At 34.6% G+C, this 66,010-nt stretch overlaps 1 protein-coding gene, 2 long non-coding RNA genes and 1 other non-coding gene across 57 annotated transcripts; all 4 read left to right on the top strand.

Annotated features, from left to right (window-relative positions):
• Nucleotides 1–2,703: 2,703 nt before the first annotated feature.
• On the top strand, nt 2,704–13,022 carry LOC108329507 (ATPase 8, plasma membrane-type). 2 transcript variants are annotated; one of them, XM_052871498.1, is made up of 14 exons: nt 2,704–2,769; nt 2,867–3,085; nt 3,177–3,314; nt 9,237–9,551; nt 9,638–9,964; nt 10,074–10,193; nt 10,304–10,426; nt 10,542–10,646; nt 10,775–11,084; nt 11,285–11,799; nt 11,884–12,057; nt 12,206–12,388; nt 12,470–12,630; nt 12,784–13,022. In XM_052871498.1, exons 1-14 carry the CDS (start codon nt 2,719–2,721, stop codon nt 12,878–12,880), a joined length of 2,838 nt encoding a protein of 945 aa, XP_052727458.1. In that variant the 5' UTR covers nt 2,704–2,718; the 3' UTR covers nt 12,881–13,022. The 2 variants fall into 2 exon arrangements, with proteins under 2 accessions (XP_052727458.1, XP_052727457.1); XM_052871497.1 differs by having other exon boundaries at nt 11,285–12,057.
• Nucleotides 13,023–15,535: 2,513 nt separating this feature from the next.
• LOC108341034 (uncharacterized) lies at nt 15,536–16,222 on the top strand. Its single transcript, XR_008248386.1, has one exon. It is a non-coding gene; the product is annotated as an uncharacterized LOC108341034 (transcript).
• Nucleotides 16,223–17,799: 1,577 nt separating this feature from the next.
• Nucleotides 17,800–51,739, top strand: LOC108345672 (uncharacterized). 50 transcript variants are annotated; one of them, XR_008249077.1, is made up of 9 exons: nt 17,800–23,044; nt 23,142–24,608; nt 24,900–24,965; nt 25,103–25,130; nt 25,208–25,240; nt 25,685–49,595; nt 50,799–50,898; nt 51,126–51,567; nt 51,653–51,739. It is a non-coding gene; the product is annotated as an uncharacterized LOC108345672 (long non-coding RNA). The 50 variants fall into 50 exon arrangements; XR_008249059.1 differs by having other exon boundaries at nt 25,062–25,130; XR_008249073.1 differs by having other exon boundaries at nt 17,800–21,792; nt 22,335–22,400; nt 22,872–23,044; nt 24,900–49,595.
• Nucleotides 51,740–52,022: 283 nt separating this feature from the next.
• LOC108330592 (uncharacterized) lies at nt 52,023–58,235 on the top strand. Of its 4 annotated transcripts, XR_008249107.1 has the most exons (4): nt 52,023–52,091; nt 53,607–53,679; nt 54,028–54,118; nt 56,052–58,235. It is a non-coding gene; the product is annotated as an uncharacterized LOC108330592 (long non-coding RNA). The 4 variants fall into 4 exon arrangements; XR_008249106.1 differs by having other exon boundaries at nt 54,034–58,235; XR_008249104.1 differs by having other exon boundaries at nt 54,028–58,235.
• Nucleotides 58,236–66,010: the final 7,775 nt, after the last annotated feature.

Here is a 66,010-nt window from a genome sequence, read left to right as displayed (position 1 = left end):
TTATATATCCATGTTTTTTTTATTGTGAAAGCAAACTGCGTGGTTGAATCGAAATCACTAGATAGATGGTTTGGAATAATACATTAGGGATTGCCTTGTTCTATGGCTAAGTGTCAAGCGGCTTATCCTATAGAAACCATTGTGTGTGATTGTTGAAGAAATACAGTCATTCGAGGAGAGTTGGTGATGACAGGAATAAAGTGTTTTTATATTTTATGGACACTGATAGGTGGAAATTTGTTGGGATGCACTTGAAAATCAGGATACATTTTTACCAAAAGGAAAGGGATGGAAGCTAAAGTTGCTTCCATCAGGTGGACGTGGGTTTCCCAGCAGATGATGGAAACCAAGTCTGAATATCAGGAATTGTTATAATCTAGATTTTTAATATATATTTTTTGTTTCAAGTTTTAGAACAGTATAATATATGAACGTTATTGTAGAATGTTAACAATACTGTTTTGATGTTAGGAAACTATTGGAACTTGAATTCTGTCTACGAAGTGCATTCCTGTTAAAAAAGTTCTACATTAAAAACCAACTCCAATGCATCATGTTTTCCTTAGAGAGTGAACCGGTCAAGAACGAAGAATGACATTGGGAACCTTATATTTTCGTTGAGCAGATAAAGTGATCGTGTTCCAATTCCAACTAGTTAAAGCATGTGTTGTTTAAGTGACAACGTCAAGTTTTGTTCGTTACGTTTTAATGTTGGAACTAACGTTGGGTTAGGGGTGATCAAGAAATCATTAGAATGAAGGACTAATTTCTTAATGGAAGAAATTACTACGTGATTGCTCCCCTTGCTTAGCCATCGTTGCTATACATAATTTTATAGAACACTCTCAGCTTGCATGAAAAACGAGCAAAATTTAATTTTGACATTTCAGTGGCAACAGTTGTAACATTTTTCAATGGGAACTTTAACTGAATTATTTGATTTAAAGCGTAAACAAAACTATTTATAAGTTTAGAGGACCAGTTTTTTAAAAACTATTAAACTGCCTTTTTACTAGCCAAGCTATTTAGTCCAATTTCTATCTCTTTGTAGATTTGTTTTTCAATTAACAATAAAGTCCTTTTTTATTAATGCAATTACTTTTTTAATCAATTTCTCAAGCCACTCATAATTTTTCTCTCGTAATTTTCTTAATTTTTACGAGTAATTTTTAATAAAATCAAACTACATAGAGACAAAAGTAACGATTTTCAAAATCTTAATGTGTAAAACAAAAATATGTAGAATATTGATATACTAATTTATCACTCAAATTTCTTGAGCTTGTTGTCATCCTATTTAGAATTGATAGATGCATTCCATTCAACTAGTTGTATGTACAAACTAATACTTCATCATTTTGTAATTTGTTTTATTGGTGTTAAATTATGGTTGTTTTTTAATGCTATTTTGTTTTTTTTATGTTGATCGAAGTTAATTTTTATCAATATAAATTTGGTTTTTCGGTAATCTTGATTAAAATTTCTGTTAAAATATATAAAGCTAATTTTTATTGATATTAATGAGATTTTCTTTTTTATCAATTATAACAAAAAGTATTTTGATTCTACGGATTGAAATAATTGTGGTTAAATCAGAAAAAAAATAACAATATAAGAAGTCTTAATCAGCATGGATTAAAAAAAACTTCTCAAATGTTGCTAAAAATAAGTAATTTCAATTAATATTGACGATATTTTTAATTTATTAAATATGATTTAATACTACTACATTTTTTATATTTAATTGTAATTGAAATACTCCTAAATAAAAATTTAATAAAATTAAATTGCTTATTCAAATAAAATTGTGAATTGAAAGTATTTTAGTTTGAGTAAAATTAAATTATTATTATTACAAAAGATTAAAAGCGAATATCCACTCCTTGACATTTTAGTGCAGTATAAGAAGTTATATCCTATTTTCAATTTTATTTATTTTTTCATGTGGAGGGGTGAAAACACTTTATTTTTCATATACAGGGACGAAACGCCATAACAATGTAACTTCAATGTCTATAAAAAAAGTTATTTTCGATGGTTGGTTAATATTAGACGTCCAGAAATAGTGCAGGACTTACAAGATAAGATAACTTAAATTTTTCTTTAAATTTTTAGAATAATTTTTTTAAGATAAAACAGTGATAAAATTTTAAGTTTCAAAACAGATAAACTGTGATGAAGTTTTAAAATTTTTAAAGAAGTGTGATGATTGATTATAATCATATTATTTCAAGAGATTTAAAATTAAATAAGTTATAAAATGACGTTCTTAAGTGAAAATCATTAATTCAATGGCTAGTCCCAAATTAGACTCAGAATAAAACATTAATAAAACAAAAAAAAAAACTGATATTGTAACAAAGAAACTCAAGTGGTCAGTTTGCATGCAAATATATGCATTTCACATCCGACAAACATTCCGAAAGAATAGGAAGTTTGTGGTGGAAAACAGAAGTACCGCACCAAAACAAACATGCATTGTGTACTTTGTCGCAAAGTTCATCACTATAAAGCCTGGGAAAACCTTGTACAACATAACTGTCCCTTTCCAGAATAGTTTTCTTCTCATTTTTACACCCTTTTGGCATGGTATTCCTGGCCTAAAGGGAGTGGGCTCTAGGAGCTCCTAGATTAGAGCAGATAATAAACCATTAAACCTAAACAAATAATTAAAAAAACATTAATTAGGTAGGAAAGGGACACGTTCATTTTTACAACATGGCCTCCGACATTTCGTTTGAAGACCTCAAAAACGAGAATGTGGATCTTGTAAGAAACAAAAACAGTGATCATCTTGTGTTGCTTTGAATCTCAGACATTATCCTTTTCTGTGAGATGACTTTTGTGTATGTGTGTGTGCATGCAGGAACACATTCCTGTTGAAGAGGTTTTCAAGCAACTGAAATGTACCAAAGAGGGTCTCACATCTGCTGAAGGAGAAAAGAGACTTCAAATATTTGGTCCCAACAAGCTAGAGGAGAAAACAGATAGCAAATTTCTTAAGTTCTTGGGTTTTATGTGGAATCCACTTTCATGGGTCATGGAGGCTGCTGCTGTCATGGCCATTGCATTGGCCAATGGAGGGGTAATCACAAATCTTTTCTGTCTTTTTCTCTGTGTTCTTGTCTTCATTTTTGGTACTTTCTTTCTTTAACAAGAGCTTGTGAATTCCTCAGGGCAAGCCACCGGATTGGCAAGACTTCCTTGGTATTGTCGTGTTGCTGCTCATCAATTCAACCATTAGTTTCATTGAGGAGAACAACGCAGGCAATGCTGCAGCTGCTTTAATGGCTGGTCTTGCACCCAAAACAAAGGTGACACCATTTCTTCAGTAATTTTCATGCACAGAGTTTATCTATAAACTCATAATTCTATATTACCCTTACACCCAAAACAAAGGTGACAGCATTTGTTGGTTCATTTTCAATGCACAGAGTTCATCTATAAACTGAGAAATTCTGAATTATCCTTAAAAGGTTTCCCTGAAAACTGCTTCAAGTTTCTCAACTTTCATGGTCACAAGAGGGTCAATAGCTGTTGGAATAAAACAAAGATTGGGACCCATCCACCATACTTTAGGGGTCAATGTTTTTCTCCTCCACCGAAAGTGGGAGAAAATGAGTCCCATTCCTCCTTGTTTCACGGTAATGAGTGCACATCTTCAGCATGTTTCTTGTTTTCTTCTCCTTCCTTCATTTATTATAAATGAAGGCAAACCAAGCAGCAAAAGATGCAACGAACAGAAAGAAGAAAAGCCACCAAATTCAGAAGTGAAGCCACGATTGAGTGAGAGAGAAAAAAAAATAGAGAGAGTCTATTTTGTGAGTGTGTGATACAGGGAGAGTCTTGTATACCATCCGAGAGGGTGAGATTTATTGAGAGATCCTCAGAGAGTGAGAGAAACACTGTAATCCTACTTTCATAGTGGAGATAATTTTCTGGACTAGGTCCCGTGGTTTTTTCCGAGAGGATTTTCCACGTTAAAATTTCCAGTGTTAATTTTCTCTTTTCCTACGCTTTCATTTTTACGCTTCCGCATAGTGCCCATTTTGGGGTTCACAGAGGAGGGAACAAGTACCGCTGTTTCCCAACAGTGGTATCAGAGCTACCGGTTCGAAAAAGTCAGAATCCTGTGAAATTCAAGATGGAAGGAGACATGTTCAAGTTAACTGCGGATAATTACTCCTACTGGAAGCCGATGATGGAAGACCATCTATACTGCAAGGATTTGTATGAACCGATCACAAATCCGGAAATTCCAGAAGGGAAGGCCGAAAAAGATTGGGAGATTCTGAATCGTAAAACAGTGGCTATGATTCGGAAATACATCGACAAAAGCTTGTTTGAGCATGTATCGACTTATACCGATGCGTATGAGTTATGGACAAAGCTTGAATCTTTGATTCAAAAGAAGACTCCCAGAAATAAAGCTCACCTTGTCAGACGACTCGTAAAGTTGGAGTACACTGACGACCAAAATATGATCGAGCATCTCAACACCTTCAAAGGTATTGTGAATCAATTAATGAAGGCGGATATGAAGATTGATGACGAGTTACAAGCTCTTCTACTCCTTAGTTCTCTACCGGAGAGTTGGGACACATTGGTGGTCACTCTCAGTAACTCAACACCAGATGGAAAACTCAAACTGGATAACATTACAGACAGTTTGCTGAATGAAGAGTCCAGAAGGAAAGAAAGAGGAATGAGTAGTCACTCAGAAGCCAACGTTGTTGAGAATAGAGGAAGGAGTGAACACAGAAACAAAGGAAAACGTGAAAAGTCACGAGGAAGATTCAAGTCTCGTTCCAAAGGTTTAACATGCTTCTATTGTGGAAAAGATGGTCACAAGAAGCAAGAATGTAGATTCCTGAAAAGAGATCAGAAGAATGGAACTGTACACCCTGATGTGGTAGATCCCAAAAAGAAGTTGGAGGAAAAGACTACAACAGCGGTGGTATCAAATGATGAGAATGTGTTCCTTATCACTGAGGTAAACTATCTAAATATTGCTTTTGATGACTGCACTTGGATAGTAGATACCGGAGCATCTTTCCATGTTACTCCTCATGAGGGATTCTTCTCATCCTATCAAAAAGGAGACTTTGGAACAGTGAAGATGGGTAATCATGTCACAAGCAAAATTGTGGGCATAGGAGAAGTGACTTTGACGACACAAAATGGAAACAAACTTGTGCTGAAGGAGGTAAGACATGTACCAGAGATACGTCTAAACCTTATCTCAGTCGGTAAGCTAGATGATGCTGGAATGAACAATCAATTCAGCGATGGAAGATGGAAACTCTGTCAAGGAAGCATGATTGTTGCTCGAGGCAAGAAGGAAGGCTCCTTGTACTGCATGCAAGGAAAAATATACAAAGGAGAGACGAATGTTGCTCAAGAAGAAAGTAAGGAGTTGTGGCATAAAAGACTAGGCCACATGAGCGAGAAGGGATTAGAGATCCTCGCAAAAGATCATCTCCAAAGTATAAAAGGACAACCACTTGAATTATGTGAAGACTGCCTAGCAGGTAAGCAGCGTAGAGTGTCCTTCCGTAGATCTGAAAATGGAAGAAGAAAAGAGCATATTTTGGATCTTGTGTATTCAGATGTCTGTTCAACATCCGAAAGGTCCCTTGGTGGTGCTCAATATTTTGTTACCTTCATTGATGACCACTCTAGAAGATTGTGGGTCTATCCATTGAAAAGAAAAGACGAAGTTCTACGAATCTTCAAGGAGTTTCACGCCTCTGTTGAACGTGAAACTGGTAGAAAGTTGAAATGCTTGAGAAGTGATAATGGTGGAGAGTACAGAGGTCCATTCGAGCACTATTGCAAGACTCATGGGATCAGACATGAGAAAGTACCTCCCAAAACACCTCAAATGAACGGTGTGGCTGAAAGATTCAACAGAACGATTGCCGAGAAGGTCAGAAGCATGTTGTCTCACGCAAAACTTCCCAAGACATTCTGGGGGGAGGCAGTGCTAACAGCAACTCAATTGATCAACTTATCACCATCAAGACCATTGAATGGTAAGATCCCAGAAGAAGTATGGTCTGGTAAAAAGGCCTCATATCGCAACTTGAGAGTCTTCGGATGTAAGGCATCAGTTCACATTCCGAAAGATGAAAGAGCAAAGCTCGATGCTAAGGCGAAAGAGTGCATATACCTTGGTTCTCCAAGAGATGAATTTGGTTTCAGATTATGGGATCCTGCAAACAGAAAGATTGTTCGAAGCAGAGATGTGGTGTTCTTTGAAGATCAGAAGATCCAAGACATCAAGAAAGTGGAGAAACCAACATTTAAGGTGATAAGAGATCAAAGCCCTATTGTCATGAAAAACTTAGGGGGAGAGACTCGACAAGCTGAGACAGTTCAGGAGTTACAACTTGATGAAATGGCTGAAGAACCTGATCAACCTAATCTGACGGAAGAAGATCAACCAATTGAGGATGCTCCGCAAGAACCCCAATTGAGACGATCAACAAGACAGAAGCAACCGTCAAGAAGGTATTTTTCAGATGAATATGTTAATTTTACTGATGAAGGTGAACCTCAAAGCTTTGTAGAAGCAATGGAGACGAAAGACAAAGGCAAATGGTTGCAAGCCATGGAAGAAGAGATGCAATCCTTAAAGGAAAATCAGACTTATGATTTGGTAGAATTACCAAAAGAAAGGAGAGCATTGCAGAACAAATGGGTGTTCAAGCTCAAGAATGAAGAGAACAACCCAAGCCCAAGGTACAAAGCACGAATTGTCGTGAAGGGGTGCAACCAGAAGAAAGGAATAGACTTTGATGAAATATTCTCACCAGTAGTGAAGATGACATCCATTAGAGCGATTCTCGGTCTGGCAGCAACACTAGACTTGGAGATTGAACAACTGGACGTCAAAACAGCATTCTTACATGGAGACTTAGAAGAAGAAATTTACATGAAGCAACCAGAGGGTTTTGAAGAACCAGGCAAAGAACACTTGGTGTGTCGTCTGAAGAAAAGCCTCTATGGTCTGAAGCAAGCTCCAAGACAATGGTACAAGAAATTTGATTCCTTCATGATCCAACATAATTTCAAGAAGACCTCCGCAGACCATTGCGTGTTTGTGAAGCATTATGAAAATGGTGAGTCCATCATACTTCTCTTGTATGTTGATGATATGTTGATTGTAGGGAAGGACAAAATTAAAATAGCTGCTCTCAAGAAGGCATTGAGCAAGTCTTTTGCCATGAAAGACCTGGGTGCAGTAAAGAAGATACTTGGAATGAAAATCTCCAGAGATCGTTCTAGAAGAATGCTATGGATATCTCAAGAAGATTACATTGAGAAGATTCTCAAAAGGTTCAACATGCACAATGCCAAACCTGCTCGTGTTCCAATCGCTGGACATTTCAAACTCAGTAAGTCTCAATGTCCAAAGAATAAAGAAGAAAAGGAAGAAATGAACAAGGTACCCTACTCTTCTGCCGTGGGTAGCCTTATGTATGCAATGGTTTGTACAAGGCCAGATATTGGCTATGCTGTAGGAGTTGTGAGCAGATTCCTGTCGAATCCAGGAAAGGAGCATTGGGAAGCTGTTAAGTGGATACTGAGGTATCTAAGAGGATCTGCCAAAAGAAGCTTGTGTTTTGGCAATGGAGATCTAAAGCTAATCGGATATTCAGACTCAGACATGGCTGGAGATGTCGATTCAAGGAAGTCAACATCAGGTTATCTGATTACTTTTGCAGGGGGAGCTGTTTCTTGGCAGTCAAAACTACAGAAATGTGTGACATTGTCCACCGCTGAAGCAGAGTATGTAGCAGTGACTGAAGCCTCTAAAGAGATGCTATGGATGAAGAATTTCCTAAGTGAATTAGGACATGATCAAGATGATTATGTGGTGAATTGTGATAATCAAAGTACCATTCATCTAACCAAGAACCCCATGTTCCATTCACGCTCGAAGCATATCGACGTGCGGTATCACTGGATACGAGAAGCGCTGGATGAGAAGAAATTGAAGATAGAGAAAATCCATACAGACTTGAATTGGTCTGACATGATGACTAAGTCAATACCAACCAAGAAGGTTGAAGATTGTTGTCAAGGTGCTGGTGTCGTGGTACCTTCCAACTAAGTCAAGATACGAAGACGGGATGGAAGCCCCATTTGTTTGTTTTATGGGGGAGTTTTGTTGGAATAAAACAAAGATTGGGACCCATCCACCATACTTTAGGGGTCAATGTTTTTCTCCTCCACCGAAAGTGGGAGAAAATGAGTCCCATTCCTCCTTGTTTCACGGTAATGAGTGCACATCTTCAGCATGTTTCTTGTTTTCTTCTCCTTCCTTCATTTATTATAAATGAAGGCAAACCAAGCAGCAAAAGATGCAACGAACAGAAAGAAGAAAAGCCACCAAATTCAGAAGTGAAGCCACGATTGAGTGAGAGAGAAAAAAAAATAGAGAGAGTCTATTTTGTGAGTGTGTGATACAGGGAGAGTCTTGTATACCATCCGAGAGGGTGAGATTTATTGAGAGATCCTCAGAGAGTGAGAGAAACACTGTAATCCTACTTTCATAGTGGAGATAATTTTCTGGACTAGGTCCCGTGGTTTTTTCCGAGAGGATTTTCCACGTTAAAATTTCCAGTGTTAATTTTCTCTTTTCCTACGCTTTCATTTTTACGCTTCCGCATAGTGCCCATTTTGGGGTTCACAGAGGAGGGAACAAGTACCGCTGTTTCCCAACAATAGCAAATGTTATGTGTAATATGTGGCATCACAGGTCGTTAACTCAAACATTTCATCAAAATGGGTAGTAGGCAAATGAGAAACAGATGACAAAAAACTAAACTAATATTGGAATATATGTTACAAAACTGGTAAATGAACTTGACATGAATTACTTGAATCCAAAAAGCTCCAATAAAAAGAAAGAAAATGAAGAGAGAACAAGGACTACAGAGGGGAAGAGAGAGCTCACAGAGACATGGAGAGAGTAGAGATCTTGTGAACGAAAGAGAGGGCAAAGGGAGGAGACATTCAAATTTCTTTTACTTTCTTCATTAAAACAATTCATTTTATTCTAAAGAATTAAGGATTTTGGAACAATCATTGAAAATCTCACTCTTTCTCTCTTGGTGTGTCCAATTTCGTTCAATTAGCAAAATCTTTAGATTTGTCGTGGTACTATGACAACTCACATATAAATTTCACATTAACAAACTAAAAGGAAGGAGCCATTTTGTACACAGGTGTTGAGGGATGGAAAATGGAGCGAGGAGGAAGCTGCAATTTTGGTGCCAGGAGATTTGATCAGCATCAAGTTGGGAGATATTGTCCCAGCTGATGCCCGTCTTTTGGAGGGAGATCCCCTTAAGATTGATCAGTCTGCCCTCACTGGTGAGTCCTTGCCCGTCACCAAGAATCCTGGTAGTGAGGTCTTCTCTGGTTCCACCTGCAAACAAGGTGAAATAGAAGCTGTTGTCATTGCCACCGGTGTTCACACCTTCTTTGGCAAGGCTGCACATCTTGTGGACAGCACCAACAATGTTGGTCACTTCCAGAAGGTACGTCTTTTCTTTATATTTCTTAATTGATTTTTTTGTTTGACAACTTTGGAATAATGTTTGAATATTGGATTGGCTTCTACCAGGTGTTGACTGCCATTGGAAACTTCTGTATCTGCTCAATTGCTCTGGGAATGTTGATTGAGATTATTGTGATGTATCCCATCCAGCAAAGGTCTTACAGAGAGGGCATTGATAATTTGTTGGTTCTTCTCATTGGAGGTATCCCAATTGCCATGCCAACTGTCTTGTCTGTCACCATGGCCATTGGGTCTCACCGTTTGTCTCAGCAAGGAGCCATCACCAAGAGGATGACAGCCATTGAAGAGATGGCTGGCATGGATGTTCTCTGCAGTGACAAGACCGGAACCCTCACTCTTAACAAGCTCACTGTGGATAAGAACTTGATTGAGGTGAATGACCAATGTGAACACTTTTGTTTTCCTAAAATGTGATAATGAATCCTTGCATTTGCACCAAAGACTTCCAATTTGTGTTAATTAAGGTTGCTTGTGAATGTAGGTGTTCCCCACTGGCATGGACAAGGATACCCTTGTCTTGTATGCTGCCAGGGCTTCCAGGACTGAAAATCAGGATGCCATTGATGCTTCAATCGTTGGAATGCTGAGTGATCCCAAGGAGGTGCTTATTAAGTTTCAAATTGATGTTCTTTTATGAACATTAGTACTGTGTTAACATAAATCATGTAGATTGGCTTATCATTGTCAATGCTATCTTTTGTGGCATCTCAGGCAAGAGCAGGAATCGATGAGGTGCATTTTTTGCCCTTCAATCCTGTGGACAAGCGCACAGCTATCACTTACATTGATGCCCAAGGCAATTGGCACAGAAGCAGCAAGGGTGCTCCTGAGCAAGTGAGGGATTCACCATTACTTTTCTTATGCATCATTATCATGAAATAATTTTTCTTATAAAAGATAACATATATGAACCTACTGATATTTGACTAACCAAATTTATGTATGTCAGATTATTGAGCTCTGTGGACTCAAGGGAGAGATTTTGAAAAAGGCCCATAAAGTCATTGATGAGTATGCTAACCGTGGTCTGCGTTCATTGGGTGTTTCACGCCAGGTGAATAAAGTGTATAATATTTCATGTCATGAATTTACTGTTAAAAACCAAAATGAGGAAAGGAAAATGATCACTTGACACAACCACTAGGAAATTCCCTTAACAAAACTCTTGCACATGGTTTTCAGACTGTTTCGGAAAAGAGCAAGGAGAATGAAGGAGACCCCTGGGAGTTCTTGGGTCTCTTGCCCCTCTTTGACCCTCCAAGGCACGATAGTGCTGAGACTATTCGACGTGCTCTTGACCTTGGAGTCAATGTTAAGATGATCACTGGTGATCAACTTGCCATTGGAAAAGAAACTGGTCGCAGGCTTGGAATGGGCACCAACATGTACCCTTCATCCTCTCTTCTTGGTGACTGCAAGGACCCAACCATTGCATCAATCCCAATTGATGAACTCATTGAGAAGGCTGATGGATTTGCCGGAGTCTTCCCCGGTAATGACATCAACCTAGTTCATGTTAATCTAACAAAACCTACATAATAACAAAGAGTTTAAAGCATAATCCTTTTAGATTTGTCTATATGACAATCTATGTTTGTTGTTGTATGATTGCATGAGTATATTCTAATTAAATAATAAAAGTAAACAAGATAACTCAAAGCAACAACAAATTGATTTTCTTGTTTCATGCAGAGCACAAGTATGAGATTGTGAAGAGGTTGCAAGATAGAAAGCATATTTGTGGAATGACTGGAGATGGTGTGAATGATGCCCCAGCGCTGAAGAAGGCAGACATTGGTATTGCCGTTGCCGATGCCACTGATGCAGCGAGAAGTGCCTCAGACATTGTCCTGACCGAGCCCGGACTCAGTGTGATCGTGAGTGCTGTTTTGACCAGCAGAGCCATCTTCCAGAGAATGAAGAATTACACAATCTACGCTGTTTCCATCACCATCCGTATTGTGTTTGGATTCATGCTCGTTGCTCTAATATGGAAGTTCGACTTCTCCCCTTTCATGGTCCTCGTCATCGCCATCTTGAACGATGGAACCATCATGACAATCTCCAAGGATAGGGTGAAGCCTTCTCCTCTTCCCGATTCATGGAAGCTGAAAGAAATATTCGCCACTGGTATTGTTCTTGGAGCTTACATGGCCATCATCACTGTTGTCTTTTTCTTTTTGGTTCATGACACCGATTTCTTCACCGTAAGTGCTATTCACTATTCAAACAATAGACAACTTATCACATATAACTCTGACATGACATACCATGATGTTTTTTCCCTTCAGAGAACCTTTGGTGTTAAGCCAATTGCAGACAGTGAGGAGCAGCTTAACTCAGCCCTCTACCTTCAAGTGAGTATCATTAGCCAAGCACTCATCTTCGTCACCAGGTCAAGGAGTTGGTCTTATGTTGAACTCCCTGGAATTTTGCTTATCACAGCCTTCTTTGCTGCTCAATTGGTAAGTTACAACTTTCTGAAAACATGCTGTCTAATAAACAAGGAAACCAATCATCAACCAAGAAATAAGAAAAAAGTAGTTCCATCATAATGCATTTAGCTAAAAGTTATATAAATAATTATTTCTGACCTGAGAACTGGTGAATCAGGTGGCCACTGTGATTGCTGTGTATGCACACTGGGACTTTGCTAGAATCAATGGAGTTGGTTGGGGATGGGCAGGAGCAATATGGGTCTTCAGCATTGTTACCTACATTCCTCTTGACATCCTCAAGTTCCTCATCCGGTTGGGACTGTCGGGCAAGGCTTGGGACAACATGCTTGAGAACAAGGTCTAGCCAGAAACATTCTTAAATGACCAAACTTGCTTTTTACAAACTTGTCACTTCATTCCAATGCTTGTGTTGGTGCAGACTGCTTTCACTACAAAGAAAGACTACGGAAAGGGAGAAAGGGAAGCTCAATGGGCCATGAATCAGCGCACACTTCATGGTCTCCAAGTAGGAGAAACCAAGGTCAACCACGAGCAGTCTGAAATAGCAGAGCAAGCTAGAAGACGTGCTGAGGCTGCCAGGTTCAGTTCCTCCCAAACTCAATGCATGAATGTCAATGATTCTGTAGTCATGTACTAGAAAAATCACATAGCCTCTTTTTGCTGAATTTCAACATATATACATACATAGTGTAGTGTAATATGGCTATGCTTAATAAGTGTCAAAATTTGCAGGTTGAAGGAGCTCCACACACTGAAGGGACATGTTGAATCTGTGATGAAGTTGAAGGGTATTGATATTGATACCATTCAACAACACTACACTCTATAAAACAATCTTAAGAAACAAAAAATGGATGAAATTGGGATCAAAGCTTCTTAGAGCATATAACCAAATTGGGTTTATATTTTCACCATGTATATTGTGTTTGTATGCTCGCTCTCTTCTACTGTTGAGACTTGACTAATATGCACGGAAGCATATGTTGAATTTTTTTTTATTCTAATAAAATAATAAAACAAATATTATTACAAGTTTTGCGAGTATTAAAGTGTCTTTTACTCCTATTCGTTTTCGAAAATTGAAATAATAGTTATTGTATTTTTCCAATTTTATCCGTTAAAAACAGATGAAATAAAAGATTATAAGATTATAAATAAAACATTTTTTAAAGACGAAAGTGAGAAGATTATTTATTTCAAGATCTTGAATTTTAAGAATATTTACATTTGTTTAAAATGGAAAATATTTAACTAATGAATCATGGACATATTATAAATAAAGATTGTGTTATTGATTTATTTTAGATATAACTTTCACTTCAATTATGAATTATATATATGATTTTGTAGTCTAATAACTACCATTCTAGTATCATTTGTAATGTCGTAAAACTTATTTAAAAATATTAGAGGTATTCCAACCTTTAATTTTACTTTATGTCTTATAGCATTTTATATTCTCAAAGTCTTAGAGATTAGATTATAATTAATTTTAAAAAAAAATCATCCACACTAACAAAAAATAATTTTAAATGTCTTAAAAATTATATTTTTATCTAAATGGATGTGTGATTACATTTATTTGTGAGACAAATAAACAAACTAAGCCAATCTATATAATTCATTTGATTTAAACTCAAAAATAAAGTCGAAGAAAATTATATTTAAAAAAAATTATTAAATAAAAGCAAATAACAATGTATTAGTTACATGTTCGAGTAAATAATTTACTAAATTGTTAGTTAAATCATCAAGTAACAAAACTTGATTCTATTAACAATAAATAAAAAATGAAATTATTATCTTACCCTGAGATAACTATTTTTCCAATTCATAACCAATAAATATTTAAATTCATAATTAAATTTAAAACTTGTAAAGGACAATGCATATACTGTTGTATAATGTTATTTTAAATTGAACCAACGTTCAGTTAAGAAAATTAAATGAATCAGATGTTTTTTTAGTTAATTGTAGAAATACATTTAAAAAAAAAGTAATTAAGACTTTGTTATTACTATACATGGACTCCGATTTTATATTTAAATAAATATTTTAGGACAAATTTACTTTCCCCTACATATTTTAAAATACATTTTTGGTAAAATGTGTAAGAAATCTTAAGAAAAAAGTTTAGAAAAAAAAAGTTTAATCATAAAAATATCATTCTAAAATCTGAAATAGCAATAAAAAGTCATATATTCTAAAAATAAGAATCACACATGTGTCTTATTATAATAAAACTAATAACGTGAAAAATATTTAAAAAGATACTAATTAAAGAAATGAGTTTTTTTTTTTAATTTGATAATATAAATACAAAAATATTTATTTAAATAAAATTGTATATAACGTGTACAATTTAAAATGTTAGGAATTGAAAACAATCTTAGAAATTTAATTATATGGACTAGAAAAGTTAATGAATTATCTCTCAATACAAACAACATAATATTGACAAGAAGTTTTAAAATATCACAAACAACTTAAAAATAATAACAAAAATATTATTTTTGGCCGATAAAAAAATATTACTGTTATAATTCGGTTAACAGCTGTTTTTGGTTAACCCAAAAGGACGAAAATCTTAATTGCATAGAGGGAAGACACGGTATGTATGTGTGGTGTAGGAGTTCACCTAAAGAATTAGGTTTTGTTATCCTTAGGTTTTCTTAAGACGATATTTAAACATAATTTTTCATTCTGTAAAGATAATTTTGTCTTTTATTAATAATTTTGTAAAAAGATTCAGTATTGTTGTCCTAGGCTTTCTGCATTTATGGTTTGTTTGGATTTGGTATGAGTGAAAGAAAAAAATAGTGCTAAACTAAAATATATACATTTATCTAGATCAGCAAATATTTAACTAAAATAAGACAAACATCTTAGAAATATGGATTGTTTTATTAATTTTTTTTTGTAGATATAACTTCGGCTTCAATTATAAATTATATGATTTTGCAGTCTAATAATAACCATTCTATCATTAGTATACATGTAAATCTGACTTAAAAATATTATAGGTGTTCTAATCTTTAATTTTATTTTATGACTTTAGAATATTAGATATTCTCAAAAACTTGGAGATTAGATTATAATTAATTTTAATATTAAAAAATATATAAAAACATAACACACTAACAAAAAATAGTTTTAAAATGTCTTAAAAATTTAAATTTTTATCTAAATGGATGTGTGGATGATATGTAATTCATTTTATTGAAACTACAAATAAGGTTGAAGAAAATTAAATTTTGAAATAAATTATTAAATAAAAGGCTTAAATACCTACTTCGCTCCCGTGTTAATAGCTGAATTTCCATTTAATACCCGGTTTTAAAAATGAAGACATTAGGTCCCTATATTATGAAAAGTGTATGACTTTAGTCCTGTCCGTTAAGTTGGTAGTAACGGTGTTAACTCTCGTGGCTACGCTTCTTTTCTCTCTCCTCTGCTCTTCCTGACACCTTATGATCACGTGATTATGGAAGAGGAAAAGTGTTTCAGGTCTTCATCCTCTAAGGTTTCGAGATCTAGATCTGTTGGGTGTGGTAACAGGAGCTTCTCTGCTGATTTCTTCGAGAGGATCTCTTTTGGTCTCGGCGACTGCACTCTCAGGAGAGTCGAGTCTCATCGCGAAGGAAAACATAAGGTTGTAGCTTCTGCTTCTTCAGCTTCTTCTTCGTCTTCTTCTTCTTCTTCTGGTGCTGGTGGTGGTGGTGTTGTGAACCATTGCATGAAGGAAAGAGTGAGGTGTGGTGGAATCTTCGGTGGCTTCGCCGTTACTTCCTTGTCTTCTTATGCGTATTCTTCTTCTTGGGTTTCTTCCACCGTGGATGATGGCAGAGGAAGGAGTTGGGGATGGGCATTTTCGCTAGCCCCATTAGAGCTTTCACCACCAAAGGATCTTCTTCTTCTTCTAAGAGAGATGCTTCTGATAAGAACGCCACGCCAAACTTATCTGTCATTCCTTCTTTGCTCACTGTTAGAGGCTGAACTCAGATTATGCAGAAAAAAAGTGGTGTTTTGCAGGCATATTATTTTTTGTTTATGCTATATACATTAGCATTCTTGTTCATCTTCGTTAATATAATATTGTAACACTTTCAAGTTGTAATTTTCCCGCACATTCTTTCTTTTTCTTTGTTTATGACACTGGATTGTTGTTCATAATAATTATGATTAGTTGAATGATTTTTTTTCTTTTTATGATCATCGATAGACTATGAAATTCTCTTTCTGTACCCTTTATGCCACCATATTTTATGTAGTTAAAAAAAATAACATTTTCATACCTTTTTGTTGGTATTATTTGCTACCTCCATCTCGATCTTCATTAAAAAAAATCAACTTAAACTATATTATTTATGTTTTATTTTATATTATTATTAATAGATGTTCTTGCAAATTATCAAGTATCCCTAACTATAACGATATGTTTTATTTGAGTTTAATGGGACTTTTAATGTAAAAAGGAATTTAAAATTATATTTATCCTTTTAGTTTTTAGTATCATAAATATAATAACATCAAACCAATAATTAAACATTAAATCAATCATTTAAACTTGATAAAAGGAATGACAATTTGTTCCTCTTCCATAATCACGTGATCAGAAGGTGTCAGGAAGAGCAGAAGAGAGAGAAAAGAAGCGTAGCCAGCGCGGAGTTAACACCGTTACTACCAACTTAACGGACAGGACTAAAGTCATACACTTTTCATAATATAGGGACCTAATGTCTTCATTTTTAAAACCGGGTATTAAATGGAAATTCAGCTATTAACACGGGGACTAAGTAGGTATTTAAGCCTAAATAAAAATAATAAAATTATATTTACATCTTCGAGTAAACAAATTACTAAATTGTTAGTTAAATCATCAATTATAAAACTTCATTGTATTAACAATAAATAAAAAACATGATATTATTATCTCACTATGGATAGATATTTTTTAAATTCAGAAGCAATAAATATTTGAATTCATAATTAAATTTAAGATTTGTTAAGAATAATCCATCTGTGATATAATGTTATTTTTCAATTGAATCAATTCAATCGAGTGATATGCTGTTTGGTTAATATTAATAAATACATCTTAAAAAATAGATAATTAAGAATTTATTATTACTAGGACTCCGATTTTATATTTGAATAGATACGTATTAGGAAACACTTACTATATATATATATATATATATATATATATATATATATATATATATATATATATATATATATATATATATATATATATATATATTCTAAAATAAGACTATCTGTCTCATTATGATAAAACTAATAATGTGAAAAAAATATTAATTAAAAAAATATTTTTTAATAATTGATAATACAAATGCAAAATATTTATTTAAAATTGTATATAATGTGTACAATTTAAAATGTTTGAAATCGAATTGAAGATTAAAGCAATGTTGAAAATTTAATTATCTTGACTAGAAAAGTTAATGAATTTAATTAGGAGAAAATTTAATTATCTTAACTAAACACAAGATAATATTCATAAGAAGTTTTTAAATATCATAAACATTTAAGAATAATAACTAAAATGTTATTTCTCCTATTATAGGTAAACAGCTGTTTACAGTTGACCTCGAAAGATAAGGACGAAAATGTTGAAACTGCATCATAACCGTCCAGATTTCCTCCACCGCGTAATCACAGCTGTCAATTTTGACTTACCTTTCTATATATACCCCCATTGCCCTTGTGGTTCTTCTCGTGCCAAATTTGGTTCTTTTGTCTGACATTCATGGTTTTAGGGATTGAATTTTATTTTGGTATATCGGTAATGTTTCGAGGATTGTGGTGTATGGTTTGTGTTTCCTTTCTTGATCAAGATTTTTCAGTGTTTTCGGAATTATATGGGTATCGATAGATTGTGGTGTATGGCCTGTGTTTCCCTTCTTGATCAAGTTTTTTCAGGGTTTTCGAAATTATATGGGTATCGATAGATGAACGCGATTGTTATCAGTCCTTCTGTCGGATTGAAGAACACATGCTTAATTTCTTTACATTCTTTACACCTTTTCTTATGGTCGCCCGGTTCTCTGCACATGGATGATATGAAAAGCAACATGAAAAGCATAGTAGTTCAGAACGGCCAAGGGTTCAGCATAACCTAAGTCTTCTTTGTGTCTCCTTTCTATTATATATTGATTTTTGGTATTGATCACCATACATGGGGATTGAACTATGATCTCTTTTCTGCAGTGGTGTTTGGAAATAGTTTTGTAACGTCCTGATTTAAGACTCTGCCTATTTCTTCAATTTTTGGGCCACGGAAAACACGCTATGGATGTGTTGTGTAGGATATCAAGTAATAGGTTTTGTTATCGTGACGATCTGGTGACGATCTGATTTCGGAACCTATGAAATTTGGTGTTTGTGGTCATTCCTTTGCAGCACTTCTTTCGGCTGTTTGTCGATGAATGTTCTTTCTCATTTATTTTTTATCGACTCGATCATCGAACACAAGGATTGAATTGTGATTTGTTCCTCAGCTGCAAACATAAGGACTGCCAATTGTATTTAGGTTTTCTTATCCACACATTTTTTATTTATCTGTTACTAGTTATCTGATGACTTATTTATTCAATTTGAATTTAGTTATTTATTTGATGACAGAGATCTATCGTATCTAGCTTTTGATCCGATCTTGATCTGTGATTTTGTTTCCTTTTCAGCACATTGACAGTTGAGGATTAAACAATAATAATATAATCAGGGTAATATAATTTCCTGGATGAGTTTCATTTGTATTATTTAATTTATTTGATCCGGAACTTCAAGTATAAGAATTCAATCGTGATTGGTTTCTCTGTAGCAATGTTTGGAGGATTTGTTTCGGGTACATTTGTCCCTTGGAGCATATATTAGGAGTGAAGATATTTCCCTTTGATTTGAAACATTGTACATTTAGCATATTTTACGGGACTGAGATGTGAGGTAGGATGTGGAAATACCTTCCTGGGGATTTTTCAAGCTTTAGGTTTTGTTACCTTTACATTTCTTATGTCTTTATTTGTGATTAGCTAAACTTGTTTGGATTCTGAGTTCTGGTTGGATTCGTTGCTGACCTTGTAGTGTGGCTGGCAGTTCTTGTGGGCGTTTGTAACATGCACTATCAGACTATTGGAGACGGGGATGATTAAATGGAAATTTCTCTTAAATAATTTCTTTCAGCTTTTGGGTCGTTTCTTAGTGATTTGAGTTTATTACTACGAATATGAGGATAAGAGGATAAAATGTCTTGACCGTTAGAGTTTGTGTTTCTTGTCTTGTTCAGCCATGTCGTACTCGAAGCCAGTGAGGAATTGCTTTTTTCTCTATTGCCTCGTATACATCTCTTTTCCACTTTCTTTACTTTCTTTTTGACACTTGTACATTCCTAAGTAATTTGGGTTTCTCATAGCTTTTATGAGTTCTGGATTTATCACCGTTACAAGATGCAATTGAAATTATTTAAAGGAGAGAAATAAGTATTTTTTAGTTTTATAGTACTTTATATTATGTAATTGAAATCATTTAAACGAGATACTTAAGTTTTTTTTTTTGGTTTTATAATACTGAATTACTTTTTTTATTTTCTTAGGTGTAGAAAATTTGAAAAGTTGTTTTCTTAGTTCTGACTTCATTTTCCTATTTGTTGAGAGTATTAGAGAATTTTCTTATAACTCCCCTGATTGCTGTGGCTGCGGGCGGCTCATCCATTCTTCTTAAGAGAGGTTACCTTAGTAGTGACGCCATGCTTCTTGTTGGTTGAGCTTTTACGTGAAGGCAATAGTTATGTGGAGAAAGAGACCGAGATAGAGATCCGGTGAAACCTTAGTTTTTATTTTTTTATCGTTGCATTTATTATTAGTTTTTCTTTATCGTTGCATTTGTTATTTTCTTTGCCGTTATTCTCCTGGCTAAAACTTGTGGAGTTGAACATTTTGTGAATAGGTGCTATATGAGTGAGAGGCTTTGGCACTTGCGTTGCTGGACTGTTGACTCTGCTAATTTTGATTGTGTTCTTCTAGTCTTTTTGCAGCGAAAAGGATGTCTATTGGTCGTGGAGGCAATATCATTAGTTTATAGAACTTACTATAAAGCTTTATATTTTATTAAGTTTCCATTTACTGTTTTTCTTATGTGCTTCAGTTGGAATCACTGTAGTCTTTTAATGGTTGTAGGTTTTACGTGTGTCGCCATTGTCTTTCTCTAAGCAAGAGCAATACTTGATCGCTGAAAGTATCATCTTGTCGTCTAGGTTCTTCATCTTCTACCCATATTAATTATAGTTTCCTTGAATTCATGGGCTTTACACGGAACCTTAGAAATGAAGTACGTGCAAATGGTGGGTGGTGGGCAGGTTTGGGAAGGATCCAGAGAAACCTTGGATTTTATTATCTTGGCATTCATATTTTTCTTTGCCATTATTTTTTAAGCTAAACATGTGTAGTGGGAGATCCTCTAAATAGGCGATGTAGGAGTGAGAGGCTTTGACATTTGTGTTGTTGGACCATTGACTCTGTTGATGTTGAAGCAATGGATCCGGTGAAACCTTGGATTTTATTATCTTTGCATTCATATTTTTCATAGCAAGCTAAACTTGTGGAGTGGGAGATCTTCTAAATAGGCATCGTAGGAGTGAGAGGCTGACATTTGTGTTGTTGGACGTTGACTCTGTTGATTTACAGTGAAGATGTCTATTGGATAGTAGAGCCAATAACTGTATATTATTTAACTTACGAACAAGCTTTATGTTTTATTACGTTTCCATTTGCTTTATGTGCTTGAGTTGGAATTGTTGTTGTCTCTCTTATTGGTTTTAGGAAGGTACATGTGTCAGCCATTCTCTTTGTCTAAGCAAGAGCCTCTCATGGAAATTTCTCCATTGGTTTTTAATTATTGTATTTGTTTATTCATCTTATCATCTAGGTCCTTCATCTTCTAACCCTGATTGATTGTAGTTTTCTTGAATTTATGGGCTTTATAGGGAAACTAAGAAATGAGGTTGGTGCAGGGTGTGCAAATGGTGAGTGGTTGACAGGTTCAGTAACAGTGGATGGGGATGGAGTTCCGATGAAACCCTTTGTTTTATTGTATTTGCATTCATTATTTTCATTGCCGTTTTTTTTCAAACTAAACTTGTGGAATGGGAGATGTTGAAAGTAGGCACTCTATGAGTGAGAGGTATTGACATTTGGGTTGTTAGACCTTTGACTGTGGATTTTGATTATCTTCTCTTGCTCCTCTTGCTGTGAAGAGGATGTCTTTTGGTGCTGTTGATTTTGATTATCTTCTCTTATTCCTCTTGCAGTGAAGAGGACGTCTATTGGATCATGGATGGCAGTATTTGTAGATTATCTAACTTATTACATTTATGTTTTATTACGTTCTCATCTACTATTTTTCTTGTCTATTTGAGTGGCTTTAGTCTCTCTTATTGGTTGTAGGAAGGTACATGTTTTGGCCATGGTGTTTCTTTAAACAAGAGCAATACTTCATCACTGGACATTATGGTCAACGATTCTGATTTGGAAATTTTCCCATGGTTTTTGAATTCTTCAATTTGTTTATCATCTTATTATCTTCGTCCTTCATCTTCTACCCAAATTGATTATTGTTTTCTTGAATTGATGGGCTTTACAAGGAAACTAAGAAATGCAATGTGTGCAGGGTGTGCAAATGGTGGGTGGTGGGCTGGATTTGGTAACGGTGGATGGAAATCTGGTGAACCCTAGGTTTTATTATTTTTGAATTCATTATGTTCATTGCCGTTATTCTTTAAACTAAACTTGTGGAGTGGAAGATCTTAAAAGTAGATACTTTATCCGTGACATGCTTTGACAGTTGTTTGTTGGACAGTTGGCTGTTGATTTTGATTAGTCTTCTTCTACTCATGTTATAGTTAAGAGGATGTCTTTTGGATCGTGGCTGCAGTAGGTGTAGGTTATTTAACTTACTACAGAGCTTTATGTTTTCTGTCATTCTCATGTACTATTTTTCTTGTCTCTTCAAGATGGATTGGCTCTAGTCTCTCTTGTTGGTTGTAAGGAGGTACATGTTTCAGCCATGGTGTTTGTCTATGCAAGAGCAATAATTGATTGCTGGAACATTATGATGATCGATCTTGTTTGGAAATATTTCCATTGGTTTTTTAATTATTGTATTTGTTTATTTATCTTATCATCTAGGTCCTTCATCTTTTATCCAGATTAATTATAGTTAATCGATGGGCTTTACAAGAAAACTAAGAAATGAAGTGGGTGCAGGGTATGCAAATGGTGGGTGGTGGGCAATTTTGGAAACATAGGATGGTAACAATGGATGGAGCTACGGTGAAACCTTTTGCTTTATTATCTTTGCATTCATTATTTTCATTACCGTTATTTTTCAAAATAAACTTGTGGAATTCTATAAGTGAGAGGCTTTGACATTTGGGTTGTTGGATAGTTGATTCTGTTTATTTTGATTATCTTCTTCTACTCCAGTGAAGGGGATGTGTAACGGATCGTGCATGCAGTAGGTGTAGATTATTTAACTTACTGCAAAGCTTTATGTTTTATTACATTCTCATTTACTATTTTTCTAGTATGCTAAAGTGGGTTTTGTCTCTCTTATTGGTTGTGGGAAGGTACATGTTCACTGGACAATTATGGTCACAGAATCTGCTATGGAAATTTCTCCATTTGCTTTTTAATTCCTGAATTTGTTTATTCATTCATCTTATCGTCTAGGTCCTTCATCTTCTACCTTAATTATTGTTTTATTGAATACATGGGCTTTACATGAAAACGTATTGGTTGTAGGAAGGTACATGTGTCAGCCTTGGTGTTTGTTTGAGCGTGAGCAATACTTGATCGCTGAACCTTATGATGATCGAGCCTACTATGGAAGTTTCTCAATTACTATTTTGGTTCCTGAATTTTTTTAATCATCTTTTGGGCTTGGGTCTTTCATCTTCTACCCAAATTTCTTGAATGTATGGGGTCTTGGTCCTTCGTCTTCTACCCAAATTGATTATTGTTTTCCTGGATTCATGGGCTATACACAGAAACTAAGAAATTAAATGTGTGCAGGGTGTGCAAATGGTGGGTGGTGGGCAGGTTTGGTAACGTGGATGCAAATCTGGTGAACCTTAGGTTTTATTATTTTTGAATTCATTATGTTCATTGCGGTTATTCTTCAAACTAAATGTGTGGAGTGGGAGATCAAAAAGTAGATACTTTATGAGTGACAAGGTTTGACATTTGTGTTGTTGGACAGTTGGCTGTTGATTTTGATTAACTTCTACTCATGTTGCAGTTTAGAGGATATTGGATCGATGCAGTTTGTTTTACTACGTTCTCATATACTATTTTTCTTGTCTGTTCAAGTTGGATTGGCTTTAGTCTCTCTTGTTGGTTGTAGGGAGGTACATGTTTCGGCCATGGTGTTTGTCTATGCAAGGACAATAATTGATCGCAGCATCATTATGGTGATGATCTAGGTCGAATGAGCCTTACAAGAAAACTAAGAATTCAAGTGGGTGCAAGGTGTAAAAATGGTGGGTGGTGGGCAACTTTGGAAACAGTGGATGGTAACAATGGATGGAGTTCCGGTGAAACCCTTTGTTTTATTATCTCTGCGTTCACTATTTTCCTTGCCCTTATTTTTCAAACTAAACTTATGGAATGGTGTTGGGTTGTTGGACAGTTGACTATTGATTTTGATTATCTTCTTCTAATCCTCTTGCAATGAAGATGTCTATTGGATCGTGCATGCAGTAGGTGTAGATTATTTAACTTACTGCAAAACTTTTTGTTTTATTATATTCTCATCTACTACTTTTCTTGTGTTCTCAACTTGCTTTAGTCTCTCTTATAGGTTGTAGGAAGGTATATTCACTGGACAATTATGGTCAGAGAATCTGTTATGGAAATTTCTCCATTGGTTTTTTAATTCCTGAATTTGTTTATTCATGTTATCATCTAGGTCCTTCATCTTTTACCCCAATAAATTATTGTTTTATTGAATACATGGGCTTTACATGAAAGCGTACACGTGTCAGCCAAGGTGTTTGTCTAAGCTTGAGCAATACTTGATCGCTGAACCTTATGATGATCGACCCTACTATGGAATTTTCTCAATTAGTGTTTTAGTTCCTGAATTTGTTTATTCATCTTATAGTTTGGGTCTTTCATCTTCTACCCAAATTTCTTGAATGGATTGGGTCTTGGTCCTTCATCTTCTACCAAATTTGATTATTGTTTTCATGAATTGATGGACTATACACGGAAACTAAGAAATGAAATGTGTGCAGGATGTGCGATTGGTGGGTCAGGTTTCGGTAACGATGGATGCAAATATGGTGAACCTTAGGTTTTATTATTTTCGAATTCATTATTGTGGTTATCCTTCAAACTAAACTTGTGGAGGAGGAGATCTTAAAAGTAGATACTTTATGAGTGACAGGTTTTGGCATTTGTGGTATTGGACCGTTGGGTGTTGGTTTTGGTTATCTTCTTCTACTCATGTTGCAGCTAAGAGGATAGTGGATCGATGCAGTATGTTTTATTATGTTCTCATATACTATTTTTATTTTCTGTTCAAGGTTGATTGGCTTTAGTCTCTCTTGTTGGTTGTAGGGATATACATGTTTTGGCCATTGTGTTTGTCTATGCAAAGAGCAATAATTGATCACTGGATCATTATGATGGGATCATTATGATGATCGAGCTTGTTTTGGAAATTTCTCCATTGCGTTTTGTATTTTATTATTTACTTATGATCTAGGTAGATTAATTATAGTTAATCGATGGGCCTTACAAGAAAACTAAGAATTGAAGTGGGTGCAGGGTGTGCAAATGTTGGGTGGTGGGCAACTTCGGAAACAGTGGATTGTAACAATGGATGGAGTTCCGGTGAAACCCTTTGTTTTATTATCTCTGGTTACATTATTTTCCTTGCCCTTATTTTTCAAACTAAACTTGTGGAATGGGTGTTGGGTTGTTGGACAGTTGACTCTGTTGATTTTGATTATCTTCTTCTACTCATGCAGTGAAGATGTCTATTGAATCGTGCATGTGGTAGGTGTAGATTATTTAACTTACCGCAAAACTTTGTTTTATTATATTCTCATCTACTATTTTTCTTATCTGCTCAGGTGGCTTTTGTCTCTCTTATTTGTTGTAGGAAGGTACATGTTCAATGAACAATTATGGTCAGAGAATTTGTTATGGAAATTTCTCCATTGGTTTTTTAATTCCTGAATTTGTTTATTCATGTTATCATCTAGGTCCTTCATCTTTTACCCCAATAAATTATTGTTTTATTGAATACATGGGCTTTACATGAAAGCGTATTGGTTGTAGGAAGGTACATGTGTCAGCCAAGGTGTTTGTCTAAGCTTGAGCAATACTTGATCGCCTAACCTTATAATGATCGACCCTACTATGGAATTTTCTCAATTAGTGTTTTAGTTCTTGAATTTGTTTATTCATCTTATGGTTTGGGTCTTTCATCTTCTACCCAAATTTCTTGAATGGATGGGGTCTTGGTCCTTCATCTTCTACCAAATTTGATTATTGTTTTCCTGAATTGATGGGCTCTACACGGAAACTAAGAAATGAAATGTGTGCAGGATGTGCGATTGGTGGATGGTGGGCAGGTTTCGGTAACAATGGATGGAAATATGGTGAACCTTAGGTTTTATTATTATTGCGGTTATCCTTCAAACTAAACTTGTGGAGGAGGAGATCTTAAAAGTAGATACTTTATGAGTGACAGGTTTTGGCATTTGTTGTATTGGACCGTTGGGTGTTGGTTTTGGTTATCTTCTTCTACTCATGTTGCAGTTAAGAGGATAGTGGATCGATGCAGTATGTTTTATTATGTTCTCATATACTATTTTTCTTGTCTGTTCAAGGTTGATTGGCTTTAGTCTCTCTTGTTGGTTGTAGGGATATACATATTTCGGCCATTGTGTTTGTCTATGCAAAGAGCAATAATTGATCATTATGATGGGATCATTATGATGATCGAGCTTGTTTTGGAAATTTCTCGATTGCTTTTTGTATTTTATTATTTACTTATGATCTAGGTAGATTAATTATAGTTAATCGATGGGCTTACAAGAAAATTAAGAATTGAAGTGGGTGCAGGGTGTGCAAATGGTGGGTGGGGGGCAACTTCGGAAACAGTGGATTGTAACAATGGATGGAGTTCCGGTGAAACCCTTTGTTTTATTATCTCTGGTTACATTATTTTCCTTGCCCTTATTTTTCAAACTAAACTTGTGGAATGAGTGTTGGGTTGTTGGACAGTTGACTCTGTTGATTTTGATTATCTTCTTCTACTCCTCATGCAGTGAAGATGTCTATTGAATCGTGCATGTGGTAGGTGTAGATTATTTAACTTACCGCAAAACTTTGTTTTATTATATTATCATCTACTATTTTTCTTATCTGCTGAAGTGGCTTTAGTCTCTCTTATTGGTTATAGGAAGGTACATGTTCAATGAACAATTATGGTCAGAGAATCTGTTATGGAAATTTCTCCATTGGTTTTTTAATTCCTGAATTTGTTTATTCATCTTATCATCTAGGTCCTTCATCTTTTACCCCAATAAATTATTGTTTTATTGAATACATGGGCTTTACATGAAAGCGTATTGGTTGTAGGAAGGTACATGTGTCAGCCAAGGTGTTTGTCTAAGCTTGAGCAATACTTGATCGCTGAACCTTATGATGATCGACCCTACTAAGGAATTTTCTCAATTAGTGTTTTAGTTCCTGAATTTGTTTATTCATCTTATGGTTTGGGTCTTTCATCTTCTACCCAAATTTTTTGAATGGATGGGGTCTTGGTCCTTCATCTTCTACCAAATTTGACTATTGTTTTCCTGAATTGATGGGCTCTACACGGAAACTAAGAAATGAAATGTGTGCAGGATGTGCGATTGGTGGATGGTGGGCAGGTTTCGGTAACGATGGATGGAAATATGGTGAACCTTAGGTTTTATTATTTTTGAATTCAATATTGCGGTTATCCTTCAAACTAAACTTGTGGAGGAGGAGATCTTAAAAGTAGAGACTTTATGAGTGACAGGTTTTGGCATTTGTGGTATTGGACCGTTGGGTGTTGGTTTTGGTTATCTTCTTCTACTCATGTTGCAGTTAAGAGGATAGTGGATCGATGCAGTATGTTTTATTATGTTCTCATATACTATTTTTCTTGTCTGTTCAAGGTTGTTGGCTTTAGTCTCTCTTGTTGGTTGTAGGGATATACATGTTTTGGCCATTGTGTTTGTCTATGCAAAGAGCAATAATTGATCGCTGGATCATTATGATGGGATCATTATGATGATCGAGCTTGTTTTGGAAATTTCTTGATTGCTTTTTGTATTTTATTATTTACTAATGATCTAGGTAGATTAATTATAGTTAATCGATGGGCCTTACAAGAAAACTAAGAATTGAAGTGGGTGCAGGGTGTGCAATTGGTGGGTGGCGGGCAACTTCGGAAACAGTGGATTGTAACAATGGATGGAGTTCCGGTGAAACCCTTTGTTTTATTATCTCTGGTTACATTATTTTCCTTGCCCTTATTTTTCAAACTAAACTTGTGGAATGGGTGTTGGGTTGTTGGACAGTTGACTCTGTTGATTTTGATTATCTTCTTCTAGTCCTCATGCAGTGAAGATGACTATTGAATCGTGCATGTGGTAGGTGTAGATTATTTAACTTACCGCAAAACTTTGTTTTTATTATATTCTCATCTACTATTTTTCTTATCTGCTCAAGTGGCTTTAGTCTCTCTTATTGGTTGTAGGAAGGTACATGTTCACTGGACAATTATGGTCAGAGAATCTGTTATGGAAATTTCTCCATTGGTTTTTTAATTCCTGAATTTGTTTATTCATCTTATCATCTAAGTCCCTCATATTTTACCCAAATTAATTATAATAGTTTTATTGAATACATGGGCTTTACATGAAAAAGTATTGTTTGTAGGAAGGTACATGTGTCAGCCATGGTGTTTGTCTAAGCTTGAGCAATACTTAATCGCCTAACCTTATAATGATCGAGCCTACTATGGAATTTTCTCAATTAGCAATTCGGTTCCTGAATTTGTTTATTGATCTTATGGAACTTACTATGGATGTCTGTTGGGTGGGTCTTGGAGGCAATGGTGGTAGATTTATGTTTGGAATGGCTGTAGTCTCTCTCATTGGTTGAATGGTAGGAAGGTACATGATTGTGTATTTGAAATGGTTGTACTCATATTTTTTTGCGTTTCCATTCACTGTAGTACGGTACTTTACTGAACATTATGATCATCGAGCCTTATGGTAATTTCTCCATTGTTTTTTAAATCTTGAATTTATGAATTCATCTTAGGGTTTAGATCCTTCATCTTCTACCCAATTGATTATATATATATATATATTTTTTTTTTTATTTTTTTTAAATTCATGTGCTTTACACATAAGCCAAGCAATGAAGTGTGGTGTAGATGTGCAAATGATGCATGGAGATTCTGTGATTTGTGAAGCTAAAGGTTTTATTTACTGTTGCATTCTTCTGACTTAATTTTTAATTGGCTAAACTTGGTTTGATTTTGATTTTTTTTATTGATGGTGGTGTGCCTGCAGAGAGGGAGTTTGTAACAGTCACTACAGGTGTATCGGTTACATTTTTATGTGTTCTGGCCTTATGAAAGGCTTTGTGAGATGAACATGGTTGGTTCACAAGTGCTGTTGGGCTTACTCTTTGATTTGATGGTTTGCTTATTGGTTTTCCAAAACCCTTCAATTCATTGTTTTTTATATTTGTTCGATTTGGATAGGAATATGTATTTTTAAGCAAGATAATACTGGAGTATGTTCGTTGTGCTGATATATGCTTGTTATAGACTAGCTATCTTTTTCCCTCTATTCTTGATTGTTGTTTTGACTACTTAGGTCAGAGTCTTTGGAGGTATTTTGGATTAGGATATGTCCAAGTATGAACAGTCTATTTCCAATTTTGAAATGTGGGATGTGATTGTCAGATATTTTCTAGGAATATGGATGTATTTTTAATTCAGTTTTATTCTTGTATTGAATTAGATATTTGTTAATATGGTCCTTTAATTCTAATATAATTATTATAATTGATTATTGCTTTAGTAGTTATTCCTGTTTGAAATTCATAGTTATTTAAAAAAAAATGTTGTATTTTCATTTCTACATTTTGTTCTTTTTTATGGACTCTGATCAGTAAATTGAGATTATTTTTTCTTGTGATTTGGATTATGTGAATCTTTACTCTAATAGCAAAATAAATATTTACTCGTTAGAATGTATTATGTGAATGTGAATGATTTATTTTAATGTAAATATTTACTCTTATCAGAATGTATTATGTGAATGTGAATGATTTATTTTAATGTTATTTAAAATATTTTTTATAGTAAATCAGTAAAATGTGATTTTTCTTTTTTTGGTGTGATTTGTAGTAGAAACAGGTATGTTTTTTCATTCTTACTGGAATTCTTTTCTGTTTTCTAATTTCAATCAAAGGATATGGATTCCTAAATTTTTTCGTGGGAATTTTTTTAAACTTCTTCCTTTACTAAACCAGACAATTTATTCCCTAAAGTTTTGTAAATATTTTTTTAAAGATATCTATTAGTGAGAAAATTTTTAAACCATTTTATGCATGTACTTTATTAGATATATAGTCCTAAATTGTCCTGTTTACATTTCAGATTAGAGAAATGAAAACAAGTACCCTTGTTATATATTATAAAAATATTGCATGATTTGTCAAAACTACATTTAAATTCAAAAACAAAATTGAATTCATACTCTTGTTTTATTTTCTTATATTGCCTTAATATTATGAAATAGAAAAGTAATTGTAAAAGCATCACTACATCTTTAATTATAGATAGGTAGTCTGCTCTATCTGAGGTAGCTCTTAGCAATAGCTCCTTATTGAATATTTTCTTAGCAATTGCTCTTAGTATTGTTTTATCTTTCTTTTGACTTTTACTACTGCAAACACTAACAATATCTAGTTATATGTTGTTTTCTTTTAATAAATAATCTTCATTACTATCTATAAGATTTAATTTGATATAAGTCTAATATGGCTTGACCCAAATGAATCTTATTGGTTGTAGGAAGGTACATGTATCTACCATGGTGTTTCTCTAAGCATGAGCAATACTTGATCGCTGAACATTATGATGATCGAGCCTGCTATGGAAGTTTCTCAATTAGTTTTTTGGTTCCTGAATTTGTTGACTCATCTTATGGTGTTGGTCCATCTTCTGCCCAAATCGATTATTGTTTTCTTGAATTGATGGGCTTTACAGGGAAACTAAGAATAGAAATGTGTGCAGGGTGTGCAAATGGTGGGTTGTGGGCAGGTTTCGGTAACGGTGGATGGAAATCTGGTGAACTATAGGTTCTATTATTTTTGAATTCATTTGAATTCATCATGTTTCATTGCCGTTATTGTCCAAACTAAACTTGTGGAAATTGTGATCTTAAAAGTAGGGCTTTACAGGGAAACTAAGAATAGAAATGTGTGCAGGGTGTGCAAATGGTGGGTGGTGGGCAGGTTTCGGTAAGGTACATGTGTCAGCCATGGTGTTTGTCTAAGCTTGAGCAATACATGATCGCAGAACCTTATGATGATCGAGCCTACTATGGAATTTTCTCAATTAGCATATTGGTTCCTCAATTTGTTTATTCATCTTATGGTTTTGGGTCTTTCATCTTCTATTCAAATTTCTTGAATGAATGGGGTGTTGGTCCTTCATCATCTACCCAATTTGATTAATGTTTTCTGAATTGATGGGCAAAAGGTGGGTGTGGGCAGGTTTCGGTAACGGTGGATGGAAATCTGGTGAATCTTAGGTTTTTATTATTTTTGAATTCATTATATGTTCATTGGCGTTATTCTTCAAACTAAACTTGTGGAGTGAGATTTTAAAAGTATACTTTATGAGTGACTGGGTTTGACATTTGTGTTTTTGGACCCTTGGCAGTGGATCAATGCAGTATGTTTTATTACGTTCTCATATGCTATTTTTCTTGTCTGTTCATGTTGGATTGGCTTTAGTCTCTCTTGTTGGTTGTAGGGAGGTACATGTTTCGGCCATGATGTTTGTCTATGCAAGAACAATAATTGGTCGCGGGATCGAAGTTGTTTTCGAAATTTCTCGATTGCTTTTTCAATTGTTGTACTTTATTATTTCTTATGATCTAGGTCGATTAATTATAGTTAACTGATGGGCCTTACAAGGAAACTGAGAATTGAAGTGGGTGCAGGGTGTGCAAATGGTGGATGGTAACAATGGATGTAGCTCCGGTGAAACCCTTTGTTTTATTATCTCTGCGTTCATTATTTTCCTTGCCCTTATTTTTAAAACTAAACGTGTGGAATGGGTGTTGGGTTGTTGGACAGTTGACTCTGTTGATTTTTATTATCTTCTTCTACTCGTCTTCCAGTGAAGATGTCTACTGGATTGTGCATGAAGTAGGTGTAGATTATTTAACTTACTGCAAAACTTTATGTTTTATTATATTCTCGTATACTATTTTTCTTGTCTGCTCAAGTGGCTTTAGTCTCTCATATTGGTTGTAGGAAGGTACACATGCACTGGACACTTATGGTCAGAGAATCTGTTATGGAAATTTCTCCGTTGGTTTTTCAATTCCTGAATTAGTTTTTTTATCTTATCATCTAGGTCCTTCATTTTTTACCCTGAGTAATTATAGTTTTATTTAATAGACGGGCTTTACATGAAAACGTATTTGTTGTAGGAAGGTACATGTGTCAGCGGTGGTGTTTGTCTAAGCATGAGCAACACTTGATCGCTGAACCTTACCCAAATTTCTTGAATTGATGGGGTCTTCCTTCATCCTCTACCCAAATTGATTATTGTTTTCTTGAATTGATGGGCTATATAGGAAAACTAAGAACTGAAATGTGTGTAGGGTGTGGTGTGCAAATTGTGGGTGGTGGTCAGGTTTTGGTAATGGTGGATGGAAATCTGGTGGGTTTTATTATTTTTTAATTCATTATTTTCATTGCCGTTATTCTTCAAACTAAACTTGTGGAGTGATTGATCTTGAAAGTCGGCAGTCTATGAGTGACAGGCTTATTGGACCATTGGCTGTTGATTTTGGTTAATCCTCTACTCATATTTCAGTGAAGAGGATGTCTATTGGATCGTGGATGCCGTAGGTGTAGGTTATTTAATTTCCTACCGATCTTTACATGTACTATTTTTATTGTGTGCTCGAGTTGGAATGATTTTAGTCTCTCTTATTGGTTGTAGGGACGTACATGTTTTGCTGGAGTAATAATTGATCGCTGGACATTATGTTGATTGAGCCTGTTTTGGAAATTTCTCCATTGCATTTTTAATTATTGTATTTGTTTATTTATCCTATATTCCAGGTTCTTCATCTTCTACTGAGATTAATTATAGTTTTCTTGAACAGATGGGTTTTAGCTGGAAACTAAGAAATGGAGTGGGTGCAGGGTGTGGAAATGGTGGGTGGTTGGCAGGTTTGATGACAGTGGACGGAGTTCCAGCGTGAAACCCTTTGTTTTATTATATTTGCTTTAATTTTTTTCATTGCCGTTATTGTTCAAACTAAACTTGTGGAGATGGAGATGGTTAAAGTAAGTACTCTATGAGTTAGAGAGGGTTTGCCATTAGGGTCTAACTTTTGGAGTGGGAGATCATGAAAGTAGGCACTCTATGAGAAGCTTTGACATTTGGGTTGTTGGACTGTTCACTCTGTTGATTTTGATCATCTTCTCCTACTCTTTTTGCATTGAAGAGTCATTTACTATTTTTTTTGTCGGCCATGGTTTTTGTTTAAACAGGAGCAGTACTTGATCACTGGACATTATGTTCAACGAGCATGTTAAGGAAATTTTGGATCTCTTTATTCATCTTATTGTCTAGGTCCGTCATTTTCTACCCAGATTAATTATAGCAATACTTGGTTGCTGAACATTATGAAGATCGAGCCTATTGCGGAAGTTTCTCAATTAGTTTTTTGGTTACTGAATTTGTTTATTCATCTTATGGTCTTGGTCCTTCATCTTCTACCCAAATTGATTGTTGTTCTCTTGAATGGATGGGGTCTTGGTCCTTCATCTTCTACCCATATTGATTATTGTTTTCTTGAATTGATATGTATATGTAGAATTGAAATGTGTGCAGGGTGAGCAAATGGTGGGTGGAGGGCAAGTTTAGGTAACAGTGGATGGAGATATGTTGAAAACATTAGGTTTTATTATCTTTGAATTCGTTATCTTTGAACTCATCCATTAGGTTTTATTATATTTGAAATCGTTATCTTTGAACTTATTATTTTCATTGACATTATTTGTCATGCTAAACTTACTTGTGGAGTGGGAGATCTTGTAAATAGGCACTCTATGAGTGGGAGGCTTTGACATTTGTGTTGTGACTTTTTGCTGTTGATTTTTACAATGTTCTACTTCATTGCAGTGAAGAAGATGTCTATTGGATCGTGGATGCAGTAGGTTTATATTATTTAACTTATTACAAAGTTAAATGTTTTATTACGTTCTCATTTACTACTTTTTTGTCTCCTCAAGTTGGAAGGGCTTTAGTCTCTTTTATTTGTTGTAGGAAGGTGCATGTTTCGACCACGGTGTTCATGTATCCAAGATCAATACTGCTGAACATTCTGATCATCAAGCCTGTTTTTGAAATTTCTCCTTTGAAATTTTAATTCTGGAATTTGTGTTGTTATCTTATTGATTAGCTCCTTCATCTTCTACCCAGATTAATTATACTTTTCTTTGTATGCATGGGCTTTATAGGGAAACTAAAATGAAGTAGGTGCAGGGTGTGCAAATGTTTGAGTGGCTGGAAGGTTTGGGAAGCAGTGGATTGATATCTAGGGAAACTTTTGGTTCTATTATCTTTGCAATTATTTTTCTGGCTAAACATTTGGAGTGAGAGTTCTTGTAAACAGGCACTATATGAGTATGGGAGGCTTTGGAATATGTATATTTGTGCCTTTGCCATTTGTAGTGGAAACTTGCTTGCTATGGATGTCTATTGTGTTGTGGAGGCAATTTTTTTGAATGGTTGTAGTCTCTCTCGTTTTATTATGTTTCCTTTCACTATTATTCTTATGAGTGTGAGGTTTTGGCACTTGTGTTGCTGGACTGTTGACTGTGCTAATTTTGATTGTTTTCTAGTCATTTTGCAGCGAAAAGGATGTCTACTGGTCGTGGAGGCAATATCTGTAGATTATTGAACTTACTATAAAGCTTTATATTTTGTTAAGTTTCCATTTACTATTTTTCTTATGTGCTTCGGTTGGATTCCCACTGTAGTCTTTTATTGGTTGTAGGCTTTACATGTGTCACCAATGTCTTTGTCTAATAAGCAAGAGCAATACTTGATCACTGAAATTGATGATCATGCCTGTAATAGAAATTTCTCCATTGGTTTTTTAAATATTGAATATGTTTATCATCTTGTCATCTAGGTCTTTCATCTTCTACCCATATTAATTATAGTTTCCTTGAATTCATATTTTTCATTGCCATTAGTCTTTAAGCTAAACCTGTGGAGTGGGAGATCTTCTAAAAAGGTGATGCAGGAGTGAGAGGCTTTGACATTTTTGTTGTTGGACCGTTGACTCTGTTGATGTTTATTATATTCTTCTTGTCTTGTCTATTGGATCGTAGAGCCAATAGCTTAGATTACTTTGTGTGTTTTGATGTTTCTATTTACTTTGTGTTTTGAGTTAGAATTGTTGTCTTTCTTATTGGTTGTTGGAAGGTACATGTGTCAGCCATTGTGTTTGTCTAAGCAAGAGCAATATTTGCAAATGGTGGGTGGTGGGCAGGTTCTGGAAGCATTAGATCCGGTGAAATCTTTGATTTTATTATCTTTGCACTCATATTTTTCATTGCCATTATTCTTCAAGCTAAACTTCTGGACGGGGAGATCTTCTAAATAAGCGATATAGGAGTGAGAGGCTGACTTTTGTGTTGTTGGACTGTTGACTCTGTTGATTTACAGTAAAGATGCCTATTGGATGGTATTGGGTCGTAGAGCCAATAACGGTATATTATTTAACTTACTACAGAGCTTGATGTTTTATTATGTTTCCATTTACTTTATGTGCTTAAGTTGGAATTGTTGATGCCTCTCTTATTGGTTGTAGAAAGGTACATGTGTCAGCCATTGTGTTTGTCTAAGCAAGAGCATCTCATGGAAATTTTACCATTGGTTTTTAATTATTGTATTTATTTATTCATCTTATCATCTAGGTCCTTCATCTTCTAACCCAAATTGATTATTGTTTTCTTCAATTGATGGGTTTTCCACGGAAACTAAGAAATGAAATGTGTGCATGATGTGCAAATCGTAGGTGGTGGGCAGGTTTTGGAAACGGTGGATAGAGATCCGGTGAATCATAGGTTTTATTATTTTTGAATTCTTTAAGTTCATTGTCGCTATACTTTAAACTAAACTTGTTGAGTGGGTTTCTTAATTGTAGATACTTTATGAGTTGCCGGCTTTGATATTTGTGTTGTTGGACCGTTGGCTGTTGATTTTGATTATCTTCTTCTAGTCATTTTTCTGTTAAGAGGATATTGGATCGATGCTGTATGTTTTATTACGTTCTCATATACTATTTTTCTTGTCTGTTCAAGTTAGATTGGCTTTAGTCTCTTGTTGGTTGTAGGTAGGTACATGTTTCGGCCATGGTGTTTGTCTATGCAAGAGCAATAATTGATCACTGGAACATTACGATGATCGAGCTTGTTTTGGAAATTTCTCGATTGCTTTTAATTATTGTATTTGTTTATTTATCTTATGATCTAGGTCCTTTATCTTCTACCCACATTAATTATAGTTAATGGATGGGCAACTTCGGAATTAGTGGATGGTCACAATGGAAGGAGCTCGGTGAAACCCTTTGTTTTATTATCTTTGCATTCATTATTTTCATTTGCGTTACTTTCAAACTAAATTTGTGGAATGGGAGATCCTAAGTAGGCACTCTATAAGTGAGAGGTTTTGACATTTGGGTTGTTGGACAGTTTACTTTGTTGATTTTGATTGTCTTTTTCTACTCTTCTTGCAGTGAAGGGGATTCATTTCTATTGGATCGTGCATGCAGTAGGTGTAGATTATTTAACTTACTGCAAAGTTTTGTTTTATTACATTCTCATTTACTATTTTTCTAGTCTGCTCAAGTGGCTTTAATCTCTCTTATTCGTTGTAGGAAGGTACATGTTCACTGGACAATTATGGTCAGAGAATCTGTAATGGAAATTTCTTCATTGCTTTTTTAATTCCTGAATTATTTTATTCATGTTATCATCTAGGTCCTTCATCTTCTACCCAAATTAATTATAGTTTTATTGAATACGTTGGCTGTACATGAAAATGTATTGGTTGTAGGAGGTACTTGTGTCAGCCATGGTGTTTGTCTAAGCATAAGTGATACTTGATTGCATGATCGAGCCTACTATCAAAGTTTCTCATTGTTAGAGAACTAACTGAGACATTTTATTCATTCATATATTCCTAACAAGGTTTTGGTATTCTATATATATAGAATACCATGAAAGAATACAACCCACCTCTTAAGTATGGTACACACTCACAAAACAACATAAACTTAATACATTTCAACACTCCCCCTCAAGTTGGAGCATATAAATCATATGCACCAAGCTTGGAACATATAAACTGAATCCTAGGCCCTCTTAAAGACTTAGGCAAAATATCTGCAAATTGTTCATTAGAATTGACATTCTGTAATGAGATCCTTGGACAGCAACTTCTCTCTGATGAAATGACAATCAATTTCTGTATGTTTTGTTATCACATGAAACACTGGATTGGAGGCAATGTGAAGAGCTGCTTGGTTATCACAATACAACTTTATAGGCTTATTTTCACAGAATTTTAATTCTTGAAGGAGTTGTTTGATCCATATAAGTTCACATGTAGCTATGGCCATAGATCGGTATTCAGCTTCTGCACTAGATCGAGCAACAACACTTTGTTTCTTGCTTTTCCATGATACAAGGTTACCTCCAAGGAGTACACAATATCCTGTGGTAGATCTTCGATCATTCGGACAACCAACCCAATTTGCATCACAATATCCTTCTAACTCAAATCAGTTATATAGACATACAACCGTCCATGTCCTGGATTCCCTTTTACATATCTAAGGATGCGTACCATGACATTCCAATCAATATGAGGATTTTGTATAAATTGGCTCACAACTCCCACTGGACAAGAAAGATCAGGTCTTGTTATGGTGAGATAGATTAGTTTTCCAACCAACCTTCTGTATCTTTCTGGATCTGAGAAAGGTTCACCATGGTCTCATTAATTTTTTATTTGAGTCCATAGGACTATCAATGGGCTTGCAATCTGTCGGACCTGTTTCCTCCAAAATATCAAGGGCATATTTTCTTTGTGAAATGATGACTCCTTCTTTTGATTGTGCCACTTCAATACCAAGGAAGTATTTCAAACGACCTAAGTCTTTCGTTTGAAAGTGGTTGAACAAATGATCCTTTAATTGAGCAATTCTCGCAACATCATTTCCTGTAATCACAATATTATCAACATAAACCATAAGTAGAATGCCCATAAAACACTGAATGATCTGCTTCACATTGTTTCAATCCAAATTGTTGCACAACATGGCTAAATTTACCAAACCAAGCTCGAGGTGATTGTTTCAAGCCGTAGAGTGAATGACATAATTTACAAACTAACTTAGACTCCCTTTGAGCAACATGACTAAATCTAGAAGGTTGCTCCATGTATATCTCCTCTTCTAGATCACCATGAAGAAAGACATTCTTAATGTCCAATTGGTGAAGTGGCCACTGTCTAATGGCAGCCATGACAAGAAATAGACGAACACTAGTGATTTTACTGATTTTGGCCACAAGAGAAAAAGTATCACAATAGTTGAGATAATAAACCTGAGTATATCCCTTTGCGACTAGACGAGCTTTAAGACGATCAATGGCACCAGTAGGACCAACTTTAATAGCATATACCCATCTGCATTCCACGGGTTTCTTATTAGGAGGAAGAGGTATAAGTTCCCAAGTGCCACTATTGTCAAGTGCCTGCATTTCATCAATCATGGCTTGTCACCATCCAGGGTAATCAAGTGCCTCACGAACATTATTAGGAACTTTAATGTTAGAAAGGGAGGAAACAAAGGAGAAATATGTAGGAGACAGACGATGATAACTTAAAAAATTATAAACAGGATAAGGATTACGAGTAGATCAAATACCTTTTCGAAGAGCAATAGGCCAAGCATGATTTAAGTCAAGAGAGGACGAGGAGGATGGAGGATCCATGGTCTAGGAATCTGATGGAGAAGGAACTGAGTCTCGAGGATCTTCAGGCAAGGAGGAAGGTGGTTGAACAATATTTTGTGCATTCTAAGTTTGAGCTGAAGATGGTGAAGATGGAGAAGCGGGAATAACCAAGGGATCACATGATGGTATAGGAAGCATCTCTTCAACAGATGAACGATCCTCCTTGGAAGACAAGAAGAAGGGTGTATCCTCAAAAAAGGTGACATCAGAAGACATATAATACCTTCCTGTGGAGGGAGAATAACATCTATATCCTTTTTGAATGCGACAATATCCCAAAAAGACACATTTAATAGACTTGGGAGAAAGTTTATCAAGACCTGGGGAGACATTACGAACAAAACAAGTGCTCCCAAAAACACGTGGAGGGACATGGTAAATAGGATCATTTGGAAAAATTACTAAGTGAGGAACTTTATTGTCAAGAGATGAAGAAGGCATCCTATTGATCAAAAAACAAAAACACGTGGAGAGACATGGTAAAGAGGATCATTTGGAAAAATTACAGAGTGAGGAACTTTATTGTCAAGAGATGAAGAAGGCATCCTATTGATCAAAAAACAAGAAGTGAGGATTGCATCCCCCAATGATGAATAGGAACATTAATATTTAACATTAGGGAACGTGTTGTTTCAATAAGATGTCTATTCTTTCTCTCAGCTATGCCATTTTGTTGTGGAGTGTGAGGACATGTTGACTGATGTAAAATTTCTTTGGAAGATAAAAATGAAGAAAATGCAGTAAAAAAATATTCCTTAGCATTATCACTTCTGAGAATTTTAATTGTCTTTCCAAATTGATTCTTAATTTCATTAACAAAGGACATAAAAATGACTAAAAGTTCAAATCTCTCTTTCATAAGATAAACCCACGTACACCGAGAAAATTCATCAATGAAGGTTACAAAATAGTTAAAACCAAAGGAAGTAACTCGACTCGGTCCCTAAATATTAAAGTGAATGGTAGAAAAAATAGACTTACATCGTGTTTGAGATTTCTTTGGATAAGAAGATCTAACATGTTTTCCTAACTGACAAGACTCACAATCACAGGAATGTGTTTAAGATTTGGAACCATCAACTTCAGCTTAGACAAATTTGGGTGACTCAAACGATCATGTAAAATTTTAGGAGATGAAGTTGGAATGCAAGAAACAAAAGAGTTAGGTTTTAGGAAATACAGTCCTCTTGACTCATATCCTTCTCCTATTTGATGACCCGTACCATGTTCCTGTATGACAAAGGAAGTAGCAATAAAGGTTATAGAACAATTTAATGAACGTGTCAATTGACTCAAGGAAATTAAATTATAAAGACAATGAGAAATATACAAAACAGAATTTAAGTTTAATGAAAGAGATAAGGACACTTTGCCGATTCCTTGAGATGTCAATTTGGATCCATTAGCAACAGTAACTAATTGAGGAACTTTTTGAGGGGTAATGGAGGAAAATAAACGAGTGTTACCAGACAAATGGTTTGAGGCACCTGAATCAAGAATCCATGAACCTTGACATTTCACAAATTGTGCGATGCATGCAGTTGACACACTTGGCACTGAAGGAAACTGACAAAGGCCAGTGGATTTGTCAGACTTGTATCTCAAAAATTCTTGATACTCTTCATTTAAGATTCTTGATTCGTATGAGCATTGCACATACCCACTTCGACTACCATGGCCTCCTCGATTAGCTCCTCTCCTTGAAGTGGCAGATAAGGAGAAATTAATTTTAGTAAAGGATGTCATTCTAAATCTGTGAGAAGAATCAAAACTTAGGATCCAAAACAGAGACAAGGTCTTACGACTATGGGAAATCAGAATCCCTATCCAACCATACTAAGAAATGAAACTCATCAACAGTAGACTGTGAAATCTGTTATTAATGAGGAAGAAGGCTCAATATGGAAAACTGAATCTGGTTCCACAAGTAATGAAGCGTAACAGCATTGAGGGAGAAACTTAGCTTGAGGGAGAAAACCCTAGGTGCAAACAACAGCCACCAAAACAACGAAGCAAGGGCCAAAACATGCTTAGGAAGCTCCGGCGAAATTGTCTGCAGTGACGCGGTGTCGATTTGACACCGAGAAGGCGGCGCGTGAGGAACACGTGCCGGAGACTTGCTAGAGAGAAGCGGCGCGTGGAGGAGCGTGCGGAGGTTTCTGAGGAAGCGACCACCATGGTTGGGTCGCGCTTCTCGGGGCGAACCTAACCCTTAACTTTGCCTGACAAACGGCGACGGAGGACGGCGGTGGCGATAGTAGCGACGGCGGCGGAAAGTGACGACGACAGCAGTGGCACATTGGGTCTGGCTGTTGATACCATGTCAGAGAACTAACTGAGACATTTTATTCATTCATATATTCCTAACAAGGTTTTGGTATTTTATATATATAGAATACCATGATAGAATACAACCCACCTCTTAAGTTGGGTACACACTCACAAAACAATATAAACTTAATACATTTCAACACTCATTTAGTATTTTGGTTCCTGAATTTGTTTATTCATCTTATGGTCTTGGGTCTTCTATCATCTACAAAATTTTCTTGAATGGATGGGGTTTTGGTCCTTCATCTTCTACTCAAATTGATTATTGTTTTCTTGAATTGATGGGCTTTACACGGAAACTTAGAAATGAAATGTGTGCAGGGTGTGCAAATGGTGGATAGAAATCTGGTGAACCTTAAGTTTTATTATTTTTGAATTCATTATTTTCATTGCCGTTATTCTTCAAACTAAACTTGTGGAGTGGTAGATCTTGAAAGTACACACTCTATGAGTGGCAGACTTGTTGGAACATTGGCTGTTGATTTTGATTAATGTTCTTCTACTCATGTTGCAATGAAGAGGGTGTCTATTGGATCGTGGATGCAGTAGGTTATTGAACTTACTACAGTGCTTTATGTTTCCTGTCATTCTTATGTACTATTTTTCTTGTCTGCTCGAATTGGAATGACTTCAGTCTCTCTTATTGGTTGTAGGTAGGTATTTGGTTTACATGTTTCGGCCACGCTGTTTGTCTATGCTAGAGCAATGATTGATAGCTGTTATGTTGATTGAGCCGGTTTTGAAAATTTCTCCACTGCATTTTTAATTTTGTATTTGTCTATTTATCTTATTGTCTAGGGCCTTCATATTCTATCCAGATTAATTATAGTTTTGTTGAATCGATGGGAAATGAAGTGGGTGCAGGGTGTGCAAATGGTGGGTGGTTGGCTGAACAGTGGATGGAGTTCCGGTGTGAAGGCCTTTATTCTACTATATTTGCATTCATTATTTTCATTTCCGTTATTGTTCAAACTAAGCTTGTGGAATGGGAGATGCTTGAAGTAAATGAAGTGAGTTTGAGGCTTTGACATTTAGGTCTAACTTTTGGAGTGGGAGATCATTAAAGTAGGCAGTCTATGAGTGAGAGGCTTTGACTTTTGGGTCTAACTTTTGGAGTGAGAGATCATGAAAGTAGGCACTTTATGAGTGAGAGGCTTTGGCATTTGGGTTGTTGGACTGTTGACCGTTGATTTTGATCATCTTCTCCTACTCCTTTTGCATTGAAGAGTTATTTACTAGTTTTCTTGTCTGCTCTAGTTGCTTTAGTCTCTCTTATTGATTGTAGGATGGTACATGATTTGGCCATGGTCTTTGTTTAAACAAGAGCAATACTTGATCACTGGGCATTATGTTCAAGGATCCTGTTATGGAAATTTTTCCGTTGGTTTTTCAAGTCCCGGATCTCTTTATTCATCTTATCTTCTAGGTCCTTCATCTTTTCCAGATTAATTATAGCAATACTTTATTGCTGAACATCATGAAGATCGAGCCTGCTATGGAAGTTTCTCAATTAGTTTTTTGGTTCCTGAATTTGTTTATTCATCTTATGGTCTTGGTCCTTCATCTTCTATCCAAAATGATTATTGTTTTCTTTAATGGATGGGGTCTTGTTCCTTCATCTTGTACCCATATTGATTATAATTTTCTTGAGTTGATGGGTTTATAGAGAAACGAAGAAAGGGTGAGGAAATGGTGTGGTGGCCAAGTTTAGGTAACAGTGGATGGAGATATGTTAAACGTCAGGTTTTATTATATTTGAATTTGTTATCTTTGAACTCATTATTTTCACTGGCTTTCATTGACGTTATTCGTCAGATTAAACTTGTGGAATGGGAGATCTTGTAAATAGGCACTGTATGAGTGAGAGGCTTTGACATTTGTGTTGTGACAGTTGGCTGTTGATTTTGGCTAATGGATCTGGATGCAGTGGGTTTAGATATTTAACTTACTATAAAGCTTCGTGTTTTATTATGTTCTCATTTACTATTTTTTTGTCTGCTTGAGTTGGAAGGGCTTTAGTCTCTTGTATTGGTTGTAGAAAGTTACATGTTCCGGCCATGGTGCAAGATCAATAATGCTGAACATTATGATCATCGAGCCTGTTTTGGAAATTTCTCCTCTGGAATTCTAACTCCTGACTTTGTGTTTTTATCTTATTGATTAGCTCCTTTATCTTCTACCCAGATTAATTATATTTTTCTTGTATGCAAGCCCTTTCCAGGGAAACTAAAATGAAGTTGGTGCGGGGTGTGCAAATGGTGGTTGGTGGGAAGGTTTGAGAAGCAGTGAAACCTTAGGTTCTTTGTCTTGGCATTTTTTATTTTCTTCGCAATTATTTTTCTGGCTAAACATTTGGAGTGGGAGTTCTTGTAAACAGGCACTATATGAGTATGAGAGGCTTTGGCATTTGCAGTGAAAACTTGCTTGCTATGGATGTTTGTTGTTTGTGGAGGAAATGGCGGTAGATTATTATTTGGAATGGTTGTAGTCACTGTCGTTTTATTATGTTTCCATTCACTATCATTCTTATGTGGTTGATTTGAAACGGCCTAGTGTCTCGTATTAGTAGTAGAAGGTACATGTATCATTCGGTGTTTGTCCATGCAAGAGCAATACTTGATCATTGAAGGTTATTTTCGAGCCTGTTATGGTGTAGGTGTGCAATCTGTGCATTGTGACGCTGAAGGTTTCATTTACCGGTACAAAGCAGTGTTTTCTGGATTAATTTTTAACTGGCTAAACTTGTTTGTTTGATTCTGATCTTGGTTTTAACTGTCACTACGAGAGTACTGTTACAAACTGACATTTTTGATGGATATGTCTGTTTCTTTTGTGTTATAGGTTTGTAAAATAAATTATGGGATGAGCATGGTTGACAAGTTCTGTTGGGCTTTACACTTTGATTTGATGGTTTGCTCAAATCCTTTCCATTCATTATTTTTCATTTTTCTTTGATTTGGTTAGGAATTGATGTATTTCTAAGCATGCCCGGTACTGGCGTTTTGGAGAAGAATTTGTTAATTTCAGGGTACTGCTCTTCATATGGTATAAAGAATTTGAAATTGTATAATTGGAGGCAATGGCAGTAGATGTATGTTTGGAATGGCTGTAATCTCTCTCATTGGTTGAACGTGATTGTGTATTTGAAATGGTTGTACTCTCATTTTATTGCGTTTCCATTCACTATAATATTATTTATTTATCACTATATGTATTTCTAAGCAAGATGATACTGGAGTTTTAGGGAAGAATTTGGTAATTTCAGGATGCGGTTCTTGAAATGGTATAATTGAACTATTTGCATGAATCCCTTTTGAGCACAAGCGAGGGACTTATAATCATTGAAGAGTTTAGAAGGGCTTATGATAGCATGTGATGACTGATCTTAACTAATTATTCCTAGCAAATCCCTTTTGAGCACACGCGAGGTAGTTGTAATCATGGAAGAGTTTAGAAGGGCTTATGATAGCATGCGATGGACCGATCTTAACTTATTTAGGCCTACCTTGGTTTTATGAGATCATCTTGGGCTTTGCAGTATTTGATTTCTTATTGTTTCTGTACCAGGAATTGATTCAATTTTACGGCTTTAGTTTCTGGTGTTGAAACTCTGACGTATCCAGCTTTAACTTGATATCATTTGTTAACAACATTTCTTTTGGAGTGGGGTTTGTTTAAGCCTACTATGGGCATGAAGCTGGCAGTTCAACTTGAAACAGAAGCAGCTAATGAAAACCTAATTTCTTCTGTGTGGTTCCACTTCATACTTAGCTGTCATTTGGAGTATGTACATCGTGTTGTTATACGCTTGCTATAGAGTAGCTATCTTTTTCCCTCTTTGTTGTTTTGACTACTTAGGTCAGAGTCTTTGGAGGTATTTTGGATTAGGATATGTCCCAAGTATCAACAGTCTATTTCCAATTTTGACATATGGATGTGATTGTCAGATATTTTCTAGGAATATATTCAGTTTTATTCTTGTATTGAATTAGATATTTGTTAACATGGTCCTTTAATTCTTATATAATTATTATGAATGATCATTGCTTTAGTAGTTATTCTGTTTGAAATTCATAGTTATTTAAAAGAAAATGTTGTATTTTCCTTTCTACATTTTGTTCTTTGCTATGGACTCTGATCAGTAGATTGAGATTATGTTATATAAAATATCATTTTATAGTACTCAGTAAAATGAGATTTATTTTTTCGTGTGATTTTTTGTAATAGAAACAGTTTACTGGATTCTTTTCTGTTTTGTAAATATTTTTTTTTAAGATCTTTAGTCTATTAGTTATAAATTTTTAAACCATTTTATGCATGTACCTTTATTAGATATATAGTCCTAAATTGTCCTGTTTACATTCCAGATTAGAGAAATTAAAAACAAGTACACTTGTTATATATTACAAAATTATTATACGATTTGTCCAAACTACATTTAGATTCAAAAACAAAATTGAATTCATACTCTTGTTTTATATTCTTATATTGCGTTAATATTTTGAAATAGAAAAGTAATTGTAAAAGCATTGCTACATCCTTAATTATACATAGGTAGTCAGTCTGCTCCATCTGAGGTAGCTCTTAGCAATAGCCCTTTATTGAATATTTTCTTAGTAATAGTTCTTAGTATTGTTTTACCTTTCTTTTGACTTTTACTACTGTAAACACTAACAATATCTAGTTATATGTTGTTTTCTTTTGATAAATAATCTTCATTACTATCAATAAGATTTAATTTGATCCAAGTCTAATATGACTTAACCCGTATGATTTTAAATCAGACTAGATGTTTTGGTCACTGTCTATGAAGACTTTTTCGCCCATCATTCATGTGAGGCATAGAGAAAGTTTATATTTCTATTTAGAACTTTCTCCATAATATTTTTTATAAGCTTGGCATACAATATTTTTCTGTTTCAACTTATGAAGATTTGATATTTGTTTACAGAATTTTTATATAATAATCATATTTCATCACAAAAATTACTATCCTACCACTTCATATATTCTCATACATTTAATAAAGTTTTTATGATAATCTTTAATAAGTTTTCGTTCAAATACATTCCTTCAGCGAATCATTCTTAAAGGAGGTCTACTAGATAGAAATAAGGTGTGTTTTTTGAAAATAAATAAAATTTTATTAAATAATTTTTTTTAATATAATTTATTTAAATATAATTTTATCCTTTAACTATTTTCTAGTCGTTAGAATAAGTTAATTCTAATGTTTTATTAAATTAATAAAATTATATATAAAAACAATATATATATTATTTATTTAAATTTTATATATAATCTCATCAACAATTTATTTTATTGCAACTGATTCACATGATCTATATAATAATAATAAAAGTTGTGAAAACATGTAATTATGTTTAAAATTTGATACACAATAATTAATAATATAAAAAAGATTAGTTAAAGTTGCTGACAAATGAGTCACATATCCCATGAATAAAACCAATTAGCACATATTAATCTGATTCAATTTGGATTAAAAGTTAAACAAATTTAATAAAATGGGTTTGAATTTTGAAACTGAGAAGTTACATTCTATTAACTTAAAGACAAAGAAATGTAATAAATTATTTATTACATTGCATACTTTCCCGCCAAATGAGTTGGCGCCCAAAACCTTCTCCTATATATAGAAACGGTAAACAGTGAAGGGAAGAAACACAACAGAGTGATTTGAAAACTAAATCCCTAACTTTCTCTCTCTTCAATGGCGCCACAGAAACTCAACGACTACGACTCAAGCGACTCGAGATGACGGCAGCCCTCAAACTCCATTCCAAAGTCACCCAACTCTCCAATTTCACTCCTTTGCTTGAGTTTAAATTGTCTAAGCAATAGCCTCTCATGGAAATTTTTCCATTGGTTTTTAATTATTTTATTTGTTTATTCATCCTATCATCTAGGTCCTTCATTTTCTAACCCGGATTGATTATAGTTTTCTTGAAAATATGGGCTTTATAGTTTTCTTGAATTTATGGGCTTTATACGGAAACTAAGAAATGAGGTGGGTGGAGGGAGTGCAAATGGTGGGTGGTTGGCAGGTTTGGTAACTGTGGATGGATTTCCGGTGAAACCCTTTGTTTATTATATTTGCATTCACTATTTGTCATTGCCGTTACTTTTCAAACTAAACTTGTGGAATGGAAGATCTTGAAAGTAGGCACTCTATAAGTGAGAGGCTGACATTTGGGTTGTTGGACCGTTGACTGTCGTTTTCCTCTTGCAGTGAAGAGATGTCTATTGGATCATGGATGCAGTGTGTGTAGATTATTTAACTTGCTTCATTTATGTTTTATTACGTTCTCATTTACTATTTTGTTGTCTGTTTGAGTGGCTGTAGTCTCTCTTATTGGCTGTAGGAAGGCCATGGTGTTTCTTTAAACAGGAGCAATACTTGATCACTGGACATTATGGTCAACGAGTATGTTATGGAAATCCCTCCATTGTTTTTTTAGTTCTTGAAATTGTTTATCATCTTATCATCTAGGTCCTTCATCTTCTACCCAAATTAATATAGTTTTCTTGAATACATGGGCTTTAAAGGGAAACTTACTGGTTGTAGGAAGGTACATGTATCGACCATGGTGTTTGTCTAAGCATGAGCAATACTTGATTGCTGAACATTATGATGATCAAGCCTGCTATGGAAGTTTCTCAATTAGTTTTTTGGTTCCTGAATTTGTTGACTCATCTTATGGTGTCGGTCCATCTTCTGCCGAAATTGATTATTGTTTTCTTGAATTGATGGGCTTTACAGGGAAACTAAGAATAGAAATGTGTGCATGATGTGCAAATGGTAGGTGGTGGGCAGGTTTTGGTAACAGTGGATGGAGATCCGGTGAACTAAAGGTGTTATTATTTTTGAATTCATTATGTTCATTGCCGTTATTCTTCAAACTAAACTCGTGGAGTGGGAAATCTTGGATGTAGATACTTTATAAGTGACAGGCTTTGAGATTTGTGTTGTTGGACCGTTGGCTGTTGATTTTGATTATCTTCTTCTACTCACTTTGCAGTTAAGAGGATATTGGATCGATGGAGTAGCTGTAGATTATTTTACTTACTAAAAAAGCTTTATGTTTCATTACGTTCTCATGTACTATTTTTCTTGTCTGTTGAAGTTGGATTGGCTTTAGTCTTTCTTGTTGGTTGTAGGGAGGTATATGTTTCCACCATGGTGTTTGTCTATGCAAGAGCAATAATTGATCGCTGTAACATTATGATGATCGAGTTTGTTTTGGAAATTTCTCCATTCATTTTTTAATTATTGTATTTGTTTATTTATCTTACCGTCTAGGTCCTTCATCTTCTACCAGATTAATTATAGTTAATCGATGGGCTTTACCAAGAAAACTAAGAAATGAAGTGGGAGCAGGGTATGCAAATGGTGGGTGGTGGGCAACTTCGGAAAAAGTATATGGTAACAATGGAAGGAGCTCGGTGATACGCTTAGTTTTATTATCTTTGCATTCATTATTTTCGTTGGTGTTATTTTTCAAACTAAACTTGTCGAATGGGAGATCTTGAAAGTAGACACTCTATAAGTGAGAGTCTGTGACATTTGGGTTGTTGGACAGTTGACTCTGTTGATTTTGATTATCTTCTTCTACTCTTGCAGTGAAGAGGATGTCTATTGGATCCTGCATGCAGTAGGTGTAGATTATTTAACATACTGCAACGCTTTATGTTTTATTACATTCTCATTTACTATTTTTCTACTCTTCTCAAGTGGCTTTAGTCTCTCTTATTGGTTGTAGGAACGTACATGTTCACTGGACATTTGTGTTGTGACAGTTGGCTGTTGATTTTGACTATGTTCTTCCACTCATGTTGCAGTGAAGAAGATTGGATCTGGATGCAGTAGGTTTAGATTATTTAACTTACTACAAAGCTTCATGTTTCATTATGTTCTCATTTACTATTTTTTGTTCTCATTGAGTTGAAAGGGCTTTAGTCTTTTTTATTGGTTGTAGGAAGGTACATGTTCTGGCCATGGTGCAAGATCAATAATGCTGAATATTATGATCATCGATCCTGTTTTGGAAATTTCTCCTTTGGAATTTTAATTCCTGAATTTGTGTTTTGATCTTATGGATTATTTCCTTTATCTTCTACCCAGATTAATTATATATTTTTTGTATGCAAGGGCTTTACAGGGAAACTAAAATGATGTTGGTGAAGGGTATGCAAATGGTGGGTGGTGGGTGGAGGGTATGCAAAGGCACTACATGAGTATGAGAGGCTTTGGCATTTGCAGTGAAAACTTGCTTGCTATGGATATCTGTTGTTTGTGAAGGAAAGGCGGTAGATTACTTTTTGGAATGGTTGTAGTCTCTCTCGTTTTATTATGTTTCCATTCACTATCATTCTTATGTGGTTGATTTGGAACAGCCTAGTGTCTCGTATTAGTAGTATAAGGTACATGTATCATTCGGTGTTTGTCCATGTAAGAGCAATACTTGATCATCGAAGATTATGATCTTCGAGCCTGTTATAGTGTAGGTGTGCAATTTGTGCATTTGACGCTGAAGGTTTTATTTACTGGTACAGAGCAGCATTTTCTGGATTAATTTTTAACTGGCTAAACTTGTTTGTTTGATTCTGATCTTGGTTAACTGTCCCTGCGAGAGTACTGTTACAAACTGACATTTGAGGTGGATATGTCTGTTTCTTTTTTATGTGTTGTAGGTTTATAAAAGAAATTGTAGGGTGAGCATGGTTGACAAGTTCTGTTGGGCTTTGCTCTTTGATTTGATGGTTTGCTCAAATCCTTTCCATTCATTATTTTTCATTTTCGTTTGATTTGGTTAGGAATTGATATATTTCTAAGCATGCCCGGTACCGGAGTTTTGGAGAAGAATTTTTTAATTTCAGGATACTGCTCTTGAAATGGTATAACGAATTTGAAATATAATGAATTAGAATGGCTAACCACTCTAGATAAAATAATTCTTTCTTTTTGAGTATTAAAAATCATGGAAGAGTTTAGAACGGTTTAAAGCAGCATGTGATGACCAATCTTAGCTTGTTATTTAGAGCTACTGAGGCTACCATGCTTTTATGGGATCATTCTGGACTTATTGTCTTCATCCGTGAAGCAATGGATGTGTGGTATAGCATATCACAGGAAGTATGTGATGATGATGTATCAAATTTGGTGTTTGTGCTCTTTTCTTGTTAGCATTTTTTTGTTTCTATGTACTCTAGGCTGAGTTAAAAACTTGAAAAGGAGCAATTAAAAACTTAAAAGGGAGTTAAGTACGGCTTGTATTTTCCAATTCCAAATTACTATAACAGAACATCTCAGTTGCACAAACAAACATGAGGGAGTTTTATATGCTCAAATTCCATAGAAAATTCAAGATATTTTAGGGTAATATTAGGATTGTGCATAGGGCTAAATCCCTTTGCCCCAGTAAGTTTAGGGAACTAATTTAATAGAGATTCCTTCGAATGTGATAAAGATCTTTTAGTTGAAGAACTTTAAATAGAGAATTTAAATAGAAGTAATTCTTGCAGTTTTCTATGTTCCTGTTGTAGCCTTCCCATCCTATAAGACCTGTTGTAGAGAGCTGTGATGAATAATCAAAAAATGATGATTTACTTCAAAGTTGACGTACTCATGTGCAAAAATTTGAAATTCCTTCATAAGAATCGTTAATAATCATGAAGTGCTAAGACTTGTTTTCGTAAAAAGGCATTACCCCCCCTCTCTCTCTCTCTCATATATATATATATATATGTTACTTATTTTCCTTTTAAATATTATTTAAACCTATTTAACTAGTTTTATGTAAAATTTGTTTTTAACACCCGTAGCCTGTTGAAAGACATCCATTACACTGTTCACTATAAAAGATTTCTTTTTCATTTCATCCTCAACAATTTTCATTTCTCTCTTGAAATTCTTGGGATTCTTACACGGTCCATTCTTTCTGTTTACTTCCTTCTTATCTTCAGTCACTCTCACAGACTACTATCATTGATGTAAGAATAGATCAAACAGCGAGTGAGTGGAAGTCGGTGGGGAGATGCTAGTGATGGTTTCACAATTGATAAGGTACAACTATATTTTATTTAATGAATTGTTTATATAATTATTCGTTTTCAGATTTCTTGAGGCTGAAGTTAAGAGCTATATTTTAAAGATTGGTTTTTGCTAATTTCCTGTGATTAAATTCAAAGAAACTGAGTATATCTTTTTCTGGTTGTTATTCTTTTTCAAAAATTTATTAACTGTTTCTTTTTCTCTTGACTGTATAAACTTTAAATTTCTTTTGTTAAAAGGCAAGATCAGCCACTTCCATCTTGATGGTTCTATTGTTCTCTCTCATTGCTGGAAGACTAAACATAGAGAAATGGTAAGCGAGTAAAGGAAAAATCCAAGGTGCGTAGCATAATTAACTAACCATAATTTACGTTCAAATCCATAAATACCCTTCTTTATTTTTATCTTTCCCTCACAATTTATCTCCGGTTACTCTTCTTTCACAGATCTAATTTATTTTTCTGTTCTCCTCGACCCCTTTCCTAATTTATTTATTTTATTTTATGCATTTTCTTGCAAATCTTGAGTTTATTAGTTTAGGTTATTGCAGTTTAGACTTCTAATTTATTTTCTTGAACTTCTATTTCATTCTATTACGTGTCTAAACTTCTTGCAATTTAGAAATTCTACTGGATTTGGCTGCAGGTGCGGTGAGAAGCAATAAATAAAAAGGAAACAAAAGTGGGTTGAATTTTATTTCGTGTCTAAATTTGAGTTAGTAGTGTGGCTTGAATTTTATGACTTAGTTTTCAATTCTTGATCTTAGGATTGGGTTACAGAGAAGAACCATTGTGTTGAAAAGAATACATCAGGAATGAGAAGTGGAATAAACATTTATGTTCTTCAGGCAAGTTTATTTTTAAAGCACATTTATGTTTCTTTATAACTTTTTGGTGTTTATATTATGTTGCTCCTGTCAGTTTAATTCCTAAGATGTGACAAATATGTATTACATGTGTTAGAAACTCAGGATTATTCATTCTAACTAATTGACTTTTTAACTGTCTATTTTTGTTTATTTTGTAATTTCTTGATTGCTTTTTCAATTATTGTATTTTATTATTTCTTATGATCTAGGTCGATTAATTATAGTTAATTGATGGGCCTTACAAGGAAACTAAGAATTGAAGTGGGTGCAGGGTGTGCAAATGGTGGGTGGTGGGCAACTTCGGAAACAGTGGATTGTAACAATGGATGGAGTTCCGGTGAAACCCTTTGTTTTTTTATCTCTGCTTTCATTATTTTGCTTGCCCTTATCTTTCAAAATAAACTTGTGGAATGGGTGTTGGGTTGTTGGACAGATGACTCTGATTATCTTCTACTCCTCATGCAGTGAAGATGTCTATTGAATCGTGCATGCAGTAGGCGTAGATTATTTAACTTACTGCAAAACTTTATGTTTTATTATATTCTCATCTACTATTTTTCTTGTCTGCTCAAGTGTCTTTAGTCTCTCTTATTGGTTGTAGGAAGGTACATTGTTCACTGGACAATTATGGTCAGAGAATCTGTTATGGAAATTTCTCCATTGGTTTTTTAATTCCTGAATTTGTTTATTCATCTTATCATCTAGGTCCCTCATCTTTTACCCAAATTGATTATAGTTTTATTGAATACATGGGCTTTACATGAAAACGTATTGGTTGTAGGAAGGTACATGTGTAAGTCATGGTGTTTGTCTAACCTTGAGCAATACTTGATCGCAGAACCTTATGATGATCGAGCCTACTATTGAATTTTCTCAATTAGTATTTCGGTTCCTAAATTTCTTTATTGATCTTATGGTTTTGGGTCTTTCATCTTCTATCAAAATTTCTTGAATGAATGTAGTGTTGGTCCTTCATCATCTACCCAATTTGATTAACGTTTTTCTGAATTGATGGGCAAATGGTGGGTTTGGGTAGGTTTCGGTAATGGTGGATGGAAATCTGGTGAACCTTAGGTTTTTATTATTTTTGAATTCATTATGTTCATTGCCGTTATTCTTTAAACTAAACTTGTGGAGTGGGAGATTTTAAAAGTATACTTGGGATTATCAGAATTGTGGTGCTTAAATGCTGACTAGAGGAGAAAACTATTATTGTGCTTTACATGGTACGATCCATTACGATTAACATTAGGATAAAATTGTTTTATAGTGGGTAATAAAAGTAATTAGATACACTGGTTTTAGTTGTTCAAACCTTGTTGTATCAGTTTTGGAAGTTTTGAAAATGTTATATTTTGTTTTGGACCAATCTGAATATGCTGGAATACTTACATTTTGTACTCAATCTTCCTGTTGATTGTTGCATCTTAATTAAATATAAATAGTAAAGTGGTAGGAAGAAGGAGTACAAATGTCCTATGTATTTTGAACGTTGAGCCTAGTCTAAATGGATATTACAGTTGTAAATGGATCTATTTTACTGCATGGGTGGTCGTGAACTGGTACATGTTAGTAACTCACGGCTATCATGTACTATATCTGATATATGCATTATAGTTCTAAAAATAGTTAACTGAACTATTGTAGTGTAACTGAACTAAAAAAATAGTTCAGTTTATTTTATTTGAAAAAAATTTTAGTTTAGTTCAATTACTCTAACTATTTTATAGTTAACTATATTTGTAATTAAGTAGAGTACAGTACACTTTGCCCACCCCTAGCTGCTACAGCCTTTTTGATGATGTTGCCTTTTTGATGATGTTGCCTTTTTGATGATGTTGCCTCTTTGTAGTTCCAACCTCCTTTCACGTGCGCAGTGCCTTTGGTTTAGCCTTCTTCTCTGTGTTGTACCATCTTCAAGCTAGGTAACATTGACTCTTTTCCCAGAATCCTTTTCAACGACATGCCTTTTTGTAATGTTAGATTAGATTGAAAGTTTTTCCTTTTTTTATTACAATAAGCTTTCAAGGATTGAGCTTGGTTACAAATTTTGGTATCTCTTAAGATTCCTTTTATTCACAATGCAAATTTCTGATGCTTATATGAGTTATTGCTTACAAATAGGTTTTTGAGCCTTGGATAGAGTTGACAGCCTACATATATATTGTTTTATGCACACTATAAAACTGAGATGATAATGTCCCTCAAGTTTTAAATCTGAGTAAATATTGTGCCTCCAATTTTATGAATTATTTATGAATTCTTGATCTTAGGATTAGATTATTGAGAAGAATCATTGTGGTGAGAAGAATCAAAAAGGAAAGAGAAGAGTGGAACAAAGAATTGTGTTCGTTCTGCCGGCAAGTTAGTTTTTAAAACACATTTATGTTTCTCTCTATAACTTTTTTATGTTTATATTATGTTATGATAAATGTTTATTACATGTGTTAGAAATTCAGGATTACTCATTCTAACTAATTGACTTTTTAACTATTTATTTTGGTTTTTTACCCTGTTGAAGTTTTAGTTGTTTATTGTGCTATTACACCCTTCTTAACAATGTCGCCTCTTTGCATTTCCAACCTCGTTGTATTTGTAGTCTCGTTGGTGTGGCCTTCCATCTTTAAACCAAGTAACATTGACTCCTCTTGCCACAATTGTTTTCAAAGACCTGCTTGTTTTTTTGTAATTTTGTGTCGGATTGAAAATTTGTCCTATTTGATTACTGTAGGCTTTCAGAGATTGAGTTTGGTCACAGATTTTGGTTATGATTAAGATTGTTTTTATTCACAATGCAAATTTCAGATGATTTTGTGAGTTACTGCTTATAAATATGTTTTCGAACTTTATATTGACTTGACAACCTACATATATATATGGTTTTATCACACTATAAAACTAAGATTAGAGTGTCCCTCCAATTTTAAATCTGAGTTAATATTGTGCCTCAAATTTTGAAAGCCCTATAAAATTCATTTTATTCAGAGTGCGAATTTTAGATGCTTACATTTGAGTTGTTGCTTATAATATAGTTGCAAGATGAATGCTTTATTCCGTGTGGCTATTTCTTGAGCCCAAAAGATGTATTAAGAGGATGCATGTGAAATGATAGTTGTGTAACATTTGTGTGCATCCAGATTGAGACTCAGGGAGCACAATTTGACATATTTAATCATAGTCAAGATAATGAATGAGTATATTCGAGTAAACACTTTGAATCATTTTTTGCAATGAAATTTTTTAATTACCATAGGAAACAATGACAGTTTTTGAGCCTCTTTTTGTGTGGAATTGACGGGTTACAATTGTGCTTTATACTGAATTTTGGGTAACAAAGATTGCTTTTGAGCTTCGTATGATTTTGACATCATGTTGATATATTATTTTATTCACTCTATGTGTGGTTGCAATTTGGAAAGCCCTATAACTTGAGTTGGGCATACACCCTAAATGGAAATGGAGTTGTCGAATAGCTTTTTGATATTTTTGGTTCACAATGCAAGTTTCGGAAGGCTATATTTTGATTTGTCCCACATGGAATTCTCGAATTGCACTTTGATTTTCTTGTATCACTGTGCAAATTGGATATGGTATATTTTGAGTTGTCCCATCATAAATAGATTTGTCCAATTGCAAGACAGTGGATGAGTATATATGAGTTAACACTTTGAATCGTTTTCTGCGATGATAATAATTATCAGTGGAAAAAATGACGGTTTGGGTGGAATTGACGGATTATAATTGGGCTTTATATTTAATTTATGGACGACAAAGATTGCTTTTGAGCTTTGTATGAATTTGACAGTTTACAGATATATTGTTTTATTCACTCTATATATCCGAGTTGATGGTGTGGTTGCAATTTTGAAAGTCTTATAACTTGAGGTGGGCCTACACCCTAAATGGAACTGTCGAATTGCACTTTGATTGTTTTTGGTTCACAGTGCAAGTTCTATAAGGGTATATTTTGAGTTGTCCCAAATGGAATTCTCGAATTGCACTTTGATTTTCTTGTTTCACTTTGCTAATTCCATATGGGTATATTTTGAGTTGTCCCATGATAAATAGATTTGTAAAAGTGCAACATAGTGGCTTAGTATATCTCAGTTCACACTTTGAATTGTTTTCTGTGATGAAAATTTTTAATTGTCATATGAAACAATGACGGTTTGTGAGCTTTATCTTGTGTGGAATTGACGAAATTGGGCTTTGTATTGAACTTATGGGTAACAAAGATTGCTTTTGAGTTCGTATGAATTTGACCGCTTATAGATATTTTGTTTTATTCGCTGTACAGAGTTGATGGTGTGGCTGCAATGTGGAGAGTCTTATAACTTTAGGTGGACATATACCCTAAATGGAACGGTCGAATAACACTTTGATTTTATAATTCATAGTGCAATTTCAATAATAGTATATTTTGAGTGGTCCCACCTGAAATTCTCGAATTGCACTTTGATTTTCTTGTTTCACTGTGCAAATTCCATATGGGTATATTTTGAGTTGTCCCATCATAAATATATTTGTATTGAGACCGTTGATGAATTCTGGACTATAATTTGACTTCATATTTATTCATTTTGTAAATATGAGTTGGGTGTGCATTCTAAATTTAGTTTACAGTTTTTGACTATTTTTGAAATTTTGGAATGGCTATATCTAAGTTGTCCCTTATAATCTTGTTGGAATATGCTATTTTTATCCAATGAGGGATTAAATGGTCATTAGTTATCAAGGATCGGCTAAATGTATTCCTTTTGAGGTGGCTGATGGGAGGCCTCCACCAACACTGACACGCTTTATGTCGGGCGAAATAACAGTAGAAGCTGTGGCACATGTGCTGCAGAAGGGGGATGAGGCGTTAAAGCAACTCAAGTACCATCTAGGAAGGGCACAGGACCAGATGACCAAATATGCGAACTGGAAAAGGAAACCAGTGACAATTAAAGTAGAGGACTGGATTTATTTGAAGATCAGACCTCTCCGGCAAGTGTCCATGCTTACCACATTACATCTGAAGCTCTGCTCACGATATTATGGGTCGTTTAAGGTGGTTAAACAGGTGGGACCAGTGGCCTTCAAACTTCAGCTTCCGGACCCAGCTAGGATACTTCCTGTGTTTCATGTATCCTAGCTAAAGCTGGCAGTTGGCACACAGCAGGTTGAAAAGGATCTACCCGAAGAGTTACAGGGAGAAGGACTGACATTTTGGCCACTAAGAGTGTTGGATAGAAGACAACAACAACGAAAGAAAGGTTTGGTGCCACAGTTGCTAATTGAGTGGCAAGAAGGAGGTGCTAAATTGGGTGTTGGAATCATATTTGAGATTTTTCAGCTCGGAGCAGCCAAAGAGCTGGAGTTTAGTTCTGCCATGGGCAGAATACTGGTATAACACCAACTATCAGGGATCGTCTAAATGTACTCCTTTTGAGGTGGTTTATGGGAGGCCTTCACCAACACTAACACGCTTTATGCCGGGTGAAACAGCAGTAGAAGTTGTGGCACAGGATCTGCAGACGAGGGATGAGGCGTTGAAGCGGCTCAGGTACCATCTAGCAGGGGTACAGGACCAGACGACCAAATATGCCAACTGGAAAAGGAAACTAGCGATGATTAAAGTAGAGGACTGGGTTTAATCGAAGATCAGACCTCACCAACAAGCGTCCATGCTTACGAGATTACATTCGAAGCTCTCCGCACTATATTATGGGCTGTTTAAGGTGGTTAAACAAGTGGGACCGGTGCCTTCAAACTTCAGCCTTCGGACACAGCTAGGATACTTCCTGTGTTTCATGTATCCTAGCTAAAGCCGGCAGTTGGTACACAGCAGGTTGAAAAGGATCTACCCGAAGAGTTACAGGGAGAAGGACCAACATTTTGGCCACTAAGAGTGCTGGATAGAAGACAACAACAACAAAAGGAAGGTTTGGTGCCACAGGTGCTAATTGAGTGGCAAGAAGGAGGAAATGAGGGGGCAATGTGGGAGGTTGTTTTGACCATGCAAGAGCAATTTCTGGACTTCAATTTTGGGGACAAGTGGTGGCGGGTAAGATAGGATACTAAGAGTCTGTGAGAGGAGGAAAAAGAATTGATATAGTAGTTAGGAGGTTAGGGGGGTGTTGTTATGTTTGTAACTGTTAGCATCTCAGTTAACAGTCAGTTAGCGGGATGGAAGCCTTTATAAGAAGGTTGGGGAACTGTTGTAAGGGGTCAACTTTGTTAAATCTTTTGTATAGACAGGACATCTATATCCTGTGGAGGGGGAGTGCTCTTTTGGGTGGCTGTAGTGTACATTGTTTGCTCGTTATAGAAGAATACACATACTTCTTTTCTCTTCTTAGTGTTCGTTTGTGTGCTGTGAGAAGCGTTAGATAGATTTCTTGACCATGGTTTTTGTTTAAACAAGAGCAGTACTTGATCATTGGACATTATGTTCAACGAGCGTATTAAGGAAATTTTTTCATTGGTTTTTGAATTCTCAGATCTCTTTATTCGTCTTATTGTCTTGGTCCGTCATTTTCTACCCAGATTATTTATAGCAATACTTGGTTGCTGAACATTATGAAGATCGAGCCTATTGTGGAAGTTTCTCAATTAGTTTTTTGGTTACTGAATTTGTTTATTCATCTTATGGTCTTGGTCCTTCATCTTCTACCCAAATTTATTATTGTTTTCTTGAATGGACGGGGTCTTGGTCCTTCATCTTCTACCCATATTGATTATTGTTTTCTTGAATTGATGGCTTTACATGGAAAAATAGAATTGAAATGTGTTCAGGGCGAGTAAATGGTGGGTGGTGGGCAAGTTTAGGTAACAGTGGATAGAGATATGTTGAAAACGTTAGGTTTTATTATCTTTGAATTCGTTATCTTTGAACTCATCCATTAGGTTTTATTATATTTGAATTCATTTATTTGAACTCATTATTTTCATTGATTTATTCCTTGTGCTAAACTTACTTGTGGAGTGGGAGATCTTGTAAATAGGCACTCTATGAGTGAGAGGCTTTGACATTTGTGTTGTGACTTTTTGCTGTTGATTTTGACTATGTTCTTCTCCTCGTGTTGCAGTGAAGAAGATGTCTATTGGATCGTGGATGCAGTAGGTTTAGATTATTTAACTTACTACAAAGCGTCATGTATTACGTTCTCATTTACTTCTTTTTTTGTCTGCTCTAGTTGGAAGGGCTTTAGTCTCTTTTATTGGTTGTAGGAAGGTACATGTTCGGCCACGGTCTTCATCTCTCCAAGATCAATACTGTTGAACATTATGATCGTCAAGCCTGTTTTGGAAATTTCTCCTTTGGAATAATAATTGTGGAATTTTTGTTTTTATCTTGTTGATTAGCTTCTTCATTTTCTACCCAGATTAATTTTAGTCTCTCTTTTTAATAGGTTTCCGTTTACTATTTTCCTAGTGTGCTCGATTTGGAATGGGTGTAGTCTCTCTTATTGGCTGTAGGAAGGTACATGTATAGGTCATTGTGGTTTGAACATGAGCGTTACTTGATCACTGAACATTATGATCATCAAGCCCGTCATGGGAATTTCTTCGTTGATTTTTTAATTTCTGAATTTGTTAATCAATCTTATGGTCTAGGTCCTTCATCTTCTACCTAGTTTATACTTTTCTTGAATTCATGGACTTTACATGGAAGCCAAGCAATGAATTGTGGTGTAGATATGCAAATGGTGTGTAGAAATACTGTGATCGGTGAAACTAAAGGTTTTATTTACTGTTACATTTCCGTGTTCTTCTGAATTAAATTTTAACCGATTAAACTTGTTGGTTTAATTCTGATCTTGGTTGTATTGATGGTGTATGCCTTAAGTGTGGGAGTTTGTAACAAGAGTGCTATTACAAACTGACAATTGAGGAGGATTTGTCTGTTACTGTTTTACAAGTTATGGGTTTATAGAAGGCATTGTAAGATGAGCATGGGACAAGTGTGTTGGGCTTTACTATTTGATTTGATGGTTTGCTTCTTGGTTTTCCAAAACCTTTCTATTCATTGTTTTCATATTTGTTTGATTTAGATACGGATTGTATTTTTAAGCAAGAGAGACATTGGAGTTTTGGAGAAGAATTTGTTAATTTTAGGATGCCATTGTTAATTTCTTCAATGAGGTTTCACCTTTTATTTAGCTCTCATCAAAAGTATGTACAAGTATAAAAAAATATCAGTGTTGATAGTGCTCATTTTAGTCTAGCTATCATTCTTGATCATTGTTTTGACAGCGTGGGTCTGGTTTTTCTGGATTAGGAATTGTCCAAGTACCAACAAGGTCTGTACAAGTTTGAAATATGGGATGTGATTGTTAGATATTTTCTTGGAATATAGATATATTTTTAATTGCTTGTTTTATTCTTGTACTTTCTTGGAATACAGAGGTTCCCATGCATATTGTACAACAATATGGTGAAGTCAGTAAACATATCCTTTCAACAATGACGACAATATGATAGCAATAAAGTAATTGTAAAATGCAAGATATGCAAACAAAAGTCACTAAGATGGTCTAACAGTCAAATGTAAACGTAACTATGGACATTGGATACACCCATATACAATGCATTTGGCATCTTATATTTATGGACAACACCTACAAAAGTAAGAAATATGGATTGTCATTGCGAGAGATAATGAGTGATATTAATAACATTGACTTTCTCTACAATTTTTGTGTTGTTATCAAGTGAAAAAAAAAATACTTCATTTGGGTTCCAAAAAGCCTTAGAAGATTGTTTTTATATCTGATATGTTCCCTCTGAGTCATTGTTAGTGACAAGTTTTGATAAATGTTATTAACATTGTCTTTTCTTATGTTTCTAATCTCGTGTTTGTTCCACATTAATAAAAATGTTAAAACAAAGTATAAAATGTTAATGGATTTTGTGACATGAGAGTTGTAATGGATGTATGGGAAACTATCGTATATTGTGCAATTCTGAATCATTTTTTACTTATGTCGGTCATTTTCAAGCACTTTGTAATCAATAGTCATTATTATTTTAATATGCGGATGATATAGGAATCATTCTTCATAAGAAAAAGTTAGCATGAAAACAAAGTGATGCATGCGTCTGGGAACACAACAAATAAATATGATTGTATGTGTTCATTCATTCTTTATGATGTTATAAATGTTGGTTGTTGTACTTTGTTGGTTTTTTCACCATCTGTAGAGTTGAGTTTGCCAAAATTTTAAAGTGAGTATCACAAAATGGTATGAAACTTTATTGAAATGATGATTTATCGAGTTTGGCAAAATTATAAATTCTTCAAGCTCTTCATTTCCTTTGCTACAACTACCATCACGTCGTAGATATGTATCACTCTAAAAATGTTTTCTTTATCTGTCATAAATAACGTCACACGATAATGAACACGTACTAGCTTATTGAAGGATGTTATATCTTTGATTATATGAATAACTTAAATAAAAGTTTTTTTTTATCCATGTAGAAAATCTTGCTTGCTTCTTATTAGCTCCTCTTATAAGCAAACATGTTTCCTCCTGCATACCTATGTTTAATTCCTTCGACTTGGCATGTTCCTTTAAAATCAATGAAATGAATTTCGCCAAAAATCTATAGTCATCTTTCATTGAGGTAGTAATCTTCATCCCTCTTGTATCTTCATTATTAACCACATGGTTCACTTCATTGCTTACTATATTTTTTCTAGAATGCTTTGATTTTATTGTATTACATGCATAGAAGTATTCTCAACCATTTGACATTACTGTGTTCAATCGTGTTTGTTTTACTCTTCTATTGTAGTTTGTTATATTGATGTTTAGCTTTCTTTTTTCCAAAGATTCTTTATCCTCAACTTTTTAAAATCTAATAAAATTGAATATCTTTTCACCTTTTGACTTCTTTTAAAAAAAGTGTATAAATATCCTTTTTCATCTTCACGTTTCTCCTTTTCATCCCTCTTTTATCCTAAAAATTATGATTGTAATTTTATTTACTAAGTACTTATATATTACTTTGAGAGCTTGTCTCCATAGTTTCTCGAAAAGATAAAGATTTTTGTATGACTGATCAAAATCAAACTTTCGCATATAGGATATATCTATTAAAGTACTTCCATCAATCATTTCCTTGTTGTCCATCTAGCACAATATTCAACCATCAAAACAAGAAAGAAGCAGTAACCCTGAAAATATAAAAAAAAAAAAAAAAACTCCACATGGGATATAAGGAGTATAACAATGAAAAAATCTTTAATCAGTTTTCGTTCAGATATTTGTTGAGCAAGTCATTCTTGGAGGAAGCTTGCCTGATAGAAATAAGGCGTGCCAGATGAAAATAAAACAAATGATTATGTTCCAATTAACGCTCACATAAAAAAATTGATGCCCAATGGTAGCACCCAAAACCTCTAAATCTCACTGATATCAATGCCTGGAGGCCCTAAGACATTACCTATCAACATTGCATATTTAAAAAGTTTCTAAACTAATTTATTTTTCTCTTACATCAAATGTGTATAGTTTGACTTTAATTATTTTCACGAAGCATCAATTAACCAATTTGATATGTTATGACGTAGATTCACCCATCATACATATTCATCATAACTTAATAAATATTTATCTCGAGCTCTTAAAAGTTACGTGCAAGTTTTCTTTTTTAAGTAATCAAAGAAAAGCATAAAAGATTAACTTACTAAAAAATTGATCATATATAATTGAAGCTACTAAATTTAGAGAAAAGTTATAAAAATTTAAATAAATAATTTTAAAAGAATGATAATCTTTTAAAAAATAAAACTTTATTAACGGGTGATTCTATTTATAGACTCGATTTTTATAAATAAAAATAATCAAATCTGATTTTTAAATATAATTTTTATCCTTTAACTATTTTCTAGTCGTTAGAATAAGTTAATCCTAATATTTTTTATTAAATTAATAAAATTATATATAAAAACAATATATATTATTTATTTAAATTTTATATGTAATCTCACAAACAATTTATTTTATTGTAACTGATTCACATGAACTATATAATAATAATAAAAGTTGTGAAAACATGTAATTATGTTTAAAATTTGATACAAAATAATTAATAATATAAAAAAGATTAGTTAAAGTTGCTGAAAAATGAGTCACATATCCCACGAATAAAACCAATCAGGAATATTAATCTGATTCAATTTAGAATAAAAGTTAACATTCAAACAAATTTAATAAAATGGGTTTGAATTTTGAAACTGAGAAGTTACGTTCGTATTAACTTAAAGACAAAGAAATGTAATAAACTATTTATTACATTCTATAATTTCCCGCCAAATGAGTTGGCGCCCAAAACCCTCTCCTATATATATAAACGGTAAACAGTGAAGGGAAGAAACACAACAGAGTGATTTGAAAACTAAATCCCTGACTTTCTCTCTCTTCAATGGCGCCACAGAAACTCAACGACTACACTCAAGCGACTTGAGAACATTCGCTGCAACGATGAGATGATGGCAGCCCTCAAACTCCATCGAAAGTCACCCAACTCTCCAATTTCACTCATTTGCTTGAGTTGAGATTGTTGATGTCTCTCTTATTGGCTGTAGGAAGGTACATGTGTCAGCCATTGTGTTTCTCTAAGCAATAGCCTCTCATGGAAATTTCTCCATTGGTTTTTAATTATTGTATTTATTCATCCTATCATCTAGGTCCTTCATTTTCTAACCCAGATTGATTATAGTTTTCTTGAATTTATGGGCTTTATAAGGAAACTAAGAAATGGTGGGTGGTTGGAAGTTTTGGTAACAGTGGATGGAGTTCCGGTGAAACCCTTTGTTTATAATATTTTCATTCACTATTTGTCATTGCTGTTATTTTTTAAACTAACAATACAAATATGTTTTCGAACCTTATATTGACTTGACAACCTACATATATATATGGTTTTATCACACTATAAAACTAAGATTAGAGTGTCCCTCCAATTTTAAATCTGAGTTAATATTGTGCCTCAAATTTTGAAAGCCCTATAAAATTCATTTTATTCAGAGTGCAAATTTTAGATGCTTACATTTGAGTTGTTGCTTATAATATAGTTGCAAGATGAATGCTTTATTCCGTGTGGCTATTTCTTCAGCCCAAAAGATGTATTAAGAGGATGCATGTGAAATGATAGTTGTGTAACATTTGTGTGCATCCAGATTGAGACTAAGGGAGCACAATTTGACATATTTAATCATAGTCAAGATAATGAATGAGTATATTCGAGTAAACACTTTTAATCATTTTTTGCAATGAAATTTTTTAATTATCATAGGAACAATGACGGTTTTTGAGCCTCTTTTTGTGAACAATTGACGGGTTACAATTGTGCTTTATACTGAATTTTGGGTAACAAAGATTGCTTTTGAGCTTCGTATGATTTTGACATCATGTTGATATATTATTTTATTCATTCTATGTGTGGTTGCAATTTGGAAAGCCCTATAACTTGAGTTGGGCATACACCCTAAATGGAAATGGAGTTGTCGAATAGCTTTTTGATATTTTTGGTTCACAATGCAAGTTTCGGAAGGCTATATTTTGACTTGTCCCACATGGAGTTCTCGAATTGCACTTTGATTTTCTTGTATCACTGTGCAAATTCGATATGGTATATTTTGAGTTGTCCCATCATAAATAGATTTGTCCAATTGCAAGACAATGGATGAGTATATGAGTTAACACTTTGAATCGTTTTCTGCGACGATAATTTTTAATTATCAGTGGAAAAAATGACGGTTTGTGAGTCTCATTTTGGATGGAATTGACGGATTATAATTGGACTTTATATTTAATTTATGGGTAACAAAGATTGCTTTTGAGCTTTGTATGAATTTGACAGTTTACAGATATATTGTTTTATTCACTCTATATATTCGAGTTGATGGTGTGGTTGCAATTTTGATAGCCTTATAACTTGAGGTGGGCATACACCCTAAATGGAACTGTCGAATTGCACTTTGATTGTTTTTGGTTCACAGTGCAAGTTCATAAGGGTATATTTTGAGTTGTCCCAAATGGAATTCTCGAATTGCACTTTGATTTTCTTGTTTCACTTTGCTAATTCCATATGGGTATATTTTGAGTTGTCCCATGATAAATAGATTTGTAAAAGTGCAACATAGTGGCTTAGTATGAATTTGACAGCTTATAAATATTTTGTATAATTTCCCGCCAAATGAGTTGGCGCCCAAAACCCTCTCCTATATATATAAAACGGTAAACAGTGAAGGGAAGAAACACAACAGAGTGATTTGAAAACTAAATCCCTGACTTTCTCTCTCTTCAATGGCGCCACAGAAACTCAACGACTACGACTCAAGTGACTCGAGATGACGGCAGCCCTCAAACTCCATCGAAAGTCACCCAACTCTCCAATTTCACTCGTTTGCTTGAGTTGAGATTGTTGATGTCTCTCTTATTGGCTGTAATAAGGTACATGTGTCAGCCATTGTGTTTCTCTAAGCAATAGCCTCTCATGGAAATTTCTCCATTGGTTTTTAATTATTGTATTTGTTTATTCATCCTATCATCTAGGTCCTTCATTTTCTAACCCTGATTGATTATAGTTTTCTTGAATATATGGGCTTTATAGTTTTCTTGAATTTATGGGCTTTATAAGGAAACTAAGAAATGGTGGGTGGTTGGAAGTTTTGGTAACAGTGGATGGAGTTCCGGTGAAACCCTTTGTTTATAATATTTTCATTCACTATTTGTCATTGACGTTATTTTTTAAACTAAACTTGTGGAATGGGAGATCTTGAAAGTAGGCACTCTATAAGTGAGAGTCTGACATTTGGGTTGTTGAACCGTTGACTGTTGATTTTGATTATCTTTTCGTTCTCCTCTTGGCAGTGAAGAGGATGTCTATTGGATCATAGATGCAGTATGTCTAGATTATTTAACTTACTTCATTTATGTTTTATTACGTTCTCATTTACTATTTTTCTTGTCTGTTTGAGTGGCTTTAGTCTCTCTTACTGGTTGTAGGAAGGTACATGTTTTGGCCATGGTGTTTCTTTAAACAGGAGCAATACTTGATCACTGGACATTATGGTCAACGAGTCTGTCATGGAAATTCCTCCATTGTTTTTTTAATTCTTGAATTTGTTTATCATCTTATCATCTAGGTCATTCATCTTCTATCCAAATTAATATAGTTTTCTTGAATACATGGGCTTTACAGGGAAACTTATTGGTTGTAGGAAGGTACATGTATCGACCATGGTGTTTGTCTAAGCAT

The sequence above is a fragment of the Vigna angularis genome, chromosome 1 (genome assembly GCF_016808095.1).
Source record: "Vigna angularis cultivar LongXiaoDou No.4 chromosome 1, ASM1680809v1, whole genome shotgun sequence".
Taxonomy (NCBI): domain Eukaryota; kingdom Viridiplantae; phylum Streptophyta; class Magnoliopsida; order Fabales; family Fabaceae; genus Vigna; species Vigna angularis.
Note: the sequence above shows the minus strand (reverse complement) of the source record. Positions and strands in the feature narration are given on the sequence as shown.

Bases quoted from the DNA above. Each gene is read 5' to 3' on its own strand.
- LOC108329507 (XM_052871497.1), top strand. From the start codon at position 2,719: ATGGCCTCCGACATTTCGTTTGAAGACCTCAAAAACGAGAATGTGGAT. The intron at 2,770-2,866 runs GTAAGAAACAAA...GTGTGCATGCAG, and splicing joins AAAACGAGAATGTGGATCTT to GAACACATTCCTGTTGAAGA. The intron at 10,647-10,774 runs GTGAATAAAGTG...CATGGTTTTCAG, and splicing joins CATTGGGTGTTTCACGCCAG to ACTGTTTCGGAAAAGAGCAA.